The sequence below is a fragment of the Anser brachyrhynchus genome, assembly GCF_964034855.1.
Source record: "Anser brachyrhynchus genome assembly, chromosome: Z".
In the NCBI taxonomy this organism is placed as follows: domain Eukaryota; kingdom Metazoa; phylum Chordata; class Aves; order Anseriformes; family Anatidae; genus Anser; species Anser brachyrhynchus.
Window position 1 is genome coordinate 47,984,124 of NC_137697.1, and position 54,547 is coordinate 48,038,670.

Consider the following 54,547-nt stretch of genomic DNA (forward strand, 5'->3'; position numbering starts at 1 on the left):
AACAGCATTATCCAGATGCAAGCTTAGGCTGCATCCACCTCAATTATCATTGGTATGCCAGCCACGGTGCCACAGGTTTCCCTGAAGGCCTCAAGAACACATGCAGCCTTTGAACCATGCTTTGAATTCTGGGTACGTCAGTCCATCCTCCTCCAAGGGGGTTGCTCTGGCAGCCCTTTGCACTGATGATTTAGATTCCCACCTGCCAACCCTACCTGGTTTCATTTACACTGCAGCACTGGCTTGGCTTGACCAATGCTACCTCAGTTTGTCCTCTTCTGTGGCTATAAACTTAAGTACTTTGGGACCTTTGTTCGTTCCCCACTGAAAATCTTATTGCCTTATTTAGTTTCCAGCCCTGCAGCTGGAGGAAAGAACTTGAATATTCTTTGTTTGGAGCCTGGAGTGTCACTGTTGGATACTGTTTAGTTTTCTTATAAATGTTTCAAAACAAAAACATTTATCTTGCACTGAACAGAATGTTTTGTACTGAGCAAAGTGCAAAAGTTTGCCAGGTTGAGATCCAAAAGAGTGTCAACTTTGATTCAATAAAAACAATTTCCCCATTTGCAATTTTTCAGCTCCCAAATCAAAACCCAAAAGTGCATACAATGATTTGTATACCCCTTAAAACAGTCACCAAACCTGGTTATGTCAACTTATGCATGAAAAATGAAGCATGGAAAACACCATATGGTACCAATCTCAAAGGACCTTCTGTTCAGACACAGGGCATCCTGAACACACACTCCAGCTGCATAGATCTGTGCTGAGATATCTTTTGATGCACAGCCTGTTTCTTGGGCATTGAAACAATTCAGGAAAGTGGCTGTTAGCTCCCAAAGAAACATTCATTCCACAAAACTGACCTGCTGGGACAAGGAAGGCCCACTGGATTAGGAAAATTGTCAGGCCACAGAGCTACACTTAAGTTCAGACCATCCTCAAAATCCAGGTGATAGGAAGCTCCATTCCTTTGGGATACCAGAATCCAAAATTGACTGTGTGTGATCTTACACAGTCCTTTTCCCTCCCTGTTGGTACGGGATGAAACAAAGCTGGTGTTTTACAAAATGCTGGAAGGGCTCAAGTTAATATTAGGGTGGAGGTCTTGAAAGGCAGGATGATTCTGGCTTTCATCATGAATAACCACAAAAATTACTCCCATCTGGCAGGCTTACACTGCTGCAAGGAAGCTTTTCCTGGTGTCCAAAGAATGGTTTCCTTACTTCTAACTGTCCTAAGAGGCTGTGGAGAGGGAAGGTTGGGCGCTCAGGAAAACACTATTTCCTCCACCTATAAAAAGTTGTTTGTCCATACCTCTTCCAGCAAGCTGGCGTCATTTTGTGTGCATCACTTGTGGCATGTTTATTTGGAAAAGGATGGCATCTCTCTTTCTGGAGGTATCTAAGAGAAGATGAGAGTCATCTCTTTCAGTGTTTCACTGTTCCCACTGTTGTGGAAACCATTCCAATGCAGATCTGATATCTTCTCCTGTCCTTCATGACCATGAAGAACAGGCTGTTTCCTCTGTCTTGGCAGTAGTCTTTTATACATTTATACATATACTGTTTTGTTTAAAAAAAGAGATGACTCAAAAGAGACATGACAAACCTCAATCTTTACTCTGAGGTCACATTTTCCCAGTCTTCCAGGTAACTTATCTATTTTGTACAAGTTGGTAAAATGTGTTACACAAAAGAAGTTTCCTTCTAATATATGCATATCCCCTTCTGCACATCAGTGTTCACATGTGTTCAGCCTGTGATAAGCTCACATAGTGGCTCAGTGCCCACCCTGAATTCAGCAGGTGACTGTTCCACATAAGCAGGGCTTTTCATGCACCCTCTGTGGGTTGTAGTCCACACCTGTTTGCAATTTATTTTAAAGATGGTGCTCAATCACATTTGCAGACACCTGACCATGGCATATATGCTAATATAATATGCATTTTTCCACCCATCAGTGGAAATACTGAGATGCTTTACAGTAGGACAACCTTTGCAGAGAATCCTACTGAATGAGTTTTTACATTTCATTGCTAGTAAGCTACTAGCAATTACTCCTCTTCTTCCGAAGAGATTTGTCACTACCTTTAAAGTACTTCATTTAAGCCTTCACCTTAAGAGAGATTATTTTGCATTTCATTTCCTGAAGCAAAGAGCTGTGACACTTGCTACTTTCCTTCTGTCCTTAGACTTCGTACTCTGGCATAGAGGAATTTTATGCTGGTTGGACACAGTTTTCTCTTGACAAAACCACACTGGATACTTCTTATCTCCTCTAGTTATTTACAACAATATATTTTTTTCCTGTATTTTCTGAGTTGTTATATTTAAAGCATCCTAATGGAAGATTCTCAAACTCTTTTTTTTTCTTTTCAGTTTTACTAAAAGAATAACTACATCTAACTTTTTTCTAGCACTACAGAATCTTAGAAGATCCTCCGTAAATTAACAAAAGAACATTGACAGCTCAGAGATTATTTCATGTAGCTCTTTAAGCACTTCAGACCTTCAGTACTGTCCTTGATATTCCTACTCTTTCCAATATGGTAACTGAAAATGCTCATTGTCCTTCATGTTCCTAATTTCATCTAATTTTGCATCCTGGCCTTTCTGGCTTTCCATTTTTTTACTGATTCATGGTATTTTTATACACGACTCTTAAGATTAACTCTTAGCATATGGTAATATGCTCTTTCTAACAAGATTAACAAAACGTCCAATTTCACTCTCTTAAACTGTCTCCCACCTTCAAGTTCTCTGATAGTTCTTCCCCTTGACTCCAGTCAAAAGAAAACTCCCTCCTGCTCTTTCTGCCACCCTCTGTAACCAGAGAACTACTGTAACATGGAAGACCTTACTGGACAGCCTACGACCTGTTGCGTTCCCTGCAGATGTCAGGCAATTAAAATTTCCCATTGCTACAGGGTCCTGTGCTTGTTGCTTGCAACAAGACTCCATCCTCTTCCATTTTGGAGATCTGGAGCAGACCCCCACCATGCTAGTGCTTAGATGGTCCTTGTCCCTCCATTGAATGTGGTCATTGAAGGCAACATGTGCACCCCTGGAACATACCACCTAATGCAACAGTCTTCTTGAGAAACAATTATGTTTTAATATCTTGGCCGTGTGAACTACTGCTGCAAATCTCTGCCATGCTAGCATGAAGGTGTCTAAGACATTCAACCAGCTGATCCAACAACTTACTGCATCTCCATTAATCCAGGGAACTGAAAGAGGAAATAGGAAAAAAAATGAGATTATAGATAACAAATTTTTAGATCTTTATTCCAGTATCCACCGTTCTGCCTGTAATCTTCTGAAAGGATTTTTCTCTTAACCACCTTCCCCTACACTTCTGTTTGCACACCTTTGTGGGAAGATGCTAACCTCCTCTTTCAGAGTTGGAGAGGTACTGATCAGCATCTAGCTAATCTGTCCTCGCTGCTGATGGGAGATAAGGTCCTCCCCATCTGCCCTCTTCCTGAGCTCCAGACCCATGTGCATATGCATTTATAATATTGCTGCCTCTGCTCCTTCTCTTGTCACCCTCCTTCTAGGCACCCACAGTCACATTTGGGCTGTTGTGCACTCTTGGCAGTAGTTCCAACATTCATCTGGGCAGGCAGCCTGGACCTTTTCTCCTGGTGCAGGTGAGCCTTGGCTATCTTCCAGTAATGTGGAGAATTTAGGATGTTGGTTCCCCCTTTTCCCCACAGATGAAGACCCTGACATATTTTTCAATTTTCCTGTAGAGTAGTGGCTTCTGTGGCATTTGCCTCAAAAGCCTTGGCTGAAGCATTCAGGATTGGTGCCTTACAGCATCTATAAAAATACAGATTAACCTTTACAGCAGCAGATAAACATGCAATAAAGGTAACCCTAAAAGAGCAGAATTATCTCACTGTTTTTGTTCTGACCATTGTTCATTTTTTGTGAAGGATGTGCTTCATACCACTGCATCCAGACCTTGCATGACTGGGGAAGTTCCCACTACTAGATGAAACCCAGGGATGCAAGTCCAGCACCCTGCAGCTGTAGAGGTTTTTCAGGCCCACTGCTACTGCTTGGACAAGATGAGCTCAGGGAGATCTGTGGCTGATTGTGGCCTGGCTCAACAAGAACATCTGACTGCAGTGGGCTTAGGAAAGCCTCTCACACAAGTAAGAGTTATGGCATGGCCTGGTCAATGAAGGTGAAAATTCTAGCCCATACTTTAAGGGATTCAGGGATCTATCTGCCTAAGCCTACGCTCTTGAAGGCATCTTGTGTTTTCAACGCAGTTAAATGAATAGATCAGCTCGTGTGCCTCTTATCTGGTGGTGCAACACAGCTGTCTGTGGTCAGAATGCAGGAAGCCGAAATCTCAAAAGGCCAGCATGAACTTTCTGTTGCACACGGGAAGCACAGCTTGCATGGAGAGCTGAAGAAGAAAGAAATGCATAGTCAGGCAGACAAATCTCTACCACACCCAGGGGCACAAACTGCAGCCAACTCTTCTCTGGCATTAGACAGCTTTTCCCTTTTGATGTTGGTTGCTAGTCACATCATTCAGCAAACTATTCTGCTAGCAGACGCTCAAGATCCTGGACTGCCTCCTTTGCTAATCTTGACCAAGAGTGTCTGTAGATTGTACCTGTGAAGTCTTTGCATGTTATCACTCACTTCAAAGCCTCAGTTCCAGGAGAAAAGCTGTCCAAAAACTTTCTTAGGGGCATCCTGAAGTGCTTTGTCCATGTTCTGTCTACTAAAGCAGTAAAGAGGTATCCTGTTTACCCATAAGACAGCTATTATATACATTTCTGTCCACCGTGGTAATGGGCTGCATCTATTCCCACTAAGACACTTCATCCTAATCTTGGAGGATTTCTGTATTTCTTCTCCCAAAAGATGGCAGGGAAATACAACTGAGTGCAAGAACTGGCAGAATGCATAGTACAGGTCTCAAGGCAGTGGCAGGGTAGGAAAATCAGGAAGACAAACAAGATGGCCTGGGTAGAATTAACCCTGTCAACATCAGCATTGAAATTATGTTAAACCAGAACTGGGTTTTGTATTTTCCAAGGCAGGTAAATTATTCATAGTGGAGAATTTAAGTGCCCCTTCCAAAACAATGTGTGGAAGGCCATTCGGAGAGCTTCTCCCATTTTAACCAATGAGAAGATGTTATCCACTTCCCTCATGAACAGAAGTGCTGTTCATTTCCCATCAAAAAAGCCTCACAGATTTCACATAGAGTCTCCATGGACAACTGGAGTGTGCATGTGTACTTACCTTATCTGCACGGAAATGCCCATTCTTTTTAGTGTCATTAACCACTTCAGCAGAGGAATTTGGAATGGCTAGTAAACATAATTTATAGTTGCCGTACTCTACCAATAACTTCATTAAGCTTTAAAGATTGACACATTTAACATTCAATGAGAGATGTTTCTTAGCGAATCTGGGAGAGCAGAAATAATAAGATGCTCAACTTGTTAGCCTAGGATTAGGTCCAAGCAGTATATATTTAATTAGAATTTAAAGAGCTTATTTAGGAGATGCAGCTCTTCTCTGTTGCTGCTACCTCAATATAATTGTTTCTGTAAGTTTTCTGCTTATCAAAAGAAAGAACAGTGCTTTAAGATATTGTGAATACTCAGTTTTTGTTTGCATTTAGATTAAGAAGAAGAAAGTTGACCCAAAGCTTTTGTAGAGGTCATCTAATCTGTTTGGTTGAGAAGATCTGTCCTCCCACAGACTCACCTCCGGCAGTATAAAGGAATACCTTCCTGATGACAGTCTCTCTTTGCAGTGCTACCTTATCCCTGGTTGTTCTGGAAGCAACATCTTCTATTATGAAAATTTAGGAACTAGATCAGAGATAAGACTGCTCCTCACATAGATCGCATCCTTGGAGTACTACCTGTTACAAGATCCAGGACATTCACAATGAGCATTAGTGAAGACGACGTGGAAAAGTTTCTTGATGGAAACCCTGCTTTTGCCAAGCAGTACTTTGAGAAGAAACTGAAAACAGAGTCCTGGGATGACAATGAAAGTGATATACTTTTTGAGTTGATCCAAGACATGCAAGAAAGCATCAACATGGAGAAAGTTGTTTTCAAGACCTTAAGAAGAATCAGGTCCCTTATTCATGCGGACCGCTGTAGTCTTTTCATGTACAGGCAGAGAAACGGCACACCTGAACTGGCAACAAGGCTTTTCAACATCCAAGAGGGAAGCACGCTGGAGGAATGCCTTGTCTCCCCAGACTGCGAGATAGTCTATCCGTTGGACATAGGCATTGTGGGCTACGTTGCACAAACCAAGAAAACCATGAATATCAAGGATGTCAGCGAGGTAGGTCTGGCATTTATTCATTCACTCTGTAGACAAAATGCTTGCATGCTTACTTGTTCTAAGGGGTCAAGCGATATCAGGGAATCTTGGTGCTTGATCACTCTTCTTGCCTTGTAATTGCTGTATAGTGGAAACCAAAGCACCAGCAGACAGCATGTAAGTTGCTTCCAATTTCACTTATGGAGCAAGGTGAAGCTAAGCACGTTCAATTACACTGGACATTAATGCCTTCATACATGTGCTCTGTCACACCGTACCTATTTCGTTAAAAATAAATAAATCACTCCTAGTGCAGCAGAGAAGAGGGAGTGAGATACAGTCAGATCTGCACTGAATGCACCTAGAATTTTCCACACACATTTATCTTCCTTCCATGAGTAACAGTCAGGGAAAAACCCTTTACGATGAGTCCATAAAGGGGTTTCCACCACTCATGACATTTGGAAGTGTTTGTTGTCTGATGCAGTTTGGGCCAAGGACCTTTAGAAGCATTTTTGTCAACCAAAGGTGTGGACCTTGGAGCAGGTGAGTTAACTGCAACCTGTGTATGACTGGTCTTCATCAGAGGCAGTAAGAGGTATACTTGGACTAAAAACCACTCTTTCAGTAGCCACTTCACACTGCAATACCAGGAGGGATCCAAGGAATTTTCATGTTTTAGTCTTATGCTTTCATGACAGTATTTACCCCTCATACTCATACTTTGAATCATGTAAATCTGAATGGCAGCAATTACAATCCGCTTGTTCTAATCATAGGTATAAAACTAAAATCCATGTGACCCAAATATGGCATTTGGGATTACTCAATCTATTGTTTGCTAGTTACAAAGAGACCATCTGTTTATCCATCCATTTGTTGCTCAGGATGAGCATATGCAAAAGCTTCGGCAATATCTTTGTTGCCCTCCATGGAACATGCTAAGATATGGATTTGGTTTTGCAACCACTCTTTTGCAAAATTTGCATCAGTGTATAACTTAAAATGTTTAAGGCTCACTCTTCAGGCATTTCTCCAAGAATAAGGAAGGATTTCAGACTGTCAGCCAAGTGCTGCAATCCAACTCTAGTTCTTTCAGGTGCTACTATTCTTACATCAATTCTTCTTAAGGAAACACAGACAGTTAAATGCTTGGTCTGCCTTAGTTGGCAGGGAAGGCCAACAGTGGGGGATATATGGGGAGAAGGGGCACTAGGGAGTGATTATTCTTTCAGGTGCAGCCTCCCTAGTGTGGTCTGAGGAGTTAAAGCTCTGGGCTTTTTCTCTTCAAATAAAAGGAATTGTAGCTGACAAGATGTTCAGCAGAACAGGGAGATGATCTTGGGTCAGCAAGGCCATCCCTGCACTCCCTGTCAGCAGGCGAGAAAGAGGATGTCAATAAGGCACTGTGCGGGACATTGGGCTATGTGCCTTCCCCACATTACACTTTCTGAGCCTCATTTTCTTTTGGCATGAGGGGGACAGTGACATTTGCATAAGCAACTACTGGTTGAGTTCCCTTTATGCTGCTCCTACAGCATGACCTAGCGCTCTCCTGGTGGTTCGAATGGTGATTCCCTAAAGGACAGGACTCCCTGGGCAGCCAAACTGTGCTGGTGCTATGTGCACCTTGCAACCCCGACCAAGACGCTCCTGGGGCAGGAAGAGAGTGCCAGGAACCATGTGTCGCTGGTGTCAATTGTGTATCCCTGGGATAACCTGCCTTCCATCCCATGAACATGAAAGGCTCATCATCATCGTGGTTCATGCTATGGTCACTACCACATGTTTTTTTTCTCTGGTTTCCAATATCAGCCAAAAACCACCATCACATACAGTGGTGATAGGTCGGTTTCTCATGTCTGCTGCTGCATGAAGGAGAGGTGAAGTAACAGCTAGACACTGTGCATGTAAGACTAAGGATGATGATGCTCACAGCAACAGGGGAGGGAATCCTCTGGAAAATATTTTTCAAGAGAACCGATGACTATATAGCTCCATGGAGTCTGCAAACCAGCAGCAGTTTCAGGGGCCAGGGTGAAGCAGAAGAAAATTGAGAGGGGGGTAAGCGTTCGTCATGACTGTACTAGAAAGCACTGGTTTAAAAACTGTGGCTATGCAGCACAGCATAGAAACTGGTTATATGCACCTCACAGTGTCAATTCAGTGTTGGAGGAAAGGATGCAGAAGGTTCAATAAAGGATATAAATCACCTGAGGATGGTTAGTGGAGACTCCTCATGGCAAAGTCCAACACATTAGAGCTCTTGATCAGCAAGATCTTTGCAAAAAGCGAAAAAGTGCATGTGTTGCACTTTCTAATAATCAAAAGCTACGGCCAGTTTCTCTTTGTACTAGCTTTATCACCTGTACGTTGTCCAATTTTCTTATTCATTTATCTTCTTCAATAACTGAACAAAGCTTTCACTAGGCAGCTTATCTAGGCTGTGCTTCGGTTTGGCTTTAAGACTACAGATGTTGTGTTAAGTGCTTAATTTGTAAATTCTCCTTTGAACAGTGTGCCCAGTTCAGTCCATTTGTTGATGAGCTCACAGACTACACTACAAAAAGCATCCTTGCAACACCGATCTTGAACGGCAAAGATCTAGTTGCTGTCATTTTGGCTCTTAATAAGCTGAACGGCCCATACTTCACCAGCTCTGATGAAACAGTAAGTGGTCAGTAGCTCAGTTTCTATCAAGCAGTTGTCGCTTTTGCTATATAACATGGATTCTTCCTCTTAACACTAGGGATGTCTGCTTTACTGAAGCACCATGGGTGAAAATTTCCCTACAGGGGACTCACCCTGTAACAGATGAGGCTTATTATGAGGATGCTTATCTCAGAAATCTTTCAGGGAAATTACTGTGGGATAAGCCTTACCTCACACTGGTGCAAAGCAAAGCATTTATCCAGGGGAATTACCATGACGTTGCTATAGTGGTGTTATGAAATCCAGTATACACGAGCCTGCTACTGCATTTGACTAAATCGCATTGTTTGCCTTTACAGCTTTTCCTGAAGTACCTGAATTTTGCATCCTTAAACTTGAAAATCTATCACTTGAGTTACCTTCACAATTGTGAGACTCGAAGAGGCCAGGTAAGAGCAAAAAAGCAGATTGGGCTGTATCTCAAAGTCAAACCCAGTTTTTCTGGTTTCAAAAACGAAGCTGATCTGCTTCAGAGATCTGTGCCTGAAGAGCAGAAAGAAGAAGGTGTCCACAGATGCTTTCAGATACTGCTCCTTCCTCAGAGTCCCTCATTAGTTTCTCTGCCTGCTGTTCTTGGCCAGACTTCAGGAGCTGAAGCAGTGGTACCACCTTCAGCAGGACTGAGCTACAGAGGTTTTTTTGAGTTCAGTCTATGAAATACTCCTGATGCATTTAGCCACTTCATACATCAGCACTAAAAGATCTCCGAAAACAATTAAGAATGCAGTATTTTCTCCTTGTGTGATTATTAAAAACAAAACAACAAAAAACAACCAAAAAAAACCCACACTTTAGAATATCTTCTTAGTGACAGTAAAATGATTCTCACATGACTGTTCTCTTTGCCTCCTTTGGTAGAAATTAATATAAATGATGGACTTAGGGTATTTTGAAAAGTACAAATTCAGCCATGATTCTTTTCCATGATTTGCTTCGTGAATTTTTCGGGATGGATGTGAATCCATGTGATCACTTTCTGCAGCAGACAAAGGGTTGTCATTGAGGAGGATGTGTAATTAAGACTACGCTTCATGGCAGTCATTTTCTCATCACCAGTCCATAGGAGGATGAATGTCTGTTTCAGCAAATGGATGGAGAATGAAAGTTTATTTCTGAAGCTTTTTTCAGCACCTACATTTAACAATTCATCATCTCATGTTCGTTGTCTAATTCTTTCAGTGATCCTAAAACTATGAATAATGGTCAGGTGATAGAGCCATCTAACAATGCTGAGTAATTAAAATAAGGTAGAATTAGTTCAGGTTTATTCCACTTGTGGGCTTAGCAGTAATGCAGTAGAAGTTGAGTAGAACTGGAGGAGGCAAGGAAGGCGCTAGAAAGCAAAGTGGATATGCAAGACATGAAAGGTCTAATGCCTCCTGCAGGCTGTTCTTCTCTGGACTTGAACCCAGGAGTATCTAAATACAGATTAAGTACAGACAAAATGTTGAATTGTTTCAACAAAAATGACATTTTTGAAGATAGTCTAGGATTACAATATTGCAAGGTCTCAACCACAAAACCTCAGTCATACTGTAAGTAAAATGGCTTGTGCAAAGACAATTCAGGCTGCTGGTGCATACTCAATAAGAGTCTTATTAGAAGACCACATAACGTTTTGCTAGACTTCTTTTCATTGTTCCATGAACTGGTCTTTCTACAGGTGTTTCTTACAGTCCTTCTCACTGCATTTGTGGGTTTGAGCCTTTTTTGTTGCACACTGTAAAACAGCAAAAATAAGCCATTGCTAATTTTCCACTAACGATTTGCATGACAACAACACTATCCTATCTACGGGTTGCTGAAAGGCTGGTGGCATTTAGCATGTCAGGCTCTGAAGTGTGGTGGAGTTTTCCTATCTCATGGATTGGAAACAGAGACCAATGCAGGTCAGAATTGTGAACAGTATCTACTAGTCCCCAGTGAAGCAGTGATGCACTCTTTTCCTGCCTTTGGCCATGTAATAGTGCCTCGTGTCCCAGGCACGGGTGCAGACAGCTTCAGGTAACAGCTGTCAGTGCTTTTGAAGTGCTGCCACTGCTGTCTCCTGGGCTCTGGTCTAGTAGAGCCTCGACAGGCATGCAGGCACTAGTTAAGCTAGGCATTTCCGTTTCAGTGATGATGAAGTTCTCCCTTTGGCCCACAAAGACCCTCCATTTTTTACCAGAAATATCTGCCTAATTCACTGCATAACCTCAATTTTTACAAATGAAATAGTAGTCTATTAGCAACAGCTTTCTTAAGGATGCCTCCACATAGCACAGCATGGGGAAGTGGGTTGTAGGCTGATGCACACACAAGACAGCTGTGCCAAGGCTTCAAGGAAAGTGTTCATTCAGATATTTCCAACCTTCATTCCAGATATTGCAACCTTAGCGTTAGCTATGTTTGGATGCAAGATTTTACTAATTGATAAAAAAGAAGTAAGTAGTGCAGTCTATTTGTTTGGTACCACTACCGGTGCAAGATTTGACTTTAACATAGTGCTCCATGATGGCATGACCATTCCTCAGAGCGCATGCTTCCTTAGTAATTCCCAGTGAGAATAAGCAACGCTTTTACATTTTGCGGTACGTATTGCTATTGCACTTTTCAGGAAAAGTAGCATTAAAAAAAAAAAAGTTTCCTTGTTAATACAAACACATTTGGGAAGTCCAGGTTTCAAGGGGAGGCTATGCTTACGTTTGCTTTTTACCCTTCAGGTGCTGTTGTGGTCAGCTAATAAGGTTTTTGAGGAACTGACAGATATTGAGAGGCAGTTCCACAAGGCATTCTACACAGTGAGAGCATACCTCAACTGTGACAGGTACTCAGTAGGCCTTCTGGACATGACCAAGCAGAAGGTAAGTGTTCACATATGAGCTGTATGTCTTTCGGCCTTTCTGCTATCCACTGATGGGTGATTTGTAGGGACAATGTTTATTAGGGTAGCCAAAGTCCAAGATAGATTTAGGTCATTTGCTACTATGTTTGGCATTTTTTCTTCCATTGTACAAATGAAAAGTCTGGGATAAAGAAAAGAGAGGGAGAGGAAAGAGCTTATCACTGGACTGCCTAAGGAGCTAGAGACTGGGAAGACAGAGGAGGGGCAAATATGTATGACCATTGAACAACAATCCTGGTCAAAGCCTGAAGCACATGCACAGCCTTACCAAGACTGTGTATGCCAGAAATACAGTGAGATGCCTGTGGAGCACTGCAGCACCAAAGCAGCCACACTCTTATCCATATCCATATTATCCAGGCTTTTAGGTGAAATTTGGTTTCATGAAAATGCAAACTTATAAAAAGCTGAGTTACTTCTGCCACTCTGATTTGATCTGATTGCTTGCAAGCTGATTGACAAGCTTTATGCGGGGGTTACACAGAAATATTTTCATAGGAGCCCTGCTTTACACTATGGTCAGGCTAACTGAGGCTACCATTGACTTTGATCTCCAGCACATTGCCAGAGCCTTTATAGCACTTGGTCTTGTGAAGAGACATATTAAAAGATCATTAGTGTAGTAAAGACTCTTTGGTCAGCTTTATAATGCAGCCTAAGAAAAGGTGTTTTTTGACTTTAGCAAGGTAGCAAGTCAGCCTTGTAGCCACACTCTGGGAAATGAAGAACAGGGCAAATACTGAAATAGCTGCTTGCTCTGTGAGTGCAGCTCTCGCTGTTCACTGAATGGAGTCGTGTGTATAATGCATTTTTCCACCCTAAATATGCTTCTTTCATTTGAAACATAGGAATTTTTTGATCTGTGGCCAGTCCTGCTGGGAGAAGTTCCTCCCTACTCAGGACCTCGCACTCCGGATGGCAGAGTAAGTGATAATCAGATTTCTTGAAGTCTCTCTTGTCTGGCTGGATTGTCTCACCTCTCATTTTAACAGTGCTTTTCTTTTTACTTGTAGGAAATAGTCTTTTACAAAGTCATTGATTATATATTACATGGAAAAGAAGACATTAAAGTCATCCCGTAAGTGCCCAGCCTACTGTTACTGTTTGTGTGTGCTTGGTTCTAACAGGGTGCAGCTAAAACAAGGGTTATTTCTGATTTAAAGACCTTCCTAAGGAGATATGCAAAGAACCAACTGGAGACTGAGTAAGAAGCCAGATTGTAAGCTGATGCTTTGTCTCACATTTTGTGGGACAGAGATTTCTTCCAGGGCAGTGGGATCCTGACTTGTAAGTTAGTCTCCAAGAGTCACTGCAACATACAATTTTTTATGCCCAAGCATTAACTGATTTGACTACCTGCAGTTTTACTATTCTCCATGCCAGGTCAAGTTGTAACTCCTCCTTGGTGCCTACCCCATGTCAGTGGCTGAGTCCATGCATCTTGCCCTGGTGTTGAGGCACCTGCTGTCCCAGCCCTGCCTGCCATCCCTCTGGTACCCTCCTGACCACTCAAGGTCTCTCCTGTTTCCCCGCCTATCCTCCAGCTCCCTTGCTTCTTTCTTCTCTTCTGGTCATTCCACCTCAAATTTGTCTCTGACCTTTCCTCCTCTCTCGACCCTACACTGAGACTCCCTCCTTCTGAAAACCACCTTCTCTTCTTGCCACTGAATTTTTCAGAGGAGCCTCGGGCACCATTTCCCCTTGGCTCTGAGAAGACATTCTTCACAAAGCACTCTCTACTCTGGTGGTTTAACTCTCCAAACTAATTCTGTATGACATCTTTCTCTCTGCTTTCCCCTCACTTAACAAAAGGTGAGAAGAGAAAAGCAGCTGACTGCACTTGCAGGAGCTGGTGAAAGAGCAATTCACTGATCAAGCTTCCTAGCCCATTATTATGTGCCCAGCCAGCTCCTTTCCTCCTCATATATCTCCCTTCCATCTATAGATATACACCTGCTCTTCACCTCTTTAAATTCTTTCTTGCATCCCTCAGCACTCTCATTCTCTATCTTCTCCCACCAGCGTAGGATGTGGTTAAATGTCAAGTGACTGACAAATCCTACATAATGGAAATTTTGCCCAGTTCTGGTCACCCCACTTCACATTGGTGTAAATTGGATATCCACCTTCATGCTTCAAGAAAGGCCCCCATTACTTAGATACAGCAGTGGTCAGTCTGGCAGACTCTTTTAACCAGAAACTTTCTTTTATCTTTCTGTATGCTGTAGCTCTGAAACATGAACCCCACTACTGAGAACAGTTTTTTTCTTAAGTCAAATATTCTGCAGACTAAGATATTGTATGTGCTAATCTGTACTGAATCCTTGAAGGAAAATATTTACTATGAAAATATTTACATGAAAAATTTATGCTAGCACACATAGGCAGGTTTGAAAGTAATAGGACTGCTTAGTAACTGAGAATGAAATGTGTATATGTGGATCGTGCAACCAGCTGAAAACATTTAATCTCTGAGATCATCATTGTCCTTCAATAAATTTATATCCTTAATTCTCTTTTTAATTTTTCTTTCAAACAGAAATCCTACCCCAGATCACTGGGCACTAGTAACTGGACTGCCAACATATGTGGCTGAAAGTGGATTTGTAAGTACATAGTTTGGACTCCATTAATGTTTTCTGAATTGAAGCCTGACCAATACTGCTTTTCGTCAGTTCAGATTTTTGTTTGATATTTAAACTTCTCATTGTTAAAATTATACTCTCTCTATATATATTATTTATTTATTTATTTATTTATTCTTTAATCCCCTAGATTTGCAACATTATGAATGCTGCTGCAGATGAGATGTTTAACTTTCAGGTAATGTGCACACTTCAAATTCTATCAAGTATTCTACTTTTCTTACAGAAATGTAATTTACAGTCAATATTAGGCACACGAAAATGTCTTTAGCCATAGGTCATGATGCAAAATGGGATTGCTGCTGTGTTTAGAAAACACATTAAGTACATGGTGTCTTTCTGCTTGCTATTGCTTCAAGGAAGGTCCTCTAGACGAATCAGGATGGACTATCAAAAATGTTCTCTCCATGCCAATAGTCAACAAAAAGGAAGAAATTGTTGGTGTTGTCACGTTTTATAACAGAAAAGATGGGAAACCGTTTGATGAACAGGACGAGACCCTTATGGAGGTATAGTTCCTTGCTATGGCTAGAAGTAGTTCATATGGTTGAGAGATCACTTTTTCGCATTGCAGCCCTGCAAAAAGTCCCCCAGTGTTCTGCAGCTAAGTAAGTTTATTTGTTGCTTATACAGGTATTACACAGTAATAGCTTGAAAGTTTTGAAAGCATCTAAATGAAATGATGGGTGTTTGAAAGTTTTGAAAACTCAGCTGTATTCAGATCATTTTGTTTTGTCATTCTTAGATTGACTGCCTAGCTGTGAGCAGCCATGATGTAGTAACAAGACCATTTTGACCTGTGATCAGATACAGCTGGGCAATTCCCTCCAGCAGTTACACCTGAGTAATCTGTGTGGCTGTGATACAAAGTGTGTCCAGCTATTGAATCTACCAACAGCAGCTTTCATCAAAGTCCTTGTGGCTGAGAAATGTTTCTATGCTAGTTTCAGTCCAATACAAACATCCAGCTCTTGGCATCTATTATCAACTAGAGCATTTCCTGAAATAGACTTTTACTATCAAACAAAATGACCAAGCAAAAAAATCAGTTGGAATTGGCCGCTGAACAGCAAACAAGCTGAGTGCAAACACAGAGTGTGAGTAAACAGATGTGAAAGGTGATGAGATTGTCTTGCTCTCCCTCGATACAAAGGTTCCTGACCTGCTGTCATGGTTATGACACCAGCCTTTCCATAGGCATGGAGTACTATACTGAACACCTGTAACAACACATAAGTAGCTTTCTGTATGCTGAACATGACAGAGGGTCCTCAAACCTTCGTCATGTGGACACTCTTGAGACCTAGTCAGATCCATCAGCTGGGGCGCTGCTGTGCTGAAGAGCAAGTAGTGGTTGGGAGCAGAGGCGTGATTGTGCATTGCTAGACTTGGAGCCAGCATGAAGCTTACGTTGTTACAAAAATACATCATGTGGTGTGGAGATGCTTTGGTTAGTTTACCGTTTCTCATTTTTCTTCTCTCCAAGTCCCTGACACAGTTTCTGGGCTGGTCCGTACTCAACACAGATACATATGATAAGATGAACAAGCTGGAGAACCGGAAAGACATTGCCCAGGATATGGTGCTCTACCATGTGAAGTGTGACAAGGATGAAATTCAGGAAATTCTGGTAATGCCTTGCAAAGTGCAGCACACCCATGAGCATACTGGCCTGGCATTTGCATACAGGCCTGGTCAGTGCCAAACAGCAGCTGTGTCTGTGGACACAGGTCTCCCATACCTCAGAAATGCTTCCAGCCACCACAGCGTACAGGCTGTGCCCAGGCAGCAGTTACTGCACAATGGCAGAACAAGTCTTCGTTTGGCTTGAGGCCAGTTGTGGTCTGCCCTTCACCTCAGCAGGCTGCGCTGAGCCATTTCTATTTTCCTCAGAAAAGCCAGCCCTGGAGGTGAGCTCACCACCTCCAGGGTGTGAGCTTCCTGTGCTCTGTGACTGTGAGGTGGGCTGTGGGGGGTGAAAGAGGAGCTAATTTATGTCCCAAAACCTCTTCGGTACAGAGGATGTGGGGTTACTGAACACAACTGAGACACTGGGAATTTTATAGGGGAATTTTGGCAAGTGGAGGAAAACCAAGCCAAAATCAATGAAAGGTAGGACATTCCTACAAAGAAGAACATGTTAAAACAGCAGAAATAAAAGCAAGGTCTGGAAAGAAAACATGATCTGCATATGAGAGCTGCCTCCCATAGTAGGTTCACCCTAGATTGATCTAAAGCAGCACAGCACAAAGTCCTGTGGAATACAGTAGTCAATGTAAAATGTCCGTGCTCTTTGCAGCCAACGCGAGAAAAGCTGGGGAAGGAGCCAAATGAGTGTGAGGAAGAGGAGCTGGCAAGTATCCTGGTAAGGGCAATGTATTTCTGGAATTGGAAGTGATGCCAAACAAATACTGCCTGGGCGGGGTCAGGAAAGAGTTGCCAGTGCTGGCACGCCAGTACACAACAGCAGGGCACCCAGTGAAGGGTGAAGGTGAAGCACGCCCCACCCTTCCTGTGCTGTGCAAGTGTGAGGCCTTTATGGTCATGTAGCAGAGAATGCCTTCCCAGCTCCCAGAAAGTGACTGCTCTGTGACTCTTTATCTCAGGAGGTTCAATGTCCATCTGGGAGCACGTCAGCGGCCTTGACATATCACACATTTTGTTCACTAGAGCAAATAAGGAACCTTAAGACTTCTCCTGTAAGACCTGACAACTTTGGAGTCTCCAACCTAATCAAATCAAAAAGAAGAGTGCTTAACAGAAAGCAAGCAGTATTTCTCAAGATTGACCAAAAATGCTTTACCTCTTCCCCCACTAATAGGGTTATCATGACAATCTGCATTTAATACTAAAAGGGATGGTTCCAAGCACAATCAGACTGATAATTTTTTATTTAGAAAAAACACTTCCAGGTGTTTCTAGGTACAGCATAAATGTCACAGCAACAAACCCTTCCACCTCTTTTGCAGAAAGAAGAACTCCCAGGGCCCACCAAGTTCGAAATCTATGAGTTCAGGTTCTCCGATTTCGACTGCACCGAGCTGGAGCTGGTGAAGTGCGGCATTCAGATGTACTACGAGCTTGGCGTGGTGAAGAAGTTCCAGATCCCGCAGGAGGTAGGAGCTGGCAGTGCACAGGAACTCCCACCTTGTCCCGTGCCCACAGGCACGGGTCGGCCAGCAGCTCAGAAATCAGGCAGAGGTCTGGGTTGCTGTGGGCTTGCAGGCAGAGGGGCTGGCATCCTGAGTCCCCAAGCCCTGCTGAAAGCAAGGAACCCACTCTCAAACCTGCGGTGGCCAATATGGGTTTGGAGCTTGAAGCCATCTGCTTCTGTTCTGAACGGTCTGAACTTCTGCTACAGGTATGGGCTTGCTATCAGGTCTATACAGATGAGGACTGCACCATGCAAACACTTGCTTACCCCAGTATAGAAACTTGTTCAACCCCAAAGACCCCGATTTGCAAATTCAAAGCCGTTTGCAGCCATCCGTGCCCCTGTCAGGCTCTGAAAATTGGCGTTTAGGCAGCGCTGCGCCTCTCCGAGGGATTTTTCAGAGCCTCACGTGAGGCTTACCTCCATCTAGTGGGTTCTCCGGGTAACTGCGCGCAGAGTTTTCAGCCGGACATCCCCCACCCTGGAAAGGCAGGCTGGAAAGTAGGAGGGAAAGGAAGGGCTGGGCTTGGGAATTACTTAGCACAAGCAAATGCAAAAAGCATTCACTATATCTACTCTGGAATAACTGGCTTCTGATGCAGGTGTGAAAAACAGCTATTCTTTGCTGTTCCTTTGAGCAGCTGAGATTTTAAAAAATGAATAATCATCCATGATTTATTCCCTCACCAGTGAAGAAAAGCTCTGTAGCTACAAGAACTTGTCCACATAAAGAAGTTGAATGCAGAAGGAAAGAAAACACAACACTATTATTTAATACCCTATATTGTAATAGGTGATATAATATATTCCATCTCTCTAGACCTAAAGAGCCATCTCTTTTCAAGCAACATAAGTATTAGTAAGTCAGAATATATGGAAAGGACAAGTCTTACTGATGAAAACATAAAGAAACACAGAAGCTGAATAAATTCACAAACTCTAGGAGGAAATCTTTGTTCCTCCAGCCATCGCTGTTTCTCATTCCCCCCACAGACATCCCAGTGATTTTAATTTTCTTAAGAAAGGAGAAAGATGTAGGAAAGTAGAGAGCTATATTTTGGTCATCTCCACTTTAGTGCACTTTAGTGCACTTTAGACCTTGCAATGACAGCATTGCCAGGGAAGCCTGACAACATTACAGTTTCTGATTCCTTCCTGGAGCCATCTCTGAAGAGCGGCTCTGATCTTCATCCATGACTTCCATACGTGGTCTTTATCCCAAGAGCAACAGCTACCAGCTCCAACCACAAGTCAGCTGGCATGACAAAAACTAACGCCCTCTCTCCCAATTTGCAGGTTCTGGTGAGGTTTGTGTACTCTGTCAGCAAAGGCTACCGGAAGATAACGTATCACAACTGGCGCCATGGCTTCAACGTTGCACAGACCATGTTCACGCTCCTAATGGTAAGGTAACACCACCCCAATTAGTTCTGCAGCACAGCTTTTTCTGCAGTATGTCTGATGTTGCACCCTGGAGACATGCAGGGCTCCCTTTGAATCTTGTTGTAGGATACGTTTGTCACTCCTAGCACATTTCCTACCAAATGAGGCCTCCATTCACCTTAGGTGATGAGTCCATGAATTACCACCCAAGCTGGGGCCATACTCACTGAATGGAGCACTTCACTTCTCGTGGGCACAGACAAGTGTGGCATTGAAAAGCCTCCAGGTTACCCCTTCTGCAGGGTAGGGGAAGGACTGCAGGACTCCCCTTCCTCCAACAGTTTCTAACAGTAACAGCTGGGCTGACATTAGCTTGGATGAGGACAACCTCACCTCCTGCATTTGAAGGGAGGACAGCATGGGTGTAAGTCTTTGGCTAGCATGACTGTGGCAAGTGCCATTTCTCGTGGGCTGTCAGGGTGACAGGAGCCCCATGAAGGAAAACGGCATTGGACGTGTGCCCCACACCAGCAAAGGCTCAGCCCCGTGTCCCAGTACAGAGGGCATGCCCTGCACGCCTGGTGGCAGAATTACACCTACCACCCCCAGCCCACCCTCTGAGCAGCTCAGCTTTCTGGCCCACTGGCCAGAAGGACACAGAGAGCCTTGTGTCCAGTGAGAGGAGAGGTGTGGCTATCAGAGTGCAAGTGTCGCGAGGGCATAAGGCTGCTGGAGCAGCGGGTAGCCAACATCACAGGTGGGCATCGAGCACATACGCATGACACACGTGCATCCTTGAGTCTGAAACGTTTTGTTTCCAGCTGCTTCCCCACGTTAACCTAAGTGTACCATGTATTGTATCTAGCTTCACAAATATTTTCAGTTCTCCTGGACTGTTTCAATGCGGAGATCCCCGGCACAGAGCAGTCACAGCCCAGTACCTTTTCCTGTAAGAGATACTAACAGGGGGCATGCAAATTCTCACCCTCCAGACTGGCAAACTGAAGCGTTACTACACAGACCTAGAAGCCCTTGCAATGGTAACTGCTGCTCTGTGCCACGATATCGACCACAGAGGAACCAACAACCTTTACCAGATGAAGTAAGCATTCTCCTGCCACTTCCAACCATTTCCTGCTGCTTTTGCATAGAGTGGGGTCAGGCTGTGATCACAGCAAACTCCAGCACAGCTCTGTTTTACACAGGTTAAGAACCTTCCTTTGCAAGTAACTTCTCTTTTCACCTTGCCTTGGCACTTGGGCTTATGCCTCAGCCAGTGGGGAAGCCAACATTTTGCAGTGCTCACTGGGGCTTGCTTTACCTCCTAGCAGTCTGGCCTTTGCTGTTTGGTTAAAGCAACGCTCTACATTGCTGTTAAAGGGGGGGACCAAGTGCAGTGCAGACATTTAGTAGCCTGAGTATCACAGGACACTCAGGATGCTACTGGGAGCATTCTGGACATGCAAAGCCTGCTTTTTACTGGAAGGTATCTATGCAGAAAGCACCACGCGCCGAGCACTGCCCTCGTCTGGAGAAACCTAGCACCTGTGAGGATGTGAGGGCTGCTTTGGGTAGGTAGTTACCAGCTTCACAGAAAGAGCTGCATGATTTCACTGACCAGTCAGGCCTCTGTTCCTGGCTTAAGGCAGTGTCAGGTCACAGGTTTATTGAGTGATGGCTGTACTATCTAACTGATTTCTGGAGCCTTGGGAAAACATAAGTGAAGCTGGCCGGTGCTTTGGATACAAGAGTGTCCTGCTCTTTGGCTAGGGAAGTGTCCAAGGGCTGCTGGTTTTCCTGTTGCTTTTACCAGATGTAAACATATACTTCTTCAGAAACTAAACAACAAGCTTGCAATACTAACTAATAAAAGTACTGTTCTGAGCATTTTAGGTGATATTCACAGGTGGAAGGATATTTTATACAGTGTCCAGATAGCTATAAGCAGAGTCACTCTCTGTTACCAGTTAGACTGAAGTTGTTAGCTATTAAAAATATTACTCTTAAGCCCTTCATAAAATGAGTTGAACTTGTGTGTGTGACAAATTTCAATTGGGAGACTTTTTAACTAAGTGCTATACTAACATTTTCGATTTTTCTCTTTACGCAACCAGATCTCAAAATCCATTAGCTAAACTTCATGGATCCTCAATTTTAGAGAGGCATCACTTGGAATTTGGAAAGTTTTTGCTCTCTGAAGAGGTTTGTAATGAATTGTAATGTAAGATCCTGAATAATTTACTTGCCACAAAGTCTTTTAGCAACATACACCATGGCCGTCAGCTGCTATGACTCTTGCCCAGAGACTTAGCATTGGATATTTCTCTGGTTTGGGTTTCTGAGAACCTGCAGCCACCTCACTTCCTTCTACCCCAAAGTGATTTCTGCTCACCAGAGACCAAAACCCTTAGGCTTCCTACATGCGTGGCTTGGTTTCTTCAGAAGCCATGTCGTTAGCCCGGTAGGAAAGTGTTAAAGACAGGGTTCTCCTCCTGTAGCCCCTCTGATAGGACCAAGGCTGACACACATCCCCAGCTAACTTTCAGGCAAATTCCCACTGGGGTGAGCAGACGTGGTTTAGGCACAAAGTGTGTACCAAACTACAGACACCAACCCTGCTCAGTGAGCACAGGGGGGGAGTTCACCAACAGATGGTGAACTGGGCTCACAGCCCTTGCACCTTAGGGGGAGCAAGCTGCAAAACTTAGAAAATAAATTTTAAAAAGCACATTTGAGAGAGGGAAATGTCCACTAGCTCACAACAACACGGAGCTTGGATTCTGCAGCTTCCTTTGCTTATTTTTCAGTCACTGAACATATGCCAGAACCTCAACCGGAGACAGCATGAGCACATGATTCACCTGATGGACATTGCCATCATAGCAACAGATCTGGCACTGTACTTCAAGTAAGTCGGTCACATACGCTGTGGGTGAAGGGCAGGAAGCAGCTGGTGCTGTACAAACACAAAACATGATGCTTTGCTATGAGAGCCCCTCCATGTGGCAATCCTCTACACAGATGCTTCCTCCAGAAGGCTCCTTTTAATGCTGATATAAGAGGTGTGGGGAAGAATTCAGATTGTTCAGAAGAATTTTGAGCTTTTATTTATTAGATCATGTATGTGACTTTTAGCCTTCTATTTCCAACAAGACTGTGCTATATGACCCCCTAACTGAAAAAGAGATGCTTGTGGTGTTTTTTTTACCTATCACGTCAGCACTAAAAATACTTATTAATGGTCAATGGCATGGCCTGGGCTTCATTAACTTCTCTGTGAAAGTAGCACAACTCAAATACTAAGTGGTCTATTATAGGTGAATATGCAGTTCATAGTCTATTTCACATCCAAAAGTCAGAAATGCCCAACACCATAGAGTTTCATGCACTGAATTCCTAGGGCATAAGGCTGTGAGTCAGCAACACATGACATCCTCAGTAGCAAGGAGCTTTCAAAACGGGTTTTCAAATACAGGGCCAAGACCAGAGACTGCTTCTATGTTTTACGCTGAAGAATCATTACACAAAATATAAATAGTCCAAAAAAAGTAGAGTATGAAGAAGAGCCTAAGACCCAGTCCTCTTACTTTGAAGGCTGGGTGTTTATATGGGAGCAGACACCACTACTTCCCTACCAGGTGGGAACAAGCTGGTCTTTGCCATCTTTGACTCACAGTCTATAAGGGAAGGTTTGATTTAGATCAGATTCCAGGCAAAACAGTATGGACAGAGAACATCGTCAAGTCTCTTTGTGGATCTGGCCTAACTGTCTTACTTGCTAGCATTAAAACAGCATTTTTTTCATGATTTCACACCTGTCAAAATGTGGGTGTGTTGTATATAAACCCCTCCCCAGAATTTGCTACACATACCTAGGTATATAAATAATATTAACAAGGTCAGACAGCATTTATAGAGACAGGTAGTCTTACAAATACTCCAACATCTGGGCCAGCTCTATGTTTCTGCCATTTCCTTAACATTCAGGCAAAAGCCTTCCTGTGTTGTCAGTAAAGCCAATAACATTTCTCAGCTTGCATAACCTGCAGTAGCACATACTTTCAAACAACCTGCTCAAGTCTCACCATGACACTTACTTTTTCTTTAAGCCATTTGCAATGGTTTCACTTATGTAAAACAAGCAAGTGATGGTGCTTGGTTTTGTTGGGGGCTTCCTTGAGGGCCTAACTGCCAGGACAACAACCACTAGAAACCCAGCCATCTGTTTTTAACACAGTTGCTTCTTTTTCTTTTTTTTTTTTTCCCCAAAGGAAAAGGACAATGTTCCAGAAGATCGTTGATGAGTCTAAGACATACGATAACATGAATGCCTGGACTGAATACCTGTCTCTGGAGACGACAAAGAAAGAGGTTGTCATGTGAGTAAATTATCTCTTGAGAGATTAATGATGTGGTTGTGTCCTTCTTCCTGGGCTTACCAGTGGGAATTCCAAAACATGCCTATGCCCACAGTATATCCAGTTTTAAAAAGGATTCTTCTGCTTCAACAGCAATGGTCCCTAGATAATATACTCCTCTGTTTTCAATTTCTAATGTGAGCTGAGCAGGAAAAAAAAAAAAATCTCTGGAATTGTGCAGTTACTGCATTCCTGTGCTTCTCTTAGCATGAGAGCAGTATGTGATGTTTTATTGTCCACTCAAATATGATCATTTGGAGAAGCAAGGAAAACAAACAAACAAAAACAAACCGAACAAAAACAAACCAACCAACCAACCAAACAAACAGGGAAGAAAGCTTGAAGTTTTTCTTTCCTGACTGGATGGAAAATCCTGACTGGATGTGGGACATCCCTTCTGGTCATATACCCGTTAACAAGATGGAGGATCTGTCTCAGACCACAACATATGCCACAAACTGGAGCATTCTACAATGGTGGAGCAAATGGAAGCCAATCTGTGATTTGCTCTTCCTAATAGCAACGAGAGTTGCACCATGCTGTTGTTGTAACCAGCAAATGCTCTGCAGTACAAGTTGCACTGGTGATGGAGCTCACCCATAACCTCAACTGTGACCTGCACTGTTACACCTCAATGAGGGATGAAATGAGTTACTCCAAAGTCAAGAAGTTCAGCTCAGCAGTGACCAAAGTGATGAACTTCCTAGTGTCAGAAGCAAGCAGTTCCCTAGCGCAAATCCATTTGTATCAAGCAAGCAATCCTTAATGTATGTCCCAGTCCAAGTTTGCTACAGCAACCCATCTCCTGTATCTACCCCATCAGCACAGAGCTGGGACATTACACGGTATTGGGTGGAGCACGAGCATCCTGAGCCTACAAGAGGCAAGGTAAGGGCTCCAGAGAATAAACTAATTTCTCTTCTGTTTTTAGGGCCATGATGATGACTGCTTGTGATTTGTCAGCCATCACTAAACCTTGGGAAGTCCAGAGTAAGGTCAGGCGCTTGATATACTGTCAGATTTCTCTAGCTTATACTTGAAAGTAATGCAAATTTCTAAGCTGCCTGAAAACTGAGTCAAAGTTTCCTACTAAAACTACTGAAAATACTTCAGAATAATGATGGTTTTGATGGATAAATCAATGTTTAAGACTGAAGCTGTGAATTCTGTAGGAATTTATGTTCACCAAAGGGAAAATAATAATTATAATAAAAAAAACAATAATACGATAATTTAATTTCTTGGGCTATTATTGGGCTAATATTGTCGTGCATGTCACGACATTTTTTTAAATTTATTTATTTTATTTTTTTAGGCAATACCTGCTGGCTGATCTGTTGTTTGATTTCCTTTAGGACTTCCTTTCTGAACTGTACTTGCTCAGTTGCTAAGTAACAAACATTAAAATTTAAAGAAGGATAAAAAAAATAAAGTCACCTTCATGTTCAGCATGGGAAAAGGACAGCTGAGGAAGTCCTAATAGGAAAACACAGCTCTGACTGTGAAGCAAATCCTTGCAGGGGACACATTAGAAACATTTCTTAATAGATGAACAGAAGAAAAGCTCCAATAATAAGTTGGCGTTGGGCTGTCACTACACAGGTGCAGACCTGTTGCCACTGCTGACATTTGCAGCGGAAAGGTTGGGGCTGGATGTGAAGAGATGGAGGGGCTGGAAGTGACATTTGCTTCATAAAGGAGTCCTAAGTCCTAACTAGAAAGCCAAAATCAGTGCTAACTTTTCTTTTTCTCTTCTTGGCAACGTAGGTAGCTCTCCTGGTAGCAGCTGAGTTCTGGGAGCAAGGGGACTTAGAAATAAGTGTCCTTCAGCAACAGCCCATTGTAAGTATCCCATGAGATCCAAACAGCTCAGATCAGAAAGTAGGTCTCAGCAGAGACCTTCTGCAAGCAGTGATGCTCTCAGGGTGCTGTGATTCTTCCTAAAACTACCAGGCTGCCCAAAATTCATCAGAAAATTGGCCATTCAGATCGAAAAGACCCTTTGTGACAGGGCCTCTTGTCCAACTCTCCATTTAGTTAGAATGGGTCCCAGGGGCTGTGAAACAGCAAGGAGTGACTGTCCCATTGGAGGTTTTGCACTGGTCCTGTACAAGAAGGAGGAAAACAAAATACCTACAACTTAGAGGAAAGCAGACTTTACACTAAAGACAGAAACTAAAAAGAAAAAAAAAAAACCCAACTTTTTAGAGTCCAGAAATTACTTTTGGTAAGAGGAAGTACTATAGAGCAGTGTTTCTAAATTTTTTTTTTTCTGCTATAATAATAAATTTTAAAATTTGGCAGTGAAAAAATCAAGAGTTAATCCATGACATTGCATCCACCTGCATGTTTTTGATTTTCTGTAATCATAGAAACATAGAATATCCCATGCTGGAAGGGACCCAGTAGATTTAAGTAGACTTACGTAGACTCCAATATAGCCCCTCTACCCACAGATGCGCTAAAAATGATACAATAAATTATATGACCTTATGAGAACATAATTTCGTGTTCAGGTATGTTTTAGAGAATAAGAAAACTCATCAGCATTTTGTCACACAATCCTTCTCTCGTTAAGTCCTTCTGGTTAAAAGGAGCAAGGAAAATACTCTGTCCCCCTCCCCGTGGTGTACACTGAAAGAGTTGTCTAAAATTTCTGCTGAAACAGCACAGGAAATGAGCCACTTGATCCCTCTGAGAAGCAAGGTGAGGGTTGTGGTGGAGAGCCTTTATGGCCAGCAGAGCAGAGCAGCCAGGCTGACAGAAAAAGGCAGCTTTGGGGGAAAAAAAAGAGAGGAATGTTTTTCAATGCGGTGCTCTCATAAATCATGGCATGTTTGTGTCCTCCCACAGCCCATGATGGACAGGAGGAAAGCCGCTGAGCTTCCAAAGCTTCAAGTGGGTTTCATCGATTTTGTGTGCACGTTTGTCTATAAGGTAAGCATGCCCATGCACACCCCATCCTTCTCAGTAGAGAGGTTCAAGTCCCAGCTTCCAGGTCAGCCATGGTGCAGCAGCAACACACTGAATTGTGCTGATGGTTCTGTTTTGGTCAGGAATTCTCACGTTTCCATGAGGAAATTCAGCCTATGCTCGATGGGCTGCTGAACAATAGGAATGAATGGAAGACCCGTGCTGATGAGTATGATGCAAAAATGAAAGCTCTGGAGGAAGAGAAGAAAAAAGAGGAAGAGAAGATGGCGGCACAAAAAGGTCAGAAAAAACACTGATTGTTTCATTCCTAACTCAAAATATGCTTATGCGATACTCTCCTGGATCTGCAGCAAGGTTTGTAGCCACAGCAAAGTCAGATGCCCAGAACAGTTTCCTCAATCCTGACCAATTAGCAAGGTTTTAAAAAGAACTCCAAAATACACCTTGTCTTCAGGCCTGACACCATGACTGGGTGTCAGAAAGGGCATCAGCTCAAAAGCCCAGGGGCTTGTGCCTGAGAAACAAGCAGTATTACATGCAGCACAAGCTCCCATGCAGCTGGGGCTAGCAAGAAGTCCTGGGCAGTGTCCATAGGTCCCTGAAAAGAGCAGGGACACATCCCTTTGTACACAAGGGCTGTCCAGTCCCATAGGTTGTGAAGCAGGAGGAATAAAAAAAAAACACTAACACACTCCTAAGTAGCAATTTCAAATCTCGAAAGTAAGTGATTTGGAAAATTTCAGAAGAGTTATTTCCTAACTAAGGAATCATTTTTTAAGTGAGAAAGGTTTCTGTTAACTCTAAAGCAAAGTAGCTTTGCATGTACAATTACTTTGCATAGCAGATATCTCTAGATGTGGGTACTTTAGATATTACACTGATCAGTGGGTAACTTACAACTCCCCAAAACTCCTGTGGTGACTGAGAAGAGATTATACGACACTTATGACTGTACTTCTAATTCTTTGTTTCTTTTTATATGGCAGATGGAATAACCTGTAATGGAGGAACAGCTCCAGCTTCAAAAACCTGCAGTATACTTTAGACCTATTTCCAATGCAATATACAACACCCAAAATGAGAATGCCCATGCTTTTAAAAAAAAAAAAATATCATGGCTTACAAATACATTCCTGATTGGACTGTTTTGCTACTTTAATTAGGCTTACGACCAACCAGGGAAGGGCTAGATCTCGTTTGCCTTAATTGCATCTCTTCCTGATGGTGAGGAGCCCGTTCTGTCCTGTCCCTCTCTCCATTTAATGTACCCGATGTTGTCAGATGGCATGTGGCAAGTCAGAGCAATGTTTGGCCCAATAACCCAGGTTGTATGACTGCAGAAAAAACATTTCTCCAGCACTGAAACATTTCAAACCCCAAAGCTGATAGGGCCTGCTGAATTCGTATCCTGCTTTGTACAACCCTACGTGATTGATGTTCAGAGTAGACAAATTGAGGAACAGCTGAATTTACCATATCTAAGTCCACATCTTTGAAGATATCAAAAAGAAATCTATATGTAGGGATAAAGTATGAAAACCTTTGAGCTGTTCTGAAAAGTTGCATTTCCATGTAAATCTGAGGGACCCTCACGGTGACAATAATTCTGTATTCACTTCAGGACTTTAGGTAGGGTGCTGCTCTAAAGCCCGGAGCCATGCGTGCAAGATCGGGTAGCTGCAGAATCTGGTAGCTGCTATCTTCTCCAGCAGGACCCATCCACGCTGTGTGCTAACCGAGGCTTTGGCCCGTGACACGTGATTGTAAGAAGACAGCGTTATGATTGCTCATTGCAGCTCCAGTTACGGTCACCCAAGCAACCTGAATCGTGGCATCTAAATTCATTCTGTTTCACCTTGTAATGCCAATGTTATTTATTGCAGTCCTTTTCTGATCGGTCCCAGCCCTCCTTCCTTTTCTCCTTCTGCTCTGAGATGTCTGGCTTTCTCATTCCCCTCCAAACTTCAAAGGACTGATGACTTCCACTCTTTTATTTCAGATAAAAGTTAGTTTTCAAGTTTATTAATGCAGCCATATTAGAACATTCAATTGCACTCTTACAGAGACACCCTTCTGTGCTCCTCCTGCCCCTCTTCCCTCTCTCTCTTTCTCTCTCTTTCTCTCTCTCAGTGCATGGTGTATCAGCCATGTAACAAGAGTTCAATTTGTGGGGATTTTATTCATCTTCTATTACTCCTGCTACCTTCAGTGCTTTTACCCTTCAGGAACTTATTTTGCATTACAGAAGTACTGTAAGTAAAAGGAAAACTATAGCCATAGTGGTATCTGGTGCTTGTTTATCCAGGTCCCAGTGTACTAAGCAAGATATAATCCTCTATTGCTACGCAGCCGTTACGTGAGCAGCAAGTTGTCCTTCAGGAAAATGCAGAAACCCGTCCACTTGCATGAAAGCTAAATATGCAGCTAGCAATTGCTTCACACTGCGTGTCTCAGCTTCATTAGTGGCCACGTAGGAAGCTTCCATCGCATAGCAGCACTTCCAGGATACGAAGCCAAACAAGTCATTGCTTTCAGCCAGCAAAACGCCATGAGTTTATCTTAGTGTGGCACGGCAAGAAGTGGGTTTTTAAGATCACCTCCAGCCACTGTACAGTGAAATGCCTGTTGCTGAGAAAAGCTCTCTGTGACTTCAAACATTTTCCTGGAAATAAAGAGCTAACTTCCCGTCCCGTGTGCTGGATGCTGCTGGTGTGGTGGGTGCTGTGGGTGGGTTTCTCGTGCTCAGGGGTGCGGGACCAGCACACGCAGCAGTGGCTGTGCTGGCAGGACCTGGGCTGGGAGGTGAAATTGCTGAGTGAGGAGGTCTGCGTCCCCTCCTGCTGCCCCCCTTCCACTCGTAGCACATTGGACGTCCCATGCAGAGCTCACACGGCTCTGCTGCCCGAAGCCGTTTGGTTGGACTGTCTCTGCATGTCTGTGCTGGCTCCCCAAGCCTTCTGCCTCCTGGGTGTTGTAGCCTTTCCCTCAGGCATGCCCCACCACCTGCTGTAGGGCTCCATGTTTTCTCACCAGCAGAAAAACAATTGGATTGGTTTCCTCCAACCCGTGTCCCAGCTGGCCCCTGGCTGACAGCCCCTCGTGCTGCTGTGGGAAGCCATGTGCAGCAACCAGTGGCAGCAAGAGAAACGGCAAGCCGAGGCTTTTCCCTCCCCTTTTGCCTTCCCCACCTCCCTTTCCCGATCGGGTGCGGTTTCCAGCTAACTGTTTTCCCAGCAGCTGAATCTCAGGGGGCCGCAGAGATGAGCAGAGGCAGCATCCCTGCAGCAGTCACACGCGGATTCTCGTCCTTCACCCCTGGCACTGTGGGATGGGAGGGGATGGGCCCCTGCTCCTGCCTGCCTGGTGGCTCCTGCAGGGTGGGAGCTGGTGGCACGAAGAGGGACCGTCACCCACCCTGTGCCCACCTGTATGCACCGCCTCAGTGGGCTCAGCAGGCTCCATAACACACAAGGACATGCAGGCTTTTCTGTGTCTTAAATTTCTTTATTGCAAACTACTAAAAATTACTGTTAGTAAAGCACGTATATATTATAAATAGCAATAAATTACCCCAAGTAAAGCAGGTGTATACTTATGATCAATTACTTATATGTATCCCTAAATTTACATATTATTTCTAAATGATAGCATTATAGCACTCATCAGATTGCTCCCAGAAGTGGCGCAAATCGATGCTGGACAGATTCTCACCGAGAAGATGGCCCATGTCGCAGAGCCTGGAGCCAGCCGGCCACCCCCAGCTTTGGTCCAGCCCATCCAGGTCTCACATACAGAAGTACATGGTGGGGAGCTCTCAGAGAGAAGCTACATTTTGGATAGAAAGTGAGTCATTTTTGTATCATTAGAGACATAAGGGGATGTAGGATGCCACCATCTGGGCAGCCAATAGATGCTGCTAACTTTTATTTTTTGCCCGGCATACCCAATAGGTGGTGCTGTTTTTTTCTCAGGCCACTTTTGACTTTCTCAGACTGTTCTTCATATATTTCCAGCGACAGCAGTCAATAGCAGTTCCCATTTCCTACATTTTCAGACTCTTTTCCACTTCCCAGATAAGTTTGCTGTAAGAATTAAAGTTGTGTTTTTGCAGTGGAAAATTCCACTAACCTTGCACGTTCAAAAGTGATTGCACAGGCGTAACAGCGGGATGTATGTTGAGCAGATAAGGGGACAGTGAAAGGTGTCACTGTCCCAAAATAAAGAGGATGGCTAGGAAAAACAAGACAGGCAGTTGCAGAATGAGCCAGAACAAGAAGCTACGATATCATGGACCCCTCCAGTTCCAAAAACAAAAGGAGAAATTAAAGGTTGGTCAAATAAAACTGTACATACAGGACATAGTAATAAGTGTCAGGTAGGATGTGAACTTGTAGTACTCAGACAGTGAGGAAACGGGAGGAATCAAGCATTGGGTAACAGGCAATATAGGGCTATGATACAGTTGTTGCTGTGTGCTTCTGCTTGCAGGATGCCCGCCATTGCAATCCCGAATAAAAATGCTACCTCACCGAGATCCTCCCCTGAGCCTGTGTTACTGGCTGCAGATCGTTTCTCACATTTGCCATCGCGGTTTCTTGTTTTCACACTTACTGAGAGTGTCTCGGATGTGCCAGGCTCTCAGGGACGCAGCTGCACTTCGAGGATGCCAGCTGTGCTTCTCACGGCTGCTCCTGGCTCCGAGGCTAGCAGGCATCTTCCCATCACATCCAGGTTGCTTTTGGGGCTGCTCCCATCGGCTGCAAGGGCCCAGGAGGGGCAGCTGGTGAGCAGAAACCCTTCCCTCCAGCGCAAGGGGAAGGAATGGGTCTCCCTCCCTCCCTGCAGGGCAGCCTGCCCCTCCTTTTTGCTCATCTCTGTCCCTCCCTCCTGGTGCCTCACACGCGCTGGGTGTTTGAGGGGAACTTTCCCATATTACGCAGGCAGGGTTGTGGAACCCATTTTTTTGCAGAATGGTAGTCATCACCACGTAGTCACTTTTCAAAAGGGTAGGACTGCTGTCCTTTCTGGTCAGCAATCCTTCACTAACAGGCGTTTCTCCATCTCGTGGCACCGCCACAACCACACCGCTTGCAATTTGCTTCCCGCTCAAGGAGTTAGGCAAGGTAACCAACTGCCCTGTTGAGTGCCGTAATCTAGTTCTGCTTTCTGAATATCTGCCTAGAGCCCGTGGGGGTAGTTTCAGCTTTGAATCAGCTCTCAGCTCCAGTGGGAGAGCAGGAGGGGACACTGCAAGATGTATTATAATGTTCAGAAGAACTATTACTAGAGCTGTTTAGCATTGGCTTTTTTAAAAAAAAAATTATCCCAGCACAAAATGTTTTACAAGAGGTTTGCTTGCCCGGCCCTGCAGCCAGGTTTTGAGGACTCCATTGGCACGGTGGCACTTCCACCTCCACCACATTCCACCTCAAGGCAGCGCGAGCTGCAGAAATCCCGCGTGCTTCCTCCATCACATCCTCTATGTACAGAGCTCCCATCCTGCTGCACGGTACAGGCTGGGGCCTGGTTGTGTTAGTTGTGCTGTGTTTACTCACCAGGACAGACAGGCTCAGCTCTACGGGGGGCTACCAAGCTGACCCCAAAGTGGACAGAAACAGCACTGGCCCAAACACTGCAGTGGAAGAAAAGGGATGTGAGGATGGAAACTTCTCCCTCTCCTGCATCCTCCGCACTTAACCAGGCATGTGGTAGGAACCTGAGAGTCCACCAAAGCGAGAAGACGTGAAGGTTGGGATGGTTAGTGTTCTGGAGAGAGGCAGGCCACCACGGCTGTTCCACAAACCAGGCCCAGTCCCAGCAACCCCCAGCTAAAAGCAATGCTGACCTCCATGGCCAGTCCTTACTGGAACAATGCAAGTATTTCAGCTTAAATACCACTATAATCACATTCTGTTTAAGCACACAGTTACAGCTGAACCCCCAGCGTTGCATTTCGGTGTTTTTTTCAGTAACCTTTATTTTACGTAATCACTGCTTGACTGCTTAAAGCTTAGAATCACAAACATGCCTGAGCACCAGTGCTTTAAAAATAAAAATAAATAAATAAACTAACACCGAGTTTTCCAGCAACTCAGATCTTAGAACTCCTGAAAATAAGCCTTTTGAAAGGATGTTGGCCTTTAAGTAGGCAAAACAGCCTGTTATCTTGTGAGGTACCTGCAGAGTTCAAACATTTTAAAAACAACCTATTAATAAGTCAGCACTAATTCCTCAGATTTCCAAAAGGCTCAACAAAATAGTGAAATTTGACAGCAACTGTGCAATACAAGAATTGCACAATTATCCACATTGGTAACAAAGCTGAAAAAAGATCACAGCAACACTCTGGCCTATCCGATTAATACAAATTACAGGCAGCAAGTACAATGCCAGCCTTTTCCACGGGCTCAAAAATATTTTAAATTCAATTGATGTCCTGATCACAAACACTCCCTATGTGCAATAGGTGTGGATACCAGCTGTGATGCCAGAGGAATACAAGGGAGTGCTCTGTCAGCAGCAGCAATGGACAACTTATGATCAATGTCTCCTTCGACACTGTGCAAGTACTTCTGTTGCTTTTCAGTGCAATTCAGTCAAAAAGTAAGTAAGTGTTGTAAGTATTTTATTGATAGAATAACATACAGAGTCCATCAACCACTACACAGTTCAGAGCCTAGCCACGTATTTAGGCGTGAAATTAAGATCCGATCTTATGTTCATTTCAAAATGGAATCTTCACTCGCTAGAAGGGAAGAAAAAACAAACATAGTTAGGACTACTCGTCACTCCCATGCAGTACTGAAATTTGCAAAGCATTAGCAGGATCAAATGCTGCCCTTAATTATGCCATTTCTTCCTAGCTGGCTTTTGTAACTCACACTTCTGCTTATTCAACAGAAGTGCATTTCTTTCCTCTAGCGTAAAGACACTTTTTGGTCTTACTCGTTGGTAAATGACAGTTTCTTGGACCTGCCACTTCAAATAAGCCAAGAAAGAGTTATCACTATAGATACTTACACTTATCCATTTTTAAAAAACAATCTTCAACTACTGAAAAGAATCAAGTTAAACAATTGCTTTTCGTACTGGAGAACCATGCCAAATTGCTGCTGAGAAAGCAGACAGGCAATTATAGGACATTTAAATAGATTAACCATCCTACGGACATCATCACAGAATTCCACCACTAAATTCAGTAGCAATCCTGTGGTACAGCATCTGTCCCCCAAAATGCAAAAAGCTCCACCTAAACTAGAAAATATTTTTAAAAATAATTTGAATAGTTCAATGAAAGCTACATATTTAAGATGGTAGAGCTGTGCAAAATAGCTATGCCTCCATTAAAGAATACTATTCAGCAACTTGAATATTTGATTTTATGTATGTGTAGTTTGTTTGTGATTAGTTTTAATGGGCTTTATTCAGCATTAGCCTCATTCAGGGCAACACAAATGCCAGTATTACCTACAGAAAAAGTAACTAAGCATGTAACTACACCAAAAACCACCAGGGTTATTAACCAGTAATCTTCAAGTCTTCCCTTCTTCCCTTTTATCAGATTTAATAACACATTCCACACTAATGATATTGGAAAAGCATAGAAGACCCAAGAAATATTGATAAGGAAGAGGGAAAGCATGCTGCAGCAGGAATACTGTATGGTAGAAAGGAATGAGATACAGAAGCAGCGCTAATCCCAGCAGACCACCTTCATCATATTCTTTTCATGAGACGCCACAAATGAAGCTGACCTCTAACACTATGCTAGCGACTGCATTTCAAAGTGAGCTGCAGTCACAAGGAGGTGTGTAAGACACCTGTTTTTGACCATCAGGTGCCTTTGTGAGAGCTGTGTTGCATGGATAAACTGGGACACAGGTTTACTGCATCCAGCTGAAAAGAGGTAGCTGAGTACAGTTAACATGCAACTCCAGTTATTCCTTCCAGAATAAGCAACATCTTCCAGCCATTTGTTTCCTCAGTGGAAATTCAGATCGCTATCTAAGCTAGCCTAAGTTCTGCTAGGCTACAACAGCGCTTTGACCTGTTTCTCTACACACACAGACATCCTGAAGAGTTTGGGGACCAACAGCACCAGCCAGCCTTCAGAGCCCTGGCCACCGGTCAGTGGATGCACAGGGCCTGCAGCCCATGGCTTGGCGTCTCTGACAAACATGGAGCAGCGTCAGGACTCCGGTAATTTGCACAGTTACCTTCTGCAAGCTCCTTTGCGATCCTTTCGAGCTCTTCACGCTTCTTCTTCTCCTCAGCCTCTATTCTCCTCTCCTCCTCAGCGATAGGCTTTAGGTAGTCTGCCGTTAACACAGTTGGTTAAAGACACGGTGCCTAACGCTCGGGGAGGAAAGCTGCGCACCTGCTAGCTCGCTCAAACCGGGATAAAAAACACAAAACAAAGAGGCGAGGAGAGGCGCAGCCACACAGACCCGCACCGCCCGGCGCTCCACGGGGCCGGGGGGAAATGGCGCCCGGGCGGCGGCGGCCTCAAGGTGCCCTTGCGGGGCGGGAGGGAGGCAGGGAAGCAAGGACGAGCCCGGGGTCGCTGCGGGGTCCCCCGTGCGGCACTCACCGTATCGCTTCTTGCCGTAGATCATCCCCATCAGCAGGGCCGAGTACCGGGTGAACTGCGGGGAGCAAGAGACAAGGGCGCGCCCTTCGCTCAGACCCCGCCGCCCTGCCCGGCACAGCCCGACCCTGCCCGGCCCGGCCCCGCACCGCGCCTCCCCTCGGGGCGAGATGGCGGCAGGAGCCGCCGCGGCCTCACCTTGATGAGGGGCGAGACCTGCACCGGAGGGATCATCCTGGCGGCTCGGCGAGGACAGGGCAGCGGAAGGGAAGCAGGACGGCGGCGGAAGAAGGCGGGCGGTGGAGGCCGGAGGGCGGTGGAAGGAAGGCGGGGAAGCACCGCCCGCCTGCCCCGTCCCATCCCGTTTCGCCCCGGCTCCTCCTCAGGGCGGTCGGGGTGGTGATGGCTTCCTCATGGCCTCTCCATGGGGACAGCCAAGGCGCCGTCCCCGCCAGGCGTTTCCAGCCCCAGCAGAAGGGCTCTCAGCAGCTCGGGGCTGCCGCACCGCCGGCTGGAAATGGCGCCCGCCGTCACTCACAGGAGAAGAAGAGAGAGAGGAGCACGTTGCACGGTGTAGTTACCTGCAATAAAATCTCAAGTAATAAGAGTTGGAGGAGATCTGTGCATCTCTCCCCACTAAAAAAGCGTTTCCTTCCCTGTCCTGTTCGGTAGTAGCAAACAGATGGGGTCAGTTACCAGACACTGTCCTAACCCCACGTTTACCAAACAGAGGTCTGCAAGCCAAATTCCTACAATGAATTAAAGCTTTGGAAAGGGACTCTTCACTCAGATAGATAATGATAAAACAAGGGGGAATGGTCTTAAACTAAGGATAGCTCTAGATTAGACGCTAGCAAGAAATTCTTCATTCAGAGGGTGGTGAGGCACTGGCACAGGCTGCCCAGAGAAGCTGTGGAAGCCCCCTCCCTGGAGGTGCTCAAGGCCAGGCTGCGTGGGGCTTTGGGCAACCTGGTCTGATGGGAGGTGTCCCTGCCCATGGCAGAGGGGTTAGAGTTGGATTATCTTTAAGGTCCCTTCCAACCCAAGCCATTCTGTGATGACAATGCTGCCTGAAAGTTGCTGTTAGCGTCTTCTAATGAGTTGAATGGATTCATCTTCAACATGAATTCATTAAGGCCAACCTGCCTGAGCAAAATAAACTATCATCATCTTGGAATCACAATTTTATGAATGGAGAGAATGGACTTTACAAATACCCTCCCATGCATTACCACGTTGTCCTATTCAGCTTCAGAGGTAGTTTTTCTTGAGTGGCAGTACCAGTACCACAGGCAACAATTCCAATGCCATTAGAACAAAAGTTTTTCTGCAACTTTCCTTCTTTCTTCACATTCATATTTTATTTAAACTATTATTGGGACAAAGAAGGTAACCAAAATCCTAGACTTAGGAAGAGTGTCACCAGCAGGTGAAGAGAGGTGACTGGTAAGAGCGTGTCTAGAGTGTTGTGCTCAGTTGCTGCATCCTCCATACCCAAGAGACAAGGACGTTCCAAATCAAGTGCAGCAAAGGCCCATGAAGACAACAGAGATTGGAGTATCTCTCATGCAAGAACAGGCAGAGAGCTGGGCCTGTTCAGCCCACAGGAAAAGGCTCAGGAGAAATGTTACCAATGTTTAAGAATATGTGATGGGGAGGAGTAAAGACTGAGCCAGTCCCTTCCTAGTTGTGCCCATTGACAGAACGAAACACGATGAACACAAACCAAAATACAGGAAATTACTTTAAAATGGAACAACAACAACAACAACAACACTTTTTTACTCTAAGCGTGTTAAACATTCAAACACGTTGACCAGAAAGGTTGTGGAGTCTGTGTGTGTACATACTCAAAGTCTGAATGGACACAGCCCTGAGCAACCTGCTCTAGCCAACCGTAACTTGGCAAGCAGGGCTGGACTAGACAGTCTCTAGCTGTCCCTTTCAACCTCATCCATTCTGTGATTCTGGGATTATTATAATGATTATTATAATCACTGTAAATGTGTCACTAACTTTTCTAGAGGCAAAAAAACTGTGGTCATTAGTAATCCTGTAGAGAATAATTTGTTAAACTTAGATTTGGAAATGTTATTTCTACCTGAGAATATTGTAATTCAAAGCAATGCTTTGTTCCAAAATGCATTTTGTTTCTCCAACTTACAAAAAATGTCAGTCAGAATGATCTTAAACCAACTCTGTTTATATGAAAACTCAGGTCAAGTTTGCCTTCAAATTTAGGTTCTGAGACATTACTAAATTTGGTTTAAATACTACTACCGTGACTACAAGAAAAAAAAGTTCTTTCTGCAGAAGAAATCATTTATTTCCAAGTGGGCAAAAAAAAGAGGAAAAATGCCTTATTTAGTCAATACAGTCACTTTTATTTATTCAGTGCAATTCACTGCTCTTCAAAGCATCCCTCTAAATGCTGGAATGAAACTCTGTGGTCGGATTCACTTGCAGGTCTCACTTTCTTCAAGTACCAACAAAAAAAGAATAAACCTTTCTTTACATCCTATTAAAAGTTTCGGTGTCTTTCCATGCTGCCTTTACAATCTGACTATCTAAACTACCTATCACAGAGCATGCAGGTTTTTTTTGTTGTTTTTTTCTTTTTTTACATCCAACAAACTTCTCTGAGCTGAACCCCAGAACCTAAACTATTCCAGAGCTCACTCACACATATCTGATAAAACTTGATGTTAAAATATATACTTACCATGACAAAAGACTGTAAGATAAAAATTTGCAACAAGATGACCGAACTGCGAAAGCAGAAATAAAGGGCTGGAAGCTTTGCTGTTTTTCAAACTGATTGAAATTTATTACAAATACAGATATTCACTGCTTACGTGCTGACTGCACAGTTGAAACAAAAACATAGAACCCAAAGTGCTTTTATTAGTTATTAGAATGAAAGAGCAACACGTAACACATCACAGAATCCTACTGCAAATCATTTATCCTAAACCAGGTATAAAACTCCTTGCATATCTGAAGATACTTTTTCACAAGAATTACACAATACTAAGGATTAGATGTCAGTACAAGGTGCTTCAAACCAAAAATACAAGTGCTTTCAGACTGATCTGAACTGAAACTAGATATCTGAATTTGTTCTTACTAACCATTGCTCCAAGCATTATTTGCCAGAGCACTTTGGTTTTGTTTTATTGTTTTTTCTTTTTGTTGTTTGTTTTGTGGTGCTTTTTTTTGAACACCAAAATCCCCCAAATGCTTTTAAACAAAGCATTAAAGATGTTAGGCACTAAGTTCAAGATACAAATGAATGCCTCTGCCAAAAAGAAATGTAAGGACTTCCAAATTTACCTCTAGTCCCACAGCTCTTGAGATTTCTTCCCTGGGATATATCAAAACTAGTTCATGTAGTCACGTGGATCCTCATTGGTGAAATACATCCTTTTGAGAAAGAACAAGTATGACTGAAGAACTTGTATTCAGGCAGCCTGGGAGAAGGCATATGGGTCTTGATTGCAACTTCTGTCTAAACTTATGCTCAGAGTCATTCAAAAACAGGTAGTTTTCAAAATGCTACCACAAGTTTGTGGCTAACACAGAAGAGGCATCGTAACCATAAAAAAATAAAAATAAAATAAAAAGGGAGACCACCAATCTGTATATACAAATGTTCTACAGTGATTCACCATCCAGAAAACCAGGTCTCCATTATGTCTTCCAAACCTCACTCCCTATCTTGTAGCAGCATAACCAGCTTCTACACCTGTGTTTGGTTGCCACAATGACTACCACATGTCTGAAAAAAAGACATTTTGCTGGGTATCTGTGTATTTCATCTTCGATCATCACTGCAGTTGTACTTCAAGCAGCATTTGTTTCCGAAAGGGTAATTGTCAAGGCAGGGGAACATGCTTTCTGTCTTCCCTACTTAGCTCCTTCTCCCCCACCTCCTTATTTTTTTCAATTACTGGTTTTGCACAGTCTCAAGCATGACCAGCTACAGCTAAAGTATGACCCAGTTATGGCAAACACAGGCTTTGATTTAGATCAATACAGGTTACACATCGAGACAATGTGAGTTAGAAGAATTGTAATTAATGTTGCAACTTCACATGCACTGCATGGAAATTTAGGACAGTGTATCAGTAGGAGACAAACATGCCTCCTCCTCTTCTAACAATACAACCTTCCGCCTGGAGAAAGACATCACAGACTTTATGAGAGTTAAGGAAATTCTAACAAAAATGCGCAAGGCAAGAAAAGCAAATGGGATTACAATCTGCATAAGATGGAAAATTTCTGTGCTAAATTCACTTAACAAGCATGTTAGAAAGAAGGCCCCTAGGCTTACACAAGGGTAGAGAGCCAGCTTGGCAAACATAAAGGCATGCTCCTTGCCACCATATCTAGCAAAAGGATGCAATGTTTCCCTTTCATGCAGGAGGGCTGTAGTCCATATTGCAAACTGAAACATGCTGGCAAAGAAAGTAATAACACAGCTGACCTGAATGGCTTCTATTTCATTGTGAGACTTCTCTGCAAATTCACTGGTCAGCTGGTAAGCCAGTGGAAGCCCGCCAATGAATGCCAATGAAAGTATATTAAGCAGTCCCATTAATCGGGTAGCTTTTGTTACATATAGGAAAAGTGAGTGATGGACAAACCACAGGAGACCAATTGTTACAAATGAGCCAAAGTAGGCAAGATAGTTTGGCCCATATTCACTTAAAGCTTCAAGAAGGCTTCCATGAAACTTCTCTCTCACTTCTCTTGGATCAGGGACATTGTCTTCACTGTGGAGAGAAAACTTACTTTACTTTGCATGTTAGTTTTATAAAAGCACACCTGGAGCAACAATTAAGTATTTTGTTCTAATCTGGGCATGGCATCCACTCTGTAGTTCTCTAATTTGTACCTCAAACGAAGCATTTCAAATAAAAGTTCAAGAATTAAATTAAGTCTGAAAGGAAACACAAAAGTAAATTGGCTTTCCTTTAGGTTAATGTAATAAAGCCGCCACAGGGACTAAACAGATTTTGTTGGTAAAAGCCTTTTATCTGAAAACACATCCAAACATAAAGGAAACTTTGTCCTTCAAGACTCTCCAACCCAATATACATTAAACAGACTAATGATCACTACTTCTGAAATGTGGGAGCTAAAAATATCTTCCGTTTGTGTTCTGTAACTTTCCAGAAAAATCACACTTGAGGTAATCACTGCAGGCTTTAGAAGTAAAAGACTATGTTTGGTTAGTTTTATTTCCTCAAATATTACATATAGACATGAATTGGCATTATAGTTAACACAAATTGTCAGAGGCAACACAAAACCTTACCATATATCCAAAATGAGCAAGGTTGCTACAATGGCATAGACTCCATCGCTGAATGCTTCTACCCGTTCCTTACTCAGAGGCTCACTAAGGTAAAAACTAAATGTTTCTAAGCTATGGTGTTCCTCTTCTTCATTTCTCTGACCTGGAAAACAAACCCGGATGTATACTAATGAAAGACAAAAATCAGACAGTACAAAGCAAGGTGGTTAAAGCATTAAAAAACAAAAACAACAGGAATAACAACAACAAAAAACCTACTGTGATCTCCCTTTTTCTTTCTCCCCACCCCTCAAAATCTTTCCGTAGAAAGAAGGGTGCTGTTCATCCACACATCACTCATTCCACTTTTTTTCTGCAGCTGTGGCTCTCCCTGAAGTTCGTGTTGCTTTCATACAGGACAAGCACATCAGAGACAAAAAAAAACCCTGTCCTTTAAACCCTATGGCAGACCATTTCCACCAAATGAATAGGGGCCCAAAGCTCTAATTGAACAAGATATTTGAGCTAAACAAATCAGATGCTGTGCCAGAAGGGCACAGGAAGGCTTCCCCAGGAAGCCCTAATAACTGCAGGTCCGCAAAGACACTGTGAAGAACTTATACTGCATGGGAAGAAAAACCTCACTGCAGAATCAGGGCTGCACTGGCACATGAAATCACCTGCTTTAAAATAAATCCAGCCTTTCGCCAAAAGATGGGGCTCTGGAGCTTTTAAAGAAAACATCAAACTCATCCCTAAAGACTGAGCTTTGAATTGCCCAGCTAGCCAAGCTGCACCACCTCAGGAGTATAGATTTGATGAAGAAAAATCCTGCAGTTTCCAGAATTAAAGAGAGAAACTCAATTAAAAAGCAAGTGTAAACACATCTCAATCAATACAGCAGTAAATTATGTTAGCCACCTGACAGGGTTAGACAAAGACAGCCTTGACCTGGCTGTGAACAGCAGTGCCCCCGTTGCAGCAGGCACAGCAAAATATCTCTGTCCATTTGTTCTCTGGATCTGAGACTCTGGCTTCAACTGTTTCAAAGCATTTCTACCTGCCTAATCCTGCTCCTGCATGGTAGAGTAAAAAATAAATTACCATTCATAGCAAACAAAGATGGACTTGTCCTGGACTAAAATGGAGCAGCAGAGGCACAAAGGTGTTACTCTGCTGACTCACCTATGCAGTGCTTATTCCAAAGACATACATTTGTTTTGTATTTTTCTGGTCAGTTAATATTACTCTCAAAGGGGGACAGTTCCCCTTTTGGCTAAATAGCTTGCATGGTAACACCTCCTCTTTTATTTTGGCACCAGCAACATCTTTCCTCAGTGGAGTCTCAGTAGAGCTGAATTAGCACAACTGGCTGTTGGCATGGTTATGCAATGGGTAGTGTTGACAGAAAGGGGGCAGAAGGAACCTCAGCAAGGAGCATGAGGGAAGGCAGCACGGATTTAGGCTGTCTTTAGCAATGTGTGAATTTAAACCTTTAGGCCACAGCAGTTAGATTAGTAAGGCATAACGCACTGAACAGTTACTTACACTAGATGTGTTTCAATTATATATCTGCTTGTTACAGACTCTCAAACATACTGTTGATTGCCAGTTTGAGAAAGTGGGACCATACAGCACTGCTGGGAAATGATACAGGTATAGAGCTTGCTTTCTATATTTTTCTGTCCTCATGCTCCTTTTTTAGAAGGGAAGAGGGATGGCCTGCAGCCATCACTCAGCAAAAAACAGAGAGGTTTTGCTTTCAGAAAAACACTTTGTAATGTATACCTTACATATATATATTAGTAAATTAAAGGTAAAGCATGGAGCTATGGAGAAACTGGAAGCAGAGCAATAAAACACCAAATCACTGTATTCCAAGGGTGAAATTGGAAGTAGAATTAAAATTACTTCATTCCATGCTATTTGGATAACATGTTGACAACCTAATAACATATCTGAACATAATCCCTAGAAATGCTCTTACTCACCCAAAATCTTGGTTTTGCACCACGTAATGAATCGAGAGAGATGTGGAAAAACGATTACAAGCCCAAGAAGTATGTAAGACTATGGAGAGAAAAATAAACAGAGTTTAAATTTAGTTATCAAAATGTAAATTTCTTTCTAAGTTTAACATTAAACTATTATTCTCAACCTTTAGGTATAATCACATTGAGGAAAAAAAAGTCTTGATTTTATGACATGGAAATGACTCACCTGAAATCAACATGCACCCCTTGAATATTACATGTGCAGCCTAATGCTTTGTTATCACTAGTTTAGTTTTGATAGCTAGTTTAGTACCAGCTATGAGTACTAAGTTGAAACAGGAAGGGGAATAATCCTGCTAACAAATGCAGTAAGGATTTCTCAGGAGGTTGGAGAACCATCACATGTTTCTAGTATTATCTGTCACTTGCCACTCAACCTGAAAAGTTAAGTTTGCCAGCTAAAACCCCTAAGCACCCCTGCATTGTGCTGGCAAGTTATTTGGATAACAATGTAATAACATGATCAGGGAATGGCTGTAGACAACAAAACTGGAAAACAAAAAAACAAAAAAGCACAAAAATACTTTCTTTGGTTGAATCACATTTGTAATTCCAGCAGGCTACACAAAAAGATGTATTGAAATAAGGCGATGGAGGGTGGTGGCAGGGAAGAGGATATAAAGGTTTCTTAAGCTAAGGCAAAGAAACAGCTGTGAGGGATACTCTCAAGGGCAGAGCTCTTTGCAGATTTTGACCAGTATTTACAGAGTAAATACTTCATAAAATTGTTTGAATCTCTGCTGGTTCCTTTATGTCTTTGATGAAGGCAGAAGCTCTGTTAAGCATCTCTGTGAAGAGTCATTATTACAAAAACACCCCATCTCTCTCAGACTTGAATACATCTATCTCAACAAGTTCCCTAAAAAAACAGCATGATTTAAGTGTCTGTGTCCTGAACTTTACACGCTTTTTGAAGCGTGTAACTGTCTCTGTACTGCTTCTGTCCAAAAGACAGCTCAGTGGGTCATAAGAGGTTCACAGACTGCACAAGTCTAAACACAAGAGCAACCTGGAGGTTAATTTGACTGATGTTAATTAAAAAAATAAAAATACTAGTGAACAAGAGAGGGAGAAGGAAATAACAGGGAAGACTGAGATGAGGAGAATATTTTATTAAAATTGGTTATTTTCATGCTTGGACTCACAATTGTACCTTTTATCAATAGTAACTCAACATCTCCCAAATTTTGTGGTTTAAACACTGATTAATTTCCATGGTTATTAATATGTAGATGCAACCTTACTGCTTAATAAACGTGGCCGAGGCTGCTGTAAGAGCAGGCTTTAGTGAAAAACATTTGTTTTGAGATGCAGGTTGGCTAACTGGTCTATTTATTCAATTTGTTCTTACACCTTGTGAGTGCAGCAGTTATATTCACATATCTTCAGCTGTGCAATGTGATATTTATTTCATGTAACCTTTCACATTATCTCACTGACATATGATAAGGAAGATGCTAAGTTACAGTTTAGAAGATCTGCTTCTGAAGAGTAATTAAGGGAATCATTATGAAAACCAAGCCTAAGCAAGTAAAGCAAATACTGTAGCAGAATATTCTTTGAAAACCTATGCAAAATTCACAGATCAAACTACAGATTGGCCTGTATGAATTGAAAACATCCAACACAAAATAGCAACCATGATTACATCACCATAGAGCCAGCAACTGAGAAAGTCTGCATATTTAACACAGACACCATTATTTTAACACACAGACACAAACACAGATAATACAAACTGCTGTACCCAGGTACTCTGTTAACTGGGAGAACTTACCAAAGGAATAAAGAAAAAGGAAAAGATGGCTGCTAAAAAACATAAAATCGGTCCTCTTAGGATAATCTTCAAGATATGACGTTTATAGAAATTCTGATTTTCAGACACTTGTATCTGTTGATTCAGTAAGTGTGGGTGATAGAATCCATACACTACTATCACAGCCTGCAAGGAGAAGAGCATTACTGAAGGTAATACACACAAGTACACACAGCATTTCAGCTATATAACCACAAAACTATAAATCAACAAATTCCAGAACACATTCAACCTTATTTTTCACTCCCACATGGAGGACCTGTCTTAGAAACTCTGAGATTTCACACTTCTCTGTGTATCAGGATTTTAGTTTCCTCTGCAGAGGTTGACATGACCGTGGATCTTACATGAAGAAGGCAGGCCTCCACAACAAGGAACAGAAAGTGACAAGGCACTGTTCCAGGCAAAAAACAGTGCCGTGCTAAGTACTTAGTCCCGAGTCAGAAAGCCTCTTTCTGTTCACTCAGCCATTACTGTGTGGCTCAATGGGAACTTCAGCAGGAAAGGTCAACTACTATTTCGTCAATGTGTTTTTAAAGAGAGGGAAGAAATTCTGTGGACTTTGAGATCAGCTGATTTAATTGCATATATCAGTTTCACAGGACAGTGGCAATCATCTCATTAACAGGTGTTTTCTTATGGCAAGCTTTGAAAAATACTGCTTTACAAAAGAAAAAGACACTTAACAATTTATATCCACAGTTAATAAACCTTATTTTAGTTCCGCCCAATAGAATCTAGCCTCTAAAAGTGAAAATGTAAGGGGATAGCTCTAATACCTGTATAAGGCCAATGACAACAGCACAGACACTGAATAGGAAAATTCCAAAAGGTACTTCTGGAAAGGAGGCCATTAAGGAAAACTAGAAAAAAAGCAACCAGATCAAACATGTAGTTAGGAAGCAATGTAGGAATAACAACAGAGAAAAGGGAGTATTCTTCATTCAATATTGAAACTTTAAAACATAAATAACACTTGGCTTTTTGATATAACTCCACTAAAAGCAGCTTCTAGCCACAAACACATGCAAGCATCCCAACAGAGGGTATCTGGACAGAAGGCTTTGCTCATATGCTGATACTGCTAAAATTCAACCCCTCTAATGCTATGTCTTCTTAATAACTACAGGCTGATTTGCAGCTGAGCATAAAGTTTAACATTTTCAGTAGACAAGATATTCATAACTGAATATTCTTGATATTAGGATACCTTTCTGAATTTAATTTCTCTACCTCCATGGCTGTCTGTTGTATTAATTTCTATTAATTTCTGCAGCTTCATTAGGTGAGACAAAAAAAAAAAAAGGAGGGAGTAACAGTGTGTGTTAGGGTAACACATCTAACTTTCCAAAAATTATTTCCACTTGAAGGCAAGGAAGAAGTATGTGCTCTTGCTGACAAAGGCCCTTTTGCTGACCACAGCTTTATTCTTTGCAGGTTAATACATAACACAGATATATCCATGGCGAAACAGGTACCTGTCCTATAAATCTGTTCTAAACATACAATAAAAGTCAAGAAACGTTTTAAGCAACTGTTTTGTTCTGCTAATTATGGTGGTCAATTCTTGCTGGATCTAAAGGTTATCTGTCCAGAAATTGCATATAACATTGAATCTGCAGATTTAAAAGGTAGATAATTGTTTGCTAGAACCACCACTGCTGAATGAGCCACAAGTTATACCAAAAACTCTCTGAAGGTTATAAGAGTAAAGTATTCTGCTATCTAAAGAGGAGTTTGAAATACAGGTTTAGTTCCCTTAAAAATTCAAAATTTTCATTGGTGAACTTTGAAATTCAATTCGTCTGCTTCTTTTAAATAAAACCTAGGAAACTATGGCTTTCCGTGATTATAATTTATCTTCCACATTACCCATTTTCTGCCAGGCCTACATATGACATGCAGGAGATGAAGAATTTTCTGAAAATCCTTCAAGACTTTTTTTGATGAATTTTAAGAAACTAAGGATTAATGCACTAATTATAAAATTAACTACTAGAATGGATTCAGGGTTTACACTATAATAATACTCTCCTGGCTTACTCAATACTTTGGTATAATCTCTCCAAATAAAGAAAAAAAATGTAATATAAACATATGTCACGTTTTAGAAAAGTACTTACAGTGTATGGCAAGAAAGTTATGATCATCATACAAGCCTAAAGAAAAGAAAAAAAGTGTACTGAAACACTAGGTGAACTGCAAGCAAGCAATACCATCATTTAACATGTAGCAAAAGAATGTAACATGAACAGCTCAAATGCAAGTGTTGCATCTTAAAAAAAAAACATTTCTGAAGTTGCTGAGCTATGACTGAAACATACAGCCAGTTCTGTACACACTTTTAAGGTTTGCTATCCAAACTGTACACACTTATTTTAGAAAATACTACAGTTTTGTTAACAGTACCACAGATAAAAGCTTTTCTTATGGCTCCTAACAGACTTCTCACTGGACTAGCAATGCCAAAAATACCACACATCCAGAGGAGGTGCTTCTGATTTCCCTTGTCAAAACCATTAATTTCTGATCATAAATTTTTCAAATATTAGCTAAGGAAAAACAAACAAACAAACCTAAAGCAGGCAGAAATGATGATCAGAGGGCTGGAGCACCTCTCCTATGAAGAAAGGCTGAGGGAGCTGGGGCTGTCCAGCCTGGAGAAGAGAAGGCTCTGGGGAGACCTCATTGTGGCCTTTCAGTACCTAAAGGGGGACTTATTAAAAGGATGGAGAGGGACTCTACTCAAGTAGATAATGATAGGACAAGGGGGAATGGTCTTAAAACTAAGAGGATAGATTTAGATTAGACATTAGGAAGAAATTCTTCACTATAAAGGTAGTAAGTCTGGCACAGGTTGCCCAAAGAAGCTGTGGATGTGGATTCCTGGAGGTGTTCAAGGCCAGGCTTGGGGCCTTGGCCAACCTGATCTAGTGGGTGGCATCCCTGCCTATGGCGGGGTGCTGGAGTTGGATGATCTCTAAGGTCTCCTCCAATCCAAGCCATTCTATGATTCTATGAAACGCATTGCTTTGAAAGCTAAATTAGAGAAGAATTATATGCCTTAAACAATTCTTCTTACATAAATTCCTGTAGTGTTCTTACAGAATTTAAACTCAGTATTTTTTAGTCACAAAAGTTAAATAAACTGTGTAATTGTGCATTGTTAAGAGAACCGAATTTTAAGCAATATAGTAAAAATACAAAACTCTAGCTGAAAGCAAAAATACACTCTTCATTGCAGCATCTCGTTATAATAAATAACTGTAACCAAGATACTACAAGGTGGCTGATTAAAAATACACACCCAATAAATGAAGAATTTTCAACAGATAAGATTCAGGTAAGAGTAAATCTCAAAACACTGCATCAAAGACTGGTCTCTCAGATATAGTTTTTTTAAGATTGTGTTTCAAATAAGCTTCATAATGAATTTTTGGGTAACATAAGCAGAGAAATGGCTGAAACCATAATTGCAACTCAAACCCACAGCTATGATTTTTGCCACAAAAGACACGAAATTTCATTTTCTCAAGTCTGGAGGAAAAAAGCCACACAGACCAGCAAAGTCAAAATCTTTCTGCCTAGGTGCCTCTTCAGTTCCCTCAGATGAACTTCCACCTAGCCTGGTGCAGATCTTCTTTTGGTTTACAATGCAAGTGCAACATGTGCAAGTTAAAAGCAAGTTAGTTATCAAACACGTGCTTTGGCAAAGAGGAATTAACCCTCTCTGTACCTTCTTGGCTTTGAAATTTGGTGGAATTGATTTAAATTAGAAACATTCTGTCATGTGCATGCAGTCTAAAGAAAAAGTGACCTATACTTGGTAGCTAATCATCAAGTATGTTGGGTAAGACTCACCAGATTTAGAAGAGCAAGGACATCGTCTATAAGTTCTATCACCTGAAACAACCTGTCAAGGCAAGTTAAGATACCATGAACAAGCCAGCTCCCAAAACATGTTACAACATTGCATATAAATTATACAGCTGTTGTATTATAGGGGAACCTGATTTCCTTTGCTTCAGAATTTATGCAAGCAGTCCAAGTGCTACCAAACCAAGTGCTACCAAAACATTAACTCATACATGGAAGTCACTTGTTAGAAAAAAAATTGAAAAGGTAGATATGAACAGTCAAGTTCAGTCACGGAAAAGTTAAGAACCCCATTTCTATTTGAAGGACAAGTGGCATAAGATGTATCAAACTGACTTATTATCTTTATTATTTTTTTTTGGCTCTATCCTTCCTCTGCACTTGTAATTGTATCTTTACTGTGAGGTCAATTTAACTGTTGTTAAGAGCCAATTCATGTGTGAAAAAGTAATCAAGATGGCAATTCTGACACATCGAGTAAGACATCAAAATCCTAACAATGCAGAGAACTACAAATGGATATCACACCTTGGAAAATGGAAGATAGGAGGTAATTACAGGTTGCGCCTCTGACAGAATAGGATCAATCCACTTACTTAAAAGAAAAAAAGTGGTAATAGTTGTTAACGTGATAAATCAAAAAAGCGCTGCCACGATTCTTTGAAGTGTCCCATCCTTGGAAGTGTTCAAGGCCAGGCTGGATGGGGCTTTGAGCAACCTGGTCCAGTGGGAGGTGTCCCTGCCCATGGAAGAGGGGAGGAATTAGATGATCTTTAAGGTCCTTTCCAACCCAAACCATTCTATGACCCTATGATTCCAGTGTTGTAGAGAGTAAACTGCAGAGTTGCCTTGATTTTTAGCTTGACTGAGAGGATTTTAGCAAAACCATAGAGGTAAGATTTATCCGTGCCATGTTTCCTTTAAAACTATACTATCTATTCACAGCTTTCTAACATATGCTGACTTAGAAATTAATAATGCTCAATTATACTTTGTTTTCCTTAAGTTTTAAGAGGCTGTCACTTTACCCAGAAAGAAGTACACCAAACAAAGACCAACTGCCACATTTCAGCTCACCTGTTAACACTGCAAGCTGTTCACTAGTGTTAAGTATATCAAGTTTGAAAAACAAAACGTTGCTTTGGGTTATAGCTGTTTGCTGTTTAATTATTGTAAATACTTGGAAGTATTACCAAGAATCTGGACTATTAGGAAAAAAAATGACAAATTAGAACTGCCTCCATACAACTGAGCTCTAAAGAAAGCAAACTAATTTTAGTTTTTAGTGACTTCATTAGAACATAATCCAAACTGGCTTTAAATGAATGGATTTGGAAAGAGGACCAGCTTACCTTGTTCTTAAGAATAAAAACCCTCAGAATACTATGGCAGAAGAAAAAAAATGCTTGCTGCCCTACCCCCACAAAATGCCTGCACATCAATTTCTTTTTGACTACTAAGGTATGGGTAAGTGGCAAAGTGGCAGTGTCCACAGCTCTGAAAAATGCAGCATCTGCAACATCACAACTAGTTTTGCAAGAAGCACTGCTGAGGACTGAAAAAGACAAGTTTTAGGCCAGCAGTCCTATCTGGATTCCTCTATATGTGCATCACACAACTTAAAATGTCATGCTTTTTCACCATAGTTTTAAGTTTAATTCCATCAAGAATATTAAGTGAAATGAAGAGTAACTCTGAATTTGAAGACATATAATGCTTGTTGGTTTTTTTTTTGTATCACAGTTTCTATGGTGTAGAAATACATTAAGTCACTGATTAGGATAGCACTTCTTACAGTGCATTTTTATAATTACTATCCAAAAACAGAAAATCCAGAAATATATCAGCAACACAGAAATGTATCAGACAGAAGGTGATCTTCTGCCCTTTTAAACAACAGCTTTTCTTTAACTCTGTAGTGGAGTTAAACATTCTTCCTTGTTCATACCTTACATGAGCTGCCCATGCCACTGTGACTATTAAGAAGGTCATCAAGTAGACTGCAATTTTTGTTAGAAGAAGTTGCTGAACACTTTCACCTAGTTTCTGAAACAAAATAAAAAGTGACACCCAGACAGAAAGAAAAAATAGTTATTTTCTGAAAGCACTAGCATTACTTACGAATGGGAATGACATGCAGTCATACAGAGTATTTTTTGAAAATGCTTGCCAGTAATGCAATTTTCCTCCAGTCTTTTTTTTTTTTTACCATCATGCAGACGAACTGTATTAGACACTGATAAGTATGCTGAAATGTGTAGTTAATGGGCTATGATATTCCAACACAACTCTTCAATCTGTAAAATCTAGGCTTTCCAAACCTCAGTTCACCCTTTGATTCATTCATGCACTCTCACGTTGCAGTTACTGTGATAATGCATTTCAGAGAAGGGCTGGCTATAAAACATCCCTATTATTTCCTTAACACTGACTTCTGAAGTAAAAGCGTCCTACAGATTTTCATATGATGATTATTCACAATGAGGCAGGGAAGGGCTCAACCACATCAATTCTGCACGTACCACCACAACATCGCAATGGATTAAACAGACTAATGCAGTGTATTTTTTGGACCACACCTGAGTTTCCTAAACTAACTGAGGCAAAACATTCAGTTTGGAGTCTAGCTCTGTTTTTAAGAGCAGAAAAACAAATTGTGATTAAAAAATCATGAATCTCCTCAAAAGATTACATTGCATTGCCCAACACTCCTGCTTCTTTCTGATTTAATTTTCTGTAGTCCCTTTTTTAATTTTGATTACAGTTGTGATTAAATTGATCTTAAAGCCAGCATCCAGGTTGCACTACATTAAGTGGCTTCTCGAACTGATGTATTACAAACAAGAGATGATATTTTCTGGAAGATGCTTTGGTCTGACAGGTAATTTATCTTCATACAAAAGTAACTGCATAAAATCTATGACATGTATATCATATACATCTCATTCAGGCTTTATATCGTGACTTCTGTAGATTACACAGATCTTCAGTATTTAAAATTTTTCACCTCGAGTTCAACAGCTCCTCCTCCTAGAGGAAATTTCTGTCAGCTTTAATGTTATTTAGCTTTCTTTTTAAAGTTTGGAACTCAAACTGAAGTGGGGTGTTAAATTAGGATGTTACATGCATTTCCAAAGATACCAGAAACAACAAAAAGCAACAACAGAAAAGATACCTGATCAGGATGTATTTTTGTGTGGGCCACAGGCAAAATCTGAAACAAGAAAGCACTATTAGTACACACGCATGTCTTTTCCTGTCTCAGAGCTTGAATGAAACCTGCAAGGAACTTTAGATGGCTGCAGATATTCATGGGTGTAGCAGTCCTATCCGAGTTCCTCTATTTGTGTATCACAAATACAGGAGTAACCCGCAGCTCTGTGAGACGAAATCATTTTTCTGCCGAACAGAGACGGCTCGATTCCTCTCCCCCACCCCCAAGGCGTCCTTTTCCACATACACCGCTCGCAGGGCTGCTCACCGCACACCCCCACGGGTCCGCAGCTGGTCCCTACAAACCCAGGCAGCGCCGCAGGGCTGGGCTGGGCTGGGGGAGGAGGGCAGGCAAACACCCGCGGCACCCTGCAGGGCTCGGGGCCGGGAGGCTGCTGCCTGAAGCTCCGCGGCCGGGCAGGGCACGGCAGCAGCCCGCCACCGAGCCCCGCCGCGTCCCGGGCCCGGGGCTCACCATCACGGTGGCGATGATGGAGAGCAGCGCGTCGCTGTAGGCCAGCAGCCGGTGCGACGTCTGCGTGCTGCTGCCCAGGTCCAGATCCAGGGCCCGACTGTGCACCGGCACCGGTTCCCCCGACCCGGGGCCGGGGCCGGGGCCGGGGCCCGGCGTGGTGGCCCGCGGAGCCGACATGGGCCTTCCGTGCTCCGCCTCCCGCGGCGCGGCGGCGATGCCCGGCCGCGCACCGGGACCGAGAGACGCCGGCCCCGCCGGGCAGGCGGAGAGGAGGAGAACGCCCCCGGGAGACGGCGGGGGCGGTGGCTTCCGTCCGTGGCCCTGCCCCGCCGCTCGCCGCGGCCCCGGCACGGGTTTGTCACCTTGGTTTGCTTAGCCCAGAGCAGAGCAGGCTGAGGGGAGGCCTCATGGCGGCCTGCAGCTCCCTCACGAGGGGAGCAGAGGGTCAGGCGCTGAGCTCTGCTCTCTGGGGACAGCGACAGGACCCGAGGGAACGGCATGGGGCTGGGTCAGGGGAGGGTCAGGCTGGGTGTTAAGGAAAGGTTCTGCACCCAGAGGGTGCTCGGGCACTGGGACAGGCTGCCCAGGGCAGTGGTCACGGCAGCGAGCCTGGTGGAGTTCAAGGAGCAATGCTCTCAGACACATGGGCTTATTTTTAGGTGGTCCTGTGTGCAGCCAGGAGTTGGACTCATAATCCTTGTGGGTCCGTTCCAACCCAGGATATCCTGTAGCTCTGTGATAGGCCTTCCCTGCAGCAGCATGAAGGGGGTCTTAAAAATGCACCACACACATCCGAGGTACCCATGCATTACACTGAACAAAGCAGAGAGGCAGCGGCTGTGTGCTAGTGCTAGCTGCGTCCTCGGCCTTGTGCAGTGCTTGGCACGGGGAGCACCGCAGGAGGACAGGCCCCACCTCAGCGTGTCTCCATCTCCAAATGCTGGCAGCCGAGCAGCTTTAGGTCTGGAGACATGTATGAAATAATGGGTAAGCAGGGGCTAGTAACAGCGCTGCCAGCTAGATGCCATGGCACTCACAGCTACAGGTTGGAAAACTCCTAGTCTGAAAAAGCTGAGTGTACAAAGCGTGTCCAGGCTAAAAGGTCTCCTCACAGTGCTGAAGTCTGGCTTGCAGGCCAGTTCAATGATATTTCTGATGGTCATATATATAAAGTACACACACACACATATATACATATATATACACATACAATACATACACTTATACACACTTATGAATTAGTCATATACTAAAGCTCAGGAAGACTAGCACTGTGTGCATACTATTCTTCTTCGTCGTCTTCTTCGTCTTCGTCGTCTTCTTCGTCTTCTTCATCTTCTTCGTCTTCTTCGTCTTCTTCATCTTCGTCTTCTTCGTCTTCTTCTTCTTCGTCTTCGTCTTTGTCGTCTTCGTCTTCGTCGTCTTCTTCTTCTTCTTCTTCTTCTTCTTCTTCTTCTTCTTCTTCTTCTTCTTCTTCTTCTTCTTTCCTCTTCTTTCCTCTTCTTTCCTCTTCTTTCCTCTTCTTCTTCTTCTTCTTCTTCTTCTTCCTCTTCTTCTTCTTCTTCCTCTTCTTCCTCTTCTTCCTCTTCTTCCTCTTCTTCCTCTTCTTCCTCTTCTTCTTCTTCCTCTTCTTTCCTCTTCTTTCCTCTTCCTCTTCTTCTTCTTCCTCTTCTTTCCTCTTCTTTCCTCTTCTTTCCTCTTCTTTCCTCCTTTCCTCTTCTTTCCTCTTCTTTCCTCTTCTTTCCTCTTCTTTCCTCTTCCTTCTTCCTTCTTCCTTCTTCCTTCTTCCTTCTTCCTTCTTCCTTCTTCCTTCTTCCTTCTTCCTTCTTCCTTCTTCCTTCTTCCTTCTTCCTTCTTCCTTCTTCCTTCTTCCTTCTTCCTTCTTCCTTCTTCCTTCTTCCTTCTTCCTTCTTCCTTCTTCCTTCTTCCTTCTTCTTATCCCCAGTTCCTGGAAAGGCTATTCTCTATATAGTGGATTTCATCTAAGACCTCTCAGAGAAGAAGCCAAGAACTCAAATTGCTTGCCCACACTTCTGGAGTGAAAATGTTCTAGGTTTGGAGAAATTCAAATCTGAGAATACACTGAGAGTGTGGTTTAATTCATAAACAACTGGCTGTGCTTACTGACTGGAATTAGATATCCAAGATGGTCTAGACTGAAAAAAACATCAAGACATAAGATTTTGAACTCTTGCAGTAGAAGGTGCTGCTTCCAGTAATCAGTAATTGATTTTCCTCAGTTCCTTTATCAATTGAAGCAAAAAGTACAGAGGCTAGATCAGAAATAAGTTGCTGAGCATATACTACATTGGAATGAATTTATAATAGACTTCTTGAATATTTCAGCAGGTATGCTAGAAATGCTGTGGAAGTCTCTGAAATTTATAAATAGGAGTTGGAAATCAGACCGCAAGATCTAGGCAATAGTTGCAAGACCTTGTAGAAGTCGCTCAGTTATGCCTCAGGCTCTGCTGGGGTGTTTCTACACCTGGTGGAAGTTTACTTTTAAATGAATTGGGGTCTGCAGTGAAGTGGATGGATGTTACAGACCTACCTGGATTCCACAGCTGATTAGCCTGAGACAGTGAAACATAGTCTTCCAGGAAAGAAGAATGTGAAAAGAGCTGAGAATCTTGTCTGCACTCAGAAGCAAGAAAAAGCCAAAGAAGAGAGCTGCAAAGCTGCAAGGTGTCACCCAGAAAAGGGTAGCAGCTAAGCAGCTTTGTAACACATATGGTGAGACTTGTGAGGAACTGGAACAGGCTAGCAAT

General features: G+C 42.8%; 3 protein-coding genes across 4 annotated transcripts; 1 reads left to right on the forward strand and 2 right to left on the reverse strand.

Moving 5' to 3' along the window:
• The first annotated feature begins 5,921 nt into the window (after positions 1-5,921).
• Positions 5,922-29,802, forward strand: PDE6B (phosphodiesterase 6B). Its single transcript, XM_080572648.1, has 22 exons — positions 5,922-6,347; positions 8,844-8,996; positions 9,338-9,427; positions 11,741-11,881; positions 12,771-12,845; positions 12,936-13,000; positions 14,462-14,528; positions 14,698-14,745; positions 14,927-15,076; positions 16,054-16,197; positions 16,867-16,932; positions 17,537-17,683; positions 19,018-19,125; positions 20,097-20,206; positions 21,219-21,306; positions 21,912-22,012; positions 23,376-23,483; positions 24,454-24,517; positions 25,290-25,364; positions 26,376-26,459; positions 26,579-26,735; positions 27,443-29,802. Exons 1-22 carry the CDS (start codon positions 5,937-5,939, stop codon positions 27,499-27,501), a joined length of 2,511 nt encoding a protein of 836 aa, XP_080428774.1. The 5' UTR covers positions 5,922-5,936; the 3' UTR covers positions 27,502-29,802.
• Positions 29,803-33,064: 3,262 nt separating this feature from the next.
• On the reverse strand, positions 33,065-35,420 carry ATP5ME (ATP synthase membrane subunit e). Its single transcript, XM_080572651.1, has 4 exons — positions 35,242-35,420; positions 35,047-35,101; positions 34,673-34,771; positions 33,065-33,201 (listed from the first exon to the last, which is right to left on the reverse strand). The coding sequence occupies exons 1-4, from the start codon at positions 35,401-35,403 to the stop codon at positions 33,176-33,178; spliced, it is 342 nt and encodes a 113-aa protein (XP_080428777.1). The 5' UTR covers positions 35,404-35,420; the 3' UTR covers positions 33,065-33,175.
• A 2,421-nt stretch (positions 35,421-37,841) lies between these two features.
• TMEM175 (transmembrane protein 175) lies at positions 37,842-52,079 on the reverse strand. 2 transcript variants are annotated; one of them, XM_080572649.1, is made up of 11 exons: positions 51,777-51,981; positions 51,264-51,302; positions 50,037-50,134; positions 48,685-48,827; positions 48,074-48,125; positions 46,336-46,371; positions 44,992-45,075; positions 44,174-44,338; positions 42,334-42,412; positions 40,364-40,505; positions 37,842-39,818 (listed from the first exon to the last, which is right to left on the reverse strand). In XM_080572649.1, exons 3-11 carry the CDS (start codon positions 50,052-50,054, stop codon positions 39,155-39,157), a joined length of 1,383 nt encoding a protein of 460 aa, XP_080428775.1. In that variant the 5' UTR covers positions 50,055-50,134; positions 51,264-51,302; positions 51,777-51,981; the 3' UTR covers positions 37,842-39,154. The 2 variants fall into 2 exon arrangements, with proteins under 2 accessions (XP_080428775.1, XP_080428776.1); XM_080572650.1 differs by lacking the exon at positions 48,685-48,827 and having other exon boundaries at positions 51,777-52,079.
• Between the last annotated feature and the right edge of the window lie 2,468 nt (positions 52,080-54,547).

Excerpts from the sequence above, each read along its gene's own strand:
- PDE6B (XM_080572648.1), top strand. The coding sequence starts at position 5,937 with ATGAGCATTAGTGAAGACGACGTGGAAAAGTTTCTTGATGGAAACCCT. Across the intron at positions 16,198-16,866 it reads ATGAAATTCAGGAAATTCTG|CCAACGCGAGAAAAGCTGGG; the intron begins GTAATGCCTTGC and ends TGCTCTTTGCAG. Across the intron at positions 21,307-21,911 it reads AGTTTTTGCTCTCTGAAGAG|TCACTGAACATATGCCAGAA; the intron begins GTTTGTAATGAA and ends CTTATTTTTCAG.
- ATP5ME (XM_080572651.1), bottom strand. The coding sequence starts at position 35,403 with ATGGGACGGGGCAGGCGGGCGGTGCTTCCCCGCCTTCCTTCCACCGCC. Across the intron at positions 35,102-35,241 it reads AGGTCTCGCCCCTCATCAAG|TTCACCCGGTACTCGGCCCT; the intron begins GTGAGGCCGCGG and ends TGCTCCCCGCAG. Across the intron at positions 34,772-35,046 it reads CTACGGCAAGAAGCGATACG|ACTACCTAAAGCCTATCGCT; the intron begins GTGAGTGCCGCA and ends TGTTAACGGCAG.
- TMEM175 (XM_080572650.1), bottom strand. The coding sequence starts at position 51,953 with ATGTCGGCTCCGCGGGCCACCACGCCGGGCCCCGGCCCCGGCCCCGGC. Across the intron at positions 40,506-42,333 it reads GTGCAAAACCAAGATTTTGG|GTCAGAGAAATGAAGAAGAG; the intron begins GTGAGTAAGAGC and ends TTTGTTTTCCAG. Across the intron at positions 39,819-40,363 it reads TTGCTCATTTTGGATATATG|TGAAGACAATGTCCCTGATC; the intron begins GTAAGGTTTTGT and ends TTCTCTCCACAG.